General features: G+C 41.6%; 2 protein-coding genes across 2 annotated transcripts; one reads left to right on the top strand and one right to left on the bottom strand.

Moving 5' to 3' along the window:
- The first annotated feature begins 27,075 nt into the window (after positions 1-27,075).
- Positions 27,076-49,391, top strand: LOC131237061 (protein STRICTOSIDINE SYNTHASE-LIKE 5-like). Its single transcript, XM_058234705.1, has 4 exons — positions 27,076-27,516; positions 43,898-44,205; positions 48,298-48,430; positions 48,885-49,391. Exons 1-4 carry the CDS (start codon positions 27,100-27,102, stop codon positions 49,158-49,160), a joined length of 1,134 nt encoding a protein of 377 aa, XP_058090688.1. The 5' UTR covers positions 27,076-27,099; the 3' UTR covers positions 49,161-49,391.
- Positions 49,392-52,730: 3,339 nt separating this feature from the next.
- Positions 52,731-53,584, bottom strand: LOC131225143 (uncharacterized). The gene is made up of 2 exons (XM_058220601.1): positions 53,360-53,584; positions 52,731-53,195 (listed from the first exon to the last, which is right to left on the bottom strand). The coding sequence occupies exons 1-2, from the start codon at positions 53,582-53,584 to the stop codon at positions 52,731-52,733; spliced, it is 690 nt and encodes a 229-aa protein (XP_058076584.1).
- Positions 53,585-72,089: the final 18,505 nt, after the last annotated feature.

The raw sequence follows: 72,089 nt of genomic DNA, 5'->3' as shown, positions 1-72,089 counted from the left end.
ATATGTTTTAACTAATCTATTACATGTATATAATACGTGTAGTCTAAGTGTTTGACATAATGCCTGAATGAGAAAATGCTTGATGCAATGTATTTTATCGAGGGTGTTGAGATAGGATTCTCAATCCCCTCATACATAGTTATGATTTTCACTATGTACCCATCTTACTACTATGTTATATATGGATGAAATGCTTAGGTATGGTAACATGTGTAGTATGTGTTGTGTTGAAATGCTCAAGTATGATTTATATGTAGTATTAGTTATCACATGTTGTCCTTGATTATCACATGTAAATGCTTAGTGCATTTGAGAATGGTTAGGGCTACGATGTAGTCCAGGCAATCGGTAAAGGTTTACAATCGGTGGCCGAACTGTTTTAGCCACGATGGATGCGTTTGACGAATCTGAGTCGTACGTTGTTTGACGACAGTGGTTATGCCACATAAAATGCATAACTGTTTTAGCCACGATGGATGCATTCGATGAATCTGAGTCGTACGTTGTTTGACGATAGTGGTTAGGCCACATGGAATGCTTATGCATTTCATGTCAATTAAGCCAATGTACGCTCGTACTAGTCGAGCTTGTCAAGTAATTGGATTGGCCTAATGTATCTTCACCATGTATAGACGCTACTGTTTGAATCTAAGGTACCAACTTACCAGTGTAAAGCCCGTTTAACTTTAGTACCTCGATCCGCTAAGACTCATGAGTCGAGCATGGTGGTATGGGACACCGTGGTCGTGTTGTCGGCCTACGCTGGGGTGATGAGCCTTCCCAGAGTGACCAATGAGCAAACGAAACTCGTGAGCCAAATACGGTGGTATGGGACACTGTATTCGAGCTGTTGGCATACGAATAAGTGACGAGTCATTCGTAGTGACCTCGAGTATACACTAGGACTACGCTAAGGCGACGAGCCTTTCCGTAATTGCTTCGATTATGAACTAGGCCTGCGCTGATGGTGACAAGTCTCTCCATAGCAGCCTGGAACTATCTATCATATGTGACTACTAGGAATGACAACCCTAAATGGATCAATGTTTGGGACAATGATATAAAGGGAGCTACCTTAGCTTCCCAACCTGTTGTATGAATAGAACTAATTAAGAACTTAGCTCATCACGTACATGCACCATATTTACATATGCCTTTGGCGTTGGAGTTTAGCACAGAGGTAAGGTTGCATGCCGCGATCGTAAGATGTTGTTGCAAGAGGGAGTGCAGGTGAGGGCATGCATCATTATAACACATCATCCTTGCATTAACCAGAGTACCTAGGAATGCTTATTGTATTGCTTTATCATTACTACTTGACTGAATTGAAACCTTTGCTTTATAGCTCCACTGAGTTGATCACTCACTCCCATATTCTGGGACGATGTTTTAAATACCAACCAGACCATGTTGTAGATGCAGATGATGGAGATGCTTTAAAGGAAAAGCCGGACTTTTACGATGATGAGGAGGAGTTCTCCCATATGCAGCTATCAGGCGGGTCTATGTAGACCGTGTTCTGATCGACGGGGTTGCAGGGATGCTGTCTATATGCCATTACACTTATCATTTTACATTTTGGAGCACCCATGTATATTCATTTTGTCCATTTTGGGAGTATACATGTATATATTTAACCTGGTAACATGTTCATACTTTGGAGACTTATAATAATTTATATATTTTATATAATTATTGCAGTCTTCCGCTTGTATAATTTAACTGTATCTGAAGTATGATATGTTGTTTGGTATAATCTCACTCATGTTTAAGGCACAAATACAGACAACATTTAATCATCATTTTCTATGTTGCATAAGTAATGTGTTGGAACTCGGGAGTTGGGCTCCTGCTCGACCCTCGAATTTTAGGGTGTTACATAAGGTTTGTTTGACCCTAGATTAACCTTAGGATAGGTCATATAATTTGCATTTATATCATACATCATTTGATAATTTTATAGGTCATGGTTCGATTAGTCCTAGTCATGGTTCGACTAGTCCAGACACTGGCTCTACCAGTCTAAGAATTTTCTCGACCAATATAAGGTTATTATGGATTTTTTAGAATTTTTTATTAGACTCTCGACCAGTCCTGGAGACTGCTCGACCAGTCGAGTGAACAATGCTCGACCGATCGTGCAGGCTCGACTCAAAGTCCAGCAAGCATTTCTGGTCCCACTCGACCAGTCAAGCAAGCCATTCGACTAGTCGAGTAACGATCTTATCTTATCGCGCCAGAAATTTTGAAATGTTGTTGGTCCTTCGACCAGTCGAACCGACCACTAGGCCAGTCGAGCGAACAGTATTTTTGCCTATAAATTGAGGACGATTTTCAGAGTTTCATAACTCATTCCAAAAAATATTAAAGTCACAACTCTAAGAACTCAGTCCCCATTATTGTGAAGCTATTGTGAGGTCTTTATAAATTATTTTAATAGCTTTTGGGTTATTCAATTCTTTGATCTCTTAATTCCATTCTATTTGATATTAAATGGGATTTTTGAATTTAACCCTTTGTGAGATCCAAGAAGTTGAATCCAAAGTAACTTAAGATTGGATTTAAATTAAAATTCATTTAGACCTAGAACCCTATCATTTGAGAGGTTGAACATTGAATATTGAACATTGAACATTATATGTCTCCAAAGAAGTGGTTCTACCGGGCTACAACGAAGTACTTTCTTTAGATAAATATAATTTTAATTTTCTATATTTGGTTTGTAAGATTGCCAGAAAATCTTTCATTTTTGGTTTTAACTGAGATAGCTAGAAAATCTTAGTGAGTGAAGTTTTAATTGTGGTATTCTTTTAAAAACACAATTGTAAAGGTTTTGGGTGAACCTTAGGAAACCTAGTTCATAGTGAAAACCAATATCCTATGGGTGAGGATATTAAGAGTGGAGTAGTTGTGTGGCTGTTTTCTAGCAGTTAGTGTACACACAAGCGAGCCACTATAATTGTTGGAGTTGTGGTGAATGTTTATTATTGTGCATTTGTGGTGAATGATTGTAATTTATTTTCTACACATATGGTGAATGTTGTAATAGCAGTAGATATTTATTTCTGATTTATTCTTTATTCCTCTGTATTGGTTTGGGACTTTGATACACAGACCATTCTAGAAATCAGGTTGTCTTACCATAAGCTTTTGGTTTTTGGTGTAAGGTTGTCCTTAGAACAACATCTGTATCAACCTCTCAATACTTATGCATTTGAGGTTGCTACTTATTTCTACCATTTGGAATTGATAAGTGTTATATTTTTTATAGTTCTTTCTTAATTTCGCATTTAAATTTTAGTTTGGCATAGTCTTATTCACCCCCCCCCAAGGACTTTTAGCTCGGCCTTTTCAACGGTAGTCTAGTGAGTATGTGGATTCCGCTTGCTGTCCAAATAGGACCCTAAATATGGAAATTCTTTTTCAATAGTGTTTGCGGAAATTATCATTGGATAATTATTTTTCCATATTTTCCTGTTGGATTCCTTGTATCCAAACATGCCCTTAAATGTTTTGAAATGGTTAATGAATCATTTCACTTCTTTGGGTTACAATTGAAGGGAAGAAACCAGAAAAATAAACATTAAAGAAAATAAAAGAGGGAAAAAAAGATAATAAATGCATTTGGATGCACTCTTCATGAACATCGACACCATTAGTTTGGCAGAACGAGTCCATGTCCAAACACCCAAACATTATACAACTAGTCAGCAATGATGTAGGAACAGCATTAGGTGTGGATCATAACTAAAAATCATCATGCTTCCAACCAAAACTTCCCAAAAAAGGTTCTACTCGAACTACTATGCAGATTTCACATATTAAATTTTCTTATCCAATGATTCAATTACATTCTCAAAACAAACACAGTTAACAACAACAATACAATTCCCGTAAAAACTGTCCTAACCATGTCTCTCCCTGTTCAGTAGTCATGTTATCTTCCAAAGTGAAATAGGTTATTGAATACAATCTCAACCTTCAATTTTGCTTCATCACGGTTAACATGGCTTCACAATCCGTCGACATGCAATTCATAAAGGATAACCTGAATCAAATCATTTTGATGCAAGCCCGAAACAACCCAATACAGGGCAATGCAATCCAGTTTTTTCAATCCTTGCTATGTACATCTGGTCATGAATGGTATGCATGCACTATTAGCAATATTCCTAAAGTGGGCCACATATGACATCTGAGTTTTTTTTTTTAAAGGATTTGAATGGTTCACATCATTCAAATGAGTAGGCATACTAAGATGGCATTTTGAAACCTGCTTGCATAATCAAAATCAATACAGAAACAGTTTACAAACTACTCAATCTAGAGTAACAGTAAGTTTTAGATTGCCTATGAAACTAAAAAGTGCATGCCAAATCCCTAAAAAGGGATTCGGTAATGCATATTCCTAATTTGGTATTTTAAATTACAGAAAGCAACAGCAAGAAAGAAAAATCCTTACATCATACCTGAGAATCTGAGATTCATGAGCAGCGGAAGGCCGAACTACAGCAAGGGCCTAAGAGATAGATAGAGAGAGAGAGAGAGGACTAAGGTTTTGAGAGAGAGAGAGGGATAAAGAGAGTGAGAGGGAGAGCGAGCAGAGAGGGAAAGGGAGAGGGAGAGGGAGAGGGAGAGGCAGAGAGAGGGAGAGGGAGAACGAGAGGGAGAGTGCGCAAGAGGGAGAGGGCTGGAGCTTGAGAAGGAGTGGCAAAGAGAGAGGGTGAGAGAGAGGGAGAGGGAGAGCGCGCAAGAGAGAGAGGGTTAGGGCTTTATATATATATATATATAGACCCTTTGTTGGCGGCCGTTAAAACTGGCCGCCGGCAAGGGGTAGCCCCATCGGTCAGCTAAGGCCCATTTTCTTATAGTGATAGGAGGTGTCAATAGGCAATCCACCTCCGATTACATTGCTCCTCTTTCTTTCAGGTCGGTTAATGGTGGTCCATTTGGGACAAGCTGTGCGTAGCCCTGTAGCATGGAGCCCGTTGTGACCGAAAGCTCATGGGGCCCACTACAATGTCTGTGTGACATCCATCAGTTTTGCCACCTCAATTTAGAATGCGAGCCAAAATCAAGGTGGATACAAAACTCAAGTGGGCCACACTAACAGGAAAAGTGGAATAAACATCGACCACTGAAACCTTTCAATGGGGGTGATCAAACCTTACTGTTTTCTATAGTGTTACTTGAGCTTTGTATCTTATTCGTTGCTGGGTTCACACCCTAAAATGACCCAGAGACGCTGATGGATGGAGTGGATGTCGCACAGACATGACGGTAGGTTGGCTTACCTAGACTTTATTTCACGGGTTACATGCAACTAGAGCTGGGCATCGGACCGAGTCGGATCGGATTGGGTCCAACTCGATTCAGTCCGAAATCTATATGGGCTGACCCAAACTCGATCCGATCCGGGACTGAGTTTGGGACATCTCACTTGAACCGATCCGATGCACAATTGGCCTGACCCGAACCAAGTCCGACTCAGTCAGGGAAACCAAGTCGAATCGGGTTGGATACAGTTTAGATCGAGAGGTGTCGATAGGCAATCCGCCTCCGATTACGCTACTCCTCTTTCTTTCAGGTCGGTTAATGGTGGTCCATTTGGGACAAGTTGTGTGTAGCCTTGTAGCATGGAACTCGTTGTGACCCAAAGCTCATGGGGCCCACTGCAATGTCTGTGTGACGTCCATTAGTTTTGCCACCTCAATTTAGAATGCGAGGCAAAATCAAGGCGGATACAAAACTCAAGTGGGCCACACTAACAGAAAAAGTGGGATAAACATCACCCACTGAAACCTTTCAATGGGGGTGATCAAACCTTAATGTTTTCTATAGTGTTACTTGAGCTTTGTATCTTATTCGTTGCTGGGTTCACACCTTAAAACGACCCAGAGATGCTAATGGATGAAGTGGATGTCACACGGACATGACGGTAGGTTGGCTTACCTAGACTTTATTTCACGGGTTACATGCAACTAGAGCTGGGCATCGGACCGAGTCGGATCGGATTGAGTCCAACTCGATTAGGTCCGAAATCTACATGGGCTGACCCAAACTCAATCTGATCCGGGACTGAGTTCGGGACATCTGACTCGAACTGATCCGATGCACAGTTGTCCTGACCCGAACTAAGTCCGACTCAGTCAGGGAAACCGAGTCGGATCGGGTTGGATATAGTTCAGATCGGGAGGTGTCGATAGGCAATCCGCCTCCGATTACGCTGCTCCTCTTTCTTTCAGGTCGGTTAATGGTGATCCATTTGGGACAAGCTGTGCGTAGCCCTGCAGCATGGAGCCCGTTGTGACCCAGAGCTCATCGGGCCCACTACAATGTCTATGTGACGTCCATCAGTTTTGCCACCTAAATTTAGAATGCGAGCTAAAATCAAGGCGGATTCAAAACTCAAGTGGGCCACACTAACAGGAAAAGTGGGATAACCATCAACCACTGAAACCTTTCAATGGGGGTGATCAAACCTTACTATTTTCTATAGTGTTACTTGAGCTTTGTATCTTATTCGTTGCTTGGTTCACACCCTAAAATGACCCAGAGACGTTGATGGACGGAGTGGATGTCACACGGACATGACGGTAGGTTGGCTTACCTAGACTTTATTTCACGGGTTACATGCAACTATAGCTGGGCATCAGACCGAGTCGGATTGGATTGGGTCTAACTCGATTCGGTCTGAAATCTACATGGGCTGACCCAAACTCGATCCAATCCGGGACTGAGTTCGGGACATCTAACTCGAACCGATCCGATGCACAGTTGGCCTGACCCAAACCAAGTCTGACTCAGTCAGGGAAACCGAGTTGGATCGGGTTGGATACAGTTCAAATCAGGTTGGGTCTGTCGATCAAACTATGAGGTATGTGTAAGCATTATAAGAGACAAGATAAGAGATAAACCAGATTATAAACCAGCAGATATTGTGAATGACGTATATCGGGAGTAAGGAGTCAATCTGAAGTATCATTAGGCATGGCGTGGGAAGGAGATAGCCCAAGAGCAGCTTCAAGACTCCTACGTGGAGGCGTATAATCAGTTGCCTTAGTTGTACGAGAGGATAAGGGAGATGAATTCGGGCAGTCATGTAACTTTGATAACAATGGACTAATCGAGGTTTCACCACCTTTTTATCTCTTTTCATGCTTCACAGCATGGTTTTGAGAATGGTTGTCGCCCCCTCATTCTTCTTGATGGGAGATTCTCTAAGAGATAAATGCCAAGGGACATTATTAGTTGCAGCATCAGTCGATGGGGACGACGCTATCTTTCCCATCACCTTTGCTATAGTGGATTCGAAGTCTGACAATAGTTGGCATTGGTTTTTGGACGAATTGAAATTGACAATATCGACGAATCAGACCATAACGTTTGTATCCAATACACGTAATGGTTTGAAGGAGGCTGTGCCGCAGGTTTTCAAGGACAGCTATCATGCCTACTCTCTACATCACCTTACCGAGGACTTCAAGTGGGTGTTGGTGGGCCCATCGCAAATGGTGAAGGATGCACTGGTCGGTGAGTTTCAACAAGCTGCTTATTCGTGCAACATTAACGATTAATGATTTCAATGCTTGCATTGAGAGCATCCGAAATGCTTCGCACGATGTTGCTGCATGGATCTTGGAAAGCAAACATGAACATTGGTCGAATGCATTCTTTAGAGGCTCACGATACAACCATTTGAGCTTTAGATATGATTCATTTTTTTTTTCAAATGCTCTAAAACGATCACAATGGATAAACGGTATGGATATAATAAATACATCATTGTGGGGCTATGTAATTTTGATCTCGTTTGAGTCGTTCGTACAACTCGGAGCTCGAGGCGCGTCTCCGCTCGTCTTTGCACGACACGTATCTACAGCAGTTGTAAGCTACTATGTTGACATGCTATGCATGAAATGCTTACAGGCTACAGCTGTGTTGACGTGCATAACACGATATTGCATTACGTGTGGGCTCTTATCGTACTGAGTAAACTCTGTTGGGGCCCACTGTGAATGCATGTGGTTTATCCACGCCGTCCATTCGTTTCTCCAGATCATTTTAGTAGTTGAACTCAAAATTGATACATATCCAAAGCTTAAGCGGACCATACCATAGGAAAAAGTAGAAGTATTGATTTCCACCATTGAAAATTTTATAAGGCCTCAGTGATGTTTATTTGTCATCCAGCCTATTCATAGGAAAAATATATGTGCTAAATATCCATAAGAATCACTCCAAATCGGATCGAATTGGATCCATTCAATTCAGATTAGTCTGAATTGACCATGATCAGAACTCGATCCGAAAAATTGTCGGATCTGAATGACCCTACTCGATCCGCACCGATTCAGGCTATCGGTTCGGTTCGAATTGGATCGGATCCACTAGATTGGATCAGACATGCCCAACTCTACATGCAACTCATGTCAATCCCCCTGTACGCAACAGCTTAGAACACCGGTTAGCTACGACAGGTTTTGTAGTGATACTCGCTATTGAAATGATGTCAACAAGTTCTTTGGACCCCACCATGATGTATGTGTTGTATCTTGACTGTCCATCCATTTGTAGAGATTATTTTAAGTCATGGCAGATAAAAGCCTGTAGTGGGACCCACCACATGAAACAGTGGAGAGAGTGACGCCCACAATTGAAACCTTCCTAATGTACACCGTGATGTTTATTTGAGATCCAACCTGTTCATAAGTTAACAAAGACACTAAAGAAAGGAAAAAACAAATATTAGCTTGATCTAAATCTTCCGTGGCCTTTAGAAGTTTTTAACGGCGGGCGTCACTCTCTCTACTGTTTTCTGTGGTGGGGTACACTCGAGCTTTGGATTTTACTCATTCTTTGGCTCATGTCCTAAAATTATCTCTCTAAATGGATGGACGGTGTGGATACAAAACATATATCATGGTGGGACCCACATACGACGTCACTTTGGCAGCGAGTCTTTGCCGCACAACGTGTCAGTAGCTAATAGGCGTCCAATAGCCTACCAGAACCCACGTGTTATGAAAGAGTTGGAAGCGGAATGGCTGGTGTACCTCACATCAGTTCTGTGGGTCTGGTTGTTACACCAGCCAATCCGCTTATGAAAGAGTTAAGGTGCAGGATCGAAAATGGGTACATCCGACGCGGATTGCCAACGTGCAGTTTTGTGGGCGCACCGACTGAGATGTATCAGTTTATCCACGCCGTCTATCCTACCAGATCATTTTAATCCAGAAGTATAAAATGAGGTAGATCCAGAGCTCATTTAATGCAATCCAAGATTATTATTTGTTGTGGTCCACTTGAGCGTTGGATCTACTTCATTTTTTTCCACAAACCTTAGAATAAACAGATAAGAGATATGAACTACTTGGATAAACCGATACATCACAATGGGCCTACCCATAAACTGTCTGATCTATAGAGATGGGCGGGGGTAAGACGCAACCGGCGTCCAGGTCTATCTCCCCATCAATCATAGAGTCCGTACGACAGGGTCGTATTATAATTAATTGCAGATAATGAATAAGGCTGAGAAAGCAGAAAATCCGCGTAAGCTTATCTACTGAGTAAACTACGTGGGTCTCATCGTCATTTATGCATTTTATCCACTCCGACCATCTATTTTATTAGATAATTTTAGGACGTTAGCCCAAAAATGAAGCATATGCAAATTTGAGTAGACCATACCACTATAAATAGTGTGAATTGAACATCTACTGTTGAAAAGTTCTTGGGGGGGTGGGGGAGATAGAAGTTTTAGATTAAGCTGATATTCGTGTCTTTACTTCATCCATGTCTTTGTGATCTCATGAACAGGTTGGATGACAAATAAACATCACTGGAGGCCTTAGAAAGGCTTCAACTGTGGAAATCAATGATAATACTGTTTCATGTGGATGGTCCATTTGATCTTTTGATATGCTTATTTATTTATTTATTTTAACACATGCACATACACTCCCACACACTCATGCCATAGTGGGATTTCACCACCCATGGATACTCGAACCCTTGACCGGGTGTTGAAACTCTTTTGGTATGCTTTAATTTTGGGCTCGACCCCTAAAATGATATGGAAAAATGGATGCACGACATGGATAAAATACATACATTCGCGGTGGGCGTAACAGAGTTTTACTCAACTTAGTAACTCAGTAAGCAATCCACTGAGTGGATATACAAAACATTCATCAATGTGGGGCCCATACGGTAAGTAGCATCCATAAGTTAGGACACAGATTTCCTGCTAAAGCCTTTAGCGTGAAGTTCCTCCGCAAGGATGCTTGGTGGGCCTCACCGAGATGTTTGTGAGAAATTCACCCGTGCATCCATTTTTCGAACTCATTTTAGGCCGTACGATTAAAAATGAGGTATATCCAATACTCAAGTATGCCACGCAAGAGGAAACAGTGGGCATTCGTTGAAGCATTCTTATAGCCATAAAAGTTTTGTATCAGGGTATCTTTTTCGTATTTTCACTTCATCCCATTGGGAATGACCTTATGGATAGCATATAAAAATCAAGGTGGAGCCCAAAGAGGTTTCACCAGTAGGGATTTCTTTCCCCAATTTTTCCCATCGTGTGACCTACTTGAGTTTTGTATCCACCACATTTTTAGTCGCAAGTCCTAAAATGAGCTCACAAAACAGATGGACGGAATGGATTTCTCACCTACATAACAGTGGGCCCCACCCAAATCGTTGTTCAGGAACTTACCCCCGGATCTTTTCGAGAAATCCACCCCATCCATCCGTTTTTCGAACTCGTTTTAGGACATATGACTAAAAATGAGGTATATCCAATATTCAAGTGGGCCACACGAGTATTTAACTGCCAGCAGCAAGTGGCTACTGTTGGGTGGTCTGTGGGCCACCATCACGTAGATCTTGTATCTACTTTGTCCATCCCTTTTCAACCAAAAAATCAGGTAGATACAAATCCCAGGTGGACTACACTACATGAAAACAGTGAAAATAGTGGTGATTGAATACACAAAACTTTCCAAGGCTACAAACGTTTTGGATTAAGTTGTGTTTTACCTTCATCCAGAATTTTGTGACCTAATCAACAAGAATCAACAGGTAAGATAGCAAACAAACATTGCAGTGGATTCAGAAAGTTTTTAATGGTGTGAGTTCAATCAACGTTGTTTTCGTGTAGTGTGGTCCACATGAGATTTGGATGTGCTCATTGTTTTTCCCTATAAACTAAAATGATCTTGGAAAAATGAATGAAAGGTGTCGATAAAAAAACATACATTAAGGTAGGGCCCATAGAGCACCAAAACCAGTAGCCACCACTCTATGGCAGTGTCGGTACGCTTAGCATTGTATATGTTTCATCCATGCCGTCTATCTATTTTTCTAGATTATTTCAGGGTATGAGACAAAAAATGAGGTATATACCAATCTCAAGTGGACCAAATTACAGGAAACAATGTTGAATGAATGTCGACCATTAAAAACTTTTCAGGGGCTATACAAGTTTTGGATCAAGCTGATCTTTGTTTTTTACATTCATCTTGGTCCGGACCTAATCAACAGATTGGATGTCAAATAAACAGTACATTGAGCTTTAGGAGGATTTTAATGGTGGATATCCAATCTCTATTGTTTTCCTGTGGTGTGATCTACCTGAGATTTATATTCCTCTCATTTTTGGTATCAAGCCTTAAAATGATCTGTAAAAATGGATGAATGGAATGGATGAAACACATACATCATGGTTGAGCCCATAGAGCACCTACCCCCAGCCCACCAGCCACGGGCTGGTGGCAGGGGAGTAGCCAATCCGTTCTCCGGAATACATGGACAACGTGGATAAAACATATATCATTGTGAGCCCCACGAAGCACCCTCCAGCAGTGATGTCTCTGGTGACAAAATAATCGTGCAATCCACGTGCACTTTAAACAGGATTAAGGCTCGCTTGGAAGGTAGGATTAGGTGGTATTCAATTGCATTAGATGAAATTAATACCATTATTACTCAATAATTACCTTTCTAGAAATTTCATCATTGGGATCGAATTATTCCTTTGAAAAAAATATTATTTTATATGAAACCAATATTTGGTGGACGCTGAAATTGTAATCAATGAAACAGATTTCATAACTGATGCCAGTCACCAATATTCATACCCAACTATAACGTCACGCACATGCATCAACGCTCACTGATATAGTGACTTTTAGTTTTCACCCGAAATCCCACTGTATCTTTTACCCGAACCATCGATTCCAAATATCACATGAAATTTACATGGGACCAAATACAATTAGATACTACTTAGTCCCACTAAACCCACGTTTCAAATGAGGCATAACCACTATTCAAATGGACCACACCATAGGAAATTGAATTCAATGCCTACCATTGAAAAATTCCAAACACAGAAGTTTTGGATCAAGCTTATATTTGTGTTTTCCCTTCATCCATGTCTGCATGATCTTATGAACCGTTTAGATGACAAATAAACATCAATGTGGGGCCTAGAAAGGTTTCAACGGTGGAAATTACTATACCCATTGTTTTCAGTGGTATGATCCACTTGATCTTTGGATATGCTTCAATTTTGGGTTCAACCCCTTAATTAGATGGAAAAACATATGGATGGCGTGGATAGACAACATACATTCAAGGTGGGCTCAACTGAGAGCCTACTGAGTAACTTAACACGCAATCCAATTTCTTATCATGGATGGTTTATTTCTAAACTCACACATGGGCCACCATTTTCTTTTTGACGCAGGGGAGGATGTGAGGTCGAGCACCATCTTCCTCAAGAGGATAACTATTCCGAATCCACGGAACTTCTCTGGACTCCTCACAGAGACTTCTCGAATCCACGAGTTCACAACCCTTTAAATAAGGGTACCAAGCAATGGGAAAGAAATTAGAATCAAACTACAACTCAAACTCCTAGAATCCGCGACTTACTATAAATAGTAAACTTACTATTTATAGACGGTCGTGATGTCTACTAGTGCGCAAGGTTTTCGGCCAAAAATAGTAAGTGTCCTATTTGGCTTCACCAAACCGTTCTCCTAATTATTCTAAGCTCTTTTCACGTTGGGCGCAACTCCTAAAGCCCGACGGATGAAGAGTTATAATCAAACTAAAACTTACTATTTATAGTAAAAACGAAATTAAAACAGGGAAACGACCATCGATCAAGGGATTTTTTGCAATTCCGGGCTGCACAACCTGGCATAGCGGGGTTGGTTGGCTAAAGTAGCTCATTCTACCCCAAAATCATATATTTTACGTCAGATAACTCATCCCGGATTGCAAGATATGCCCGATCTAAGGTCCGATGGTCCAGATCATTTCTGTCGTCGACCGGGCCTTTTCTGATCCATCTTGGCCATGAAACTGTCCGCGACCCGCTCTACATCACTTTTAAAAAATGCTGTTTAACTGTGTCATTTAATAAGTAGTTAATGTTAATAAATCTTTCTATATAATCATGAAAAGAAGTTGTTTGTTTGGGTTGGCCCCATTGTAGTATTAATGTGAAATCCACACCCAATCATTAGGTGAGTCACTGCATGTTGCATGTTAGTTAGACTCAATGCAAAAAAGACCAGCCCCATCCTTGGTTCACGTGAACCACACATATTGAAGAAAGTGCATATAAAAAGCTTACCCTCTAAACTCTTTTCTCTTGGTGTGGCCACTTGAATTACTTATGGGCCTGATTTTTGGGTACAGGCCTAACATTTAGTGGGGCAGCTAATGGTTAGAGTAGATTTTACATTCTCATCACGGTGGACTTTGTAGAAATCAAGATATATTCACCGTCTCTCCCAGCTTTTTCAATTGATATGACCCACTTAAATCATTGATTAGCTTGATTTAAAAAATAAAAAATAAAAAATAAAAAATAAAATTTGCTCCCAGCCCAACATGACATTACACATCTAATAATCCAAGTGGATCTCTTGAACATATCATGGTGGGCCCTTTCAAAAAAATGAAAGGTGGACGTCCATCCAACCATTGTTGGTTCCCATAAAATTGTTAATTTCTCTGGAGAACAGTAAGAAGTGGATTAGGTGTTATCCTAGCAACAAAGGCGGTGAGTGTTTCTCTAGCGATATGGCCCACCATGATATATGTGTTGTATATCTAGGCCGTCATTCAGTTTTTATGTATCATTTTAGTGCACCTTCCTAAAAATGTGTCAGATTCAAATATCAGGTGGACCACACCACAACAAATAATGGATATTGAACCCCAATCATTGAAACATTCCTAGGGCCATAATGATGTTTATTTTCCATCCAACCTGTTCATAAGGTCACACAGACCTAGGTGAAGGGAAAATTATAAGCTTGATTCAAAATTTCTATGCCCCCAAGAAGTTTTCAGTGGTAACCTCTCAATCAATCCATACTAATTTCTAATGGACGTGGCCAAAGCCGTCCCCATGAACAACTTCCTTGGATGGGTAGCTAGGTAAGGCACACCGTGATGTTTGTGATAAATCTATCCTGTCCATCTGTTTTTCCAGATCATCTTAGAACATGCCCTAAAAATGAGACAGATACAAAACTTGTGTGGGCTGCACGACTGAAAGAAGTGGGTAGGGAAATTCCCACCGTTGAAACCTCAATGAGTCCATCGTGATGTATAATTGCCATCCATATCATTCATAAGGTCATTCCTACTAGGATAGAATGAAATATGATATATATATATATATATATATATATATATATATATATATATATATATATATATATATATATATATGATATATATATAAGCAGGAACTAAAACTTATGTGGCCACATGAATGTTTCAATGGTAGAAATTCAATCTTAACCTTTTCTTGTTGTGTGGCCCACTCGAGTTTTGGATCTATATCATTGTTGGGTATATGATCTTGACATGATCTAGCAAAACAAATGAGCGGGATAGATTTATCACAAATTCGAGGTGGGCCCCACCTAGCTTCTCGTTGCAGCCGGATGCACTAGGCTTCCTTTTCCAATAACTCAGGGAAAGAGCATTAACAAAGGAGAGAGAGAGAGAGAGAGAGAGAGTAGGACGAGAAAGCTCCTATTAAAAGAAAATGGAATATTTAGGGAATTTATACACTTGTGTTTACTGGGGCAATCTATCATATGTGTAACAAATATAATCCGTTAAACAGTTATTATGGTCCCATATAGATATATAAACATGTGAAATATATAAAATATTATTTTTCCATAATTAATAGGAAGAAATTCTTCTACAAGAAAATTGGGTTGTTAGAAATTTATTCTAACAAACCATAGGCATTATATGTGAATAAAAAGAAGTATTTTTTTATTTAATGCACATCTTCTTTTTTTTTTTTTTTTTAACACACGCACACACACCGTCACACACTCACACCGCAGTAGGTTTTCACCACCTATGGGTGCTCGAACCTCTGACCAGGTGTTGAAACTCCAAAGAGTCTACCACCAGAGCGCATATAGTTGGACCAATTATATATATATATATAAAGCCGAACGTCTCTCTCTCTCTCTCTCTCTCTCTCTCTCTCTCTCTCTCTCTATATATATATATATATATATATATATATATATATATACACACACATATACGGAAATGGTTCTATGCGCTCGACCTCATTGGAACTTCCTATGAGGTTGAGCTATGTGGGCCCCACTGTGATGTGTGTCGAACATCTACCCCATCAGTCAGATGCACCATTCCATTTCCATGGTGGGCCTCGGGCTTAAAAATCAAGTCAATCCATGACTTGTGTGGGCCACACCACATACAGAAGTTTAGAGGGATTACCCTCCCATTAAAACATTCATAACCATTTGTTGGGCCCACTAAGATATAGTTCACAAATCCAGCCCATTCATTATGTGTGTCCCACTTGGATGAGGGATCATAACAAGTTTCAGACACATCCAAATTTCAGGTGGGCTCCACCAAGAGCTCCATGGAAGATTAAAGATTGAAGACTCGAAGATCATAGGCATCCAAACATTGGAAAATCTAGGAAAAGATGAAGTGACATAACCTCTTCAAAACCCATACTCAACCTTAAAATTGACCTTCCAATTAGCCCAAACAAATAGGAAAAACCATTTCTATAAAAGTTAGTGTACGGTCATGGGAAGAAACCAGTTAAAAGAAAATTTCAAAAAATTAGTCTGGTTTGATCCCATGGACCACCTATTGCATCGAGTAGTAGAAGCATCATATTGAACCAGCAATATTGAAATATTCTATCTGATTTTCTTGATGGTATCGAGGAACCTTCGATGGCATCAAAGGGTCCCCTCAATGCTATTGAAGACCCATCGATGACATTCATGGTTAGGTGAAGTGAAATTAGATAGCAAGTTCATAAAGAAAACTGGGTTTTTCTCTTTGCCATCGAGGGACCCACGATGACATAGAAGGTCACTCGATGACTTCGAGTAGACAGTCTCATAATGTCCAGCAACAATTCAAGCAAAAATAAGGATTTCTCAATACCATCAAAGTGAGCTTTGATGCCATTGAAGGGAGGCTCAATGATATCGAACCTGACAGATTTTTTGTCCATTTTTTTACCATTGTAAAACTTTTCCACTTAAATGAAAGAAGTGTTTCTTAGAAAAATGGTGAGAAATAAAGAGAGTCTTGTATGTGTGTGAAACCCTATCTAAAAACCCTTCTTCCAAGCTCTCTCCCCTCATGGATTTCATCATTCAACCCTAGTGTTAAAGATATTCATTGAGCATTCAAAGATCACATTGAAAAATGAACTCCATCATTCATTAATGCTTTATCAACCATCTTTAATGGCAAATCTTTGTGCTAAAAAGCATTAGATGCTTGGCCTTGAAAATCTTGAACCTTACTATAAAGAGTCATCATTAATAAGTTAGGATTCATCTGCCCTTCACTCATGCCTTGGCATCTCGAAAGTCATGTCATCATCAAGGTTGTAGTTCAAGGAAGCTAAAGATGCTTTCGTGGTTCAGGAAAATCTTCATTAAAGGAGCTTCAATGAAGCTCATCCACTTTAGGTAAGAAAGTTATTTTGAGTCTATTAATTGTGTCTGAAAATCATTCCTTGTATAGGATTGGGTTTCAGAGTTTGAAACACCAAACTCACCAAGTCCTTTATGTACACCTTCGAAAGGAGAGTACGTTTATCGTTATTGTGTATGACTTCTTAATTGAATTTGAGATACAAACTTACTAAGACCTTATGTATGCTATTGATGAATACAAATCGTGTGGACCTTATATAAGTTGTAAAGGTTTATGGTGAACCTGATTTAAAACAATTTGGATAGTAAAATCTTCCACACTCTAGGAGAGTGAGTCAGCAAAGAGTAAAGTAGGCACGTAGCCGAATAACCATACATCGTGTGCAATGGACTGAATGGTTTATCTTTTCATCTGTTCTATTTTGTTGAATAATATAAATGATTTACTTTACTGCAGCAACATGTTTGACAGAATGCCTAAATGATGTTTTCACTATAGTAGACTTAATAGATGCACTAATTATAACACCCCAAGTTTTCACGACCCGAATACATACTCATGCCCAAGAATTCTGGGTATTAATAATGTAATAATTACATACTTCAAAATCACACTTTATTCTTTTTTATCACATTCACGAAGGTAAACCATTCACGAAAATAAAATCCACTATACTTTTTATTGCTTTAAAGTATAAAATCAATTAACTGTCTAACGCCTCTCAAGCGGGATCTTATTACATTATTCAAAGTTTTGCAAAGAAAAATAAATAAAGCTAAATGTAATGTTATCCTTCTTCTTTATTCAAAATAATTTTTCATAGAGCGATCATCATCCGTATCTTCAATCTAGAATTTACTTGCAACATCTGTATGGTTGGAGAAGGTTAATGCTCTACTCATAATGATGATTATCCTTTAAGATTAATAATAATTCAAGAGATCCATAAGAATAATGTAAGAGTTCCAATACATCTCGTACTCCACCACTATAAGTGGTATCAGTATGCGCAACCAATATATATGAACGCATGCCTAACAAAGTGTGTGCGGTCCATCACATATAACAATCATCACAAAGCTCGGTTCACCTCGCATCCCATTCTACGAAGATTCGTCAGCGTATCCAATGCTACCGTGGATTCATGTGAATATTTCAAGGCGACACAACACATGATTGGAAGATTTATGTGACACAATTTATTCATGGACCGATTATTTGCAACAATCCCAGAAGTAATGTAATACGCATGGTAGTTTACTTACATTGAATGTGCACCACTACCCAACCTATTGAATTACGTGTTGACTAAGAGAGTCACTATCTAGGGCGCATTATGTCCACAATAAAATATATGAATCACTAGATGTAAGACTCCAACACATCACTTGCATCAATCAGAAAATAAAGCAAACCGTGGAAGTTTTGAAATTTCAAGACACATGCCGAAGCCATAAAAGAAGGTAGCACAAGGCTGACCTAGTAAAGAAGAAGAGTAATAATAAGTTATATTAATAAAAGACCTACTCAGTCCCATCGGGCATGCCAAAAGAGTGTTTTTGCCAATTCAATTGAATTAGGCCACACATGTGAACGAGGGTCTGGATTCGTTGTTCATAGAAGAGTAAGATGCTTGGGCATGCCAGAGTCTGCTCGACTCAGAGATTATGATTGAATTTTTGGTGTCCCCTACACTGAGATGGACAGATTGGAGACTGGACTAGGAACCAGTTATCCTCTCAACCACCGGTTTGCCCTCTAGTTAGGTGATTTGTAAAAGGATAAGGATTAGCCTTTCTTAATAAGTTCTTTTTTCATTACGGCAATAAATGTGAGCCTATAGTCATAAGGGCTCTTTCTTTTACCAGTTATTAGGTTTGTATACCTTTGAAATGAACAATAATGTACAAACAAATAGAATAATGCTAAATAAATGTCGAATTTATTAATATTAAAACGTGTAGTATATTACAATCGACAGAATAACAATCGACTAGATAAATAAATGAAATAAAACTAAAACTAAAATAAATATATGACTATCTATCCGAATAAACAATCGAGGAGGGTGGTCAGCAAGACATGATTGGGTTTGTATGAACAACTGAATCAAAACTCAATTGATCATGATCCTACAACTTAAGGTTGAGGATATCTACTCCTAAGATACAGTAAAGGGAGCCGCTATGCAGTAGCTACCTAAACTAAACTATGGAAAAATAAATAAAAGATAGATAAATGTGTTTGGTATGAGGCCTCAAGTTTTTCTTCGTGTGCTCCTTTTATAGTTTGTCAAGGTAGTAAAAACCCCTCATTGGGCTTTCTTGTTGCTTCTTGATCCTTTACTTTCACATCGAGGGCTTTCTGAATAAGAAAATATCCTCGGTAGATCTATAATCTTCAAACCGGGAAGGTCTCCAAAAAGTCTGAAGTGATTGGATCTTAGATTTTCACTCCTATACGTTAATGCTCCCTATAGGATCTGAATTAGTCAAGGGAGTATCTAGTCCTAAGATAATCATGGCCACTCATTTGAGTAGCCTTGTGTTGATCACTCAATTTTTAACCATAAGAGTAGGATTTAACACCTAAAATTGATCTGTTATCAGAGAAGGGTCGGATCCATCACATCAAGATCTCATAAATGGGCACGTTGATTATGGTCATATGGCATATGATGATTCATTCCCTCAAAGGCATGTGTAAGAGTTGTGCCATCGTATTAATAACGAATATGTACATCGAAGGAAAATCAATTGAATATTTCTTCGGATGCAAGTACATCTTCTGTATGTACCAAATACATAGTGTTACCTCATGACAGTTTTCTATTGGACCACGACTGAGCGTCAAAAGTGGGTATAAACAGTCGTGACCCCAGTTAAAGGAAACTCATGTACAATCAATGGGTGGCTTGGATGCTTCATCGAAGCTTCACGTTTAGGAATGCAAATTCTGCCATCCCCACCATGATGTTTGTTAGAATCCAACCCATCCATCCATTTTACCAGCTCATTTTAAAACATTAGATCAAAAATAAGCCAGATCCAAAACTTAAATGGGCCACACGAGAGGAAAAGGTGGGAAAATAAATGCCTATAGTGGAAAGTTTCCTAGATCCACCTTGATGTTTATGTCATCCAAATCCTTCATAAGGTTTTTCTCAATGGAATGAATTGAAAACACACACACACACACACACACACACACACACACACACACAAAGAGAAGAGAGAGAACACAGCTTAATACAAAACTTTGGTGGCGTGTGAATGTTTCAACAGTGATCATTCAATCTTCACTATTTTCTCTTGTGTGGCCAACTTGAATTTTGGATCTGCCTCATTTTTTTATCCAATGTATTAAAGGGAGCTGAAAAAATGAATTAACAAGATGAATTTCTCACAAACATCACAGTGAGCCAAAGCTAGCTTTTGAGCGCAGGAACTTTCCTGTGGTACCCTGTTGTAGTCATCCGCATTCTTCGTTCTACTGAAATCAACTAGACTGCAACCTAGAACTAGCTATGAGGGTGAGAACCTAGCCATAGGGTCGCACTTCCATGTATTCATTGTATATCCAAGCAGTTATCTGTTTTTCCAGCTTATTTCAGGCGATGGTCTCAAAACTAAAGCAAATACAATTTCAGGTGGACCGCATGCCACAAAAGTTTTGTTTCATCCTTCATCAACAAGTTGGATGGTGAATAAATATTACAGTGGATGTTAGTAATTTTCCAGTAGTGAGCACAACCACTATTTCTTGTATCCGCTTATTTTTTAAAATATATCCTAAAATAACAGGAAAAACAAATGGACAACGTGGATATACTATGAATACATCGAGTTGGGCCTACAGTCAGGGTCTCACCCACATACCTAGTTCTGGTGACGCAACTAATTCGCACTCTGTTCTATTGCTTGCCAGAGAGTGTAACTTTACAACGGATTGGGTCCTTACTCTTGCTCGGGTGGTAGACTCTCAGGAGTTTCAACACCCCGGTAAGGGTTCGAGTACCCATAGGTGGTGCAATTCCACTTGGGCGTGAGTGTGGGGGGGTGTGTGTGCGTGGGTATTAAAAAATAAAATAAAAAAACTTTCCAACAGATGCCAGGCCAGTACTTTCCTTAACTTGCATGAAACGACGTTACGTAGATGAGATCAACCTTGCACATCAGGTGGACCACTCTGTGTGTGGAAAGGGGCTCAAAAATTAGGACTATTCAACACTATGTTGTATTTTGTTTCAAAATTTATCTTAAAATTGAAATTTTAAATATTTTAGTTTTCCTTATTTGAAATTTCTGATGTTTTTGAGTCGTGGGTTTTATCCCACATCAAATTTACCAAGAAAATCTTCTTGTACATAAGATAAGCCTTTTGCCTTAGAGCTTGAGCCCCATTCATGGTGTCACGCCCCAAACTTGGAAACTAGGCTCACAAAATTTTCGATCGCCGAATCCGGCACCGACAGCCTCCGTAGAACCCCATTCTTAGCTCTCAGTGCCCATTTGCCAAGTTCCGATCTTGGGATGCTACGAGGAGAATTTTCAACATCAGTTTGATTCATAATAAGTATAATCAAAGGCATAACCCACAAACAACAACCAAAAACTCCATCACATTTTCACTATGATAAAAAACTTTACATGTACAATGAGCATAAAAGGAAATACAATGATGATGAATAAAACTCCAAAATAATCTACCATGTGCTCAAGCCTCAGCGCTGCTGCGATTCAACGTTACCTGCACACGACGGTCGTGCATAAGCTTATAGAAAGCTTAGAGGGTGGTGAAAGTGTGTGCTCGAGGTAGTAATGCAGTTATGTAGTATTAGAATAATGCGGAACATGCTGATAAAAGCCAAGAATGCCATTAGCCGTACTAAGGCCATGCGGTGCAAAACATGAATGATGTCGGCCATACCAAGACCATGTAATGCGAAATATAACTCAAGCATACAAATCCTCATCTAAGTCCACATATCAATATAGCTCAAATCTGAAATAACACCGGGGTCTAGGACACTCCAAGCCAGATTGCCGCCCCATCGCACGCAATAAGGTGAGTGGAAAAGACCTCACTATCCGTCTACCAATATCGGGCTCGGCTCGTCAATAGCGGACCCATTCCTTGAGCTGGTCAGACTTAGCCTAGCTTTGCCCCTCCTCTTGGGCGGGTAAGGCCGCACCCCGTTCCAACCGACCACGACACAGTGGAAAGCGCAACTGTCTGGTAATTGGCACTCGGCGCTTATGCACCCACTCGGTCTAGACGTTGGAGCAACCTCTTGGTACCATAAGGGTTTAGGGACTTTCACCCAGGGATATCTATAGCACCTCATGTAGAACAATATTTTCGGTATCCAATCTTGTCAACCACGATACGTTAGTGGAGGCTACGGCCCTAATGTCGCTAGGGCATACAGTAACCATATCACAGAATGCGAATGCATGAATCATACTATCCAGTCATACAGCAATCCAGCGCGTATCATGTGCTCATATAGGGCAACACCCCCCTATCTGGGAGCCCCTAAACAATCTGCCCGAAGGCATATGCTATGATCAGTCACTTCTCATACCAAGCATACATATGATGCGTATGATCATGAGTTATGAAACTATACTACACATGTTATAAAATAATGCACTATCCTTACAATGCAGATGGCCTAGACGGCCTACACACAACAAGTACGAGCCAAACAATGGGCCCTAGGGAGAGTTGTAATGTGGACATTTAACCAACATTATACTTACAATGTGGACGTCAAACCAACATTGCTCCCAAGGCACGACCGTCGTAAACATCATTACATAATCCGAGTTGGGATCACACATTGCAATGGACCTTAGGTACATCTCATTGGGCCTTAAATACATCAAATGGGCCATATCATATGGGCCTTATATTCATCAAGTAGGCCACATCAATGGGCCTTATGTGCATTGCAATGGGCCATAACCCGTGGGCCTTAGAATGCATTAAATGGGCCTAATCTCATGGGCCTTATGTGTATCAAATGGGCCACACCAATGGGCCTTATATGTACATCAAATGGGTCTCAACCCATAGGCCCCAATACATCTTAATGGGCCTTAACCCATGGGCCCCTAATACATCAAATGGGCCTTAACCCATGGGTCACAAATACATCTAATGGGCCTTACAATGTGCCAAGGTGGGGTCCACTTGGACTATGGATCTAGCACATTCCCCAACCCCTGATATAAAATGAGCCTTTAAAATGGTTGGGTGGATGGGATGCAGCACATGCATCATGGTGGGTCCCACTGTCATTGGACAGTGTGCATAAAACACATGCATCACCGTGGGCTCCATCGTCCGCTAGATGGTGTGAATAAAATTGATACATCATGGTGGGTTCCACCGTCCATAGCCGTGGACGGTGTTGCAACACATGCAATAATGGTGGGTTCCACGTGTGTGGCCCACCATAATATTTTCCCACCATCCAACCTGTTGACAAGGTCACACGGACCTGAGTGAAGAAAAAATACAAATTTCATCTTGATCCAAAACTTCTATGGCCCACAAAATAGTTTCAATGGCAGAAATTAAATATTACTTCTTCCTGCAGTGTGGGCCACCTGAGCCGTGGATAGAGCTGAAATTTGGAGGGGGCCCACTGCTGGGAGTGGCCCACCTCGTGAATGGGTTGGATGACAAATAAACATCAAGGTGGGGCCCACGGCTAGAGCCGTGGGTCGCTGTCCGTCCGCCCGCCCCAAGAGTATGATCATGTCACCAGGCTTAATATATATATATATATATATATATATATATATATATATATATATATATATATATATATATTGATTTCGAGCTTTCTTGTGGTTTTCACAGGTGGGGTCCACATCTTGAGAATCCACTCCATCCAATGGCCTTCCATGGCTCAAGACAAGCAAAACAAGCCCAATATTAGGCATATTTCGGCATATAAAAATATCAGGGAAGGTTTCAATGGTAAAAACCACCATTTGATATGGTATGGCCTGCTAGAACCTCAAATTGACTCTGTTTTTTGGTTCAACGCCTGAAATGAGGTTGAGAAGGGAATGGACGGTGTGGATGGAATACATGCATCAAGGTGAGGCCTACACAAACAACCCACCCAAGAAGCTTGTGAACCAAGCTAATATTTGTGTTTATCAATCCACGTCCAGTGTCCAGGGACGCTGGACGGTCTGGCCGTGCAAGGTGGGCCTGCTCAGGTGGGCCACCAATGATGGATGGTGTGGGTACAACACACATGAAGTGGGTCCCACTTATAGACGGCTTAGATAGAATACATACTTCATGGTGGGGTCCAACCGAGTGAGCCATACAACCACATCATCATCACTAACGAAAACATAAAAAGGGAGGGAGAGAGAAAAAAAAAGAGTGGGACACGCATGATGGAGGGACCTTGGCACTATGGGCCCTCCTTTCAATGATCTACAACATAAATCAAGTGGGCCATTACATGTGGGCCCATTAAATCGAAATCCAACGGTGGAGATCCCTTCTCCACTAAAATAGATGGTGTAGATGACCCTAAGTATGTAAGAAAAATAAACATCATGATGGGGTCCATGGAGAATGGCCCCATCATGGAATGATCATAATGATCCAAGTGGGCTATCGGCTACGTCTTAGGGTCCAAAGTGAGATCCAAACCATTGATCGGTTGGCCTCACTTGACTCACTATAAACACATGAAAATCTAGCCTATGACACACCCACCGCTTGATCTTCTTGCTCCCTTAGCTTCCTTAGCTCCTTCGCTTTGATTCCAACGGAGGAGATGAGGTTTGGATGGTTGAGATGGGAGATGAAGGGGTAGGAAAGTGGGCTACACTTGAAGCTTTGGAGATATGGGGAGAGGCTTGGATGTGTGGATTCTCTCTTACTTGGGAATGAGTTTGAAAATGAGAGAGAGACTTGTAAAAGGAGAGAGAGGGATGGGTGATGGATGTGTTGATGTGGTGAGTGATGGGTGTAAGAGCCCTTTTTTGACTTTTGTGGCAAATGTTGTAAGAAAAGTATGGGCTTTGTAAGAACTTTTTGACTTTTGTGGTTGTTTAGGAATGGGTGAAAGGTGATGTGTACTTGACATGTACTTGATATGATGAGATTGATTGATGTGACAAGTCGTAGAAATTCTCTCGAATTTTACAACGCGCGGCATTTTTCTCGCACTGAACGCTGGCCCACATCTCTCGACCAAGGTATCTCCTCGGCGCATGAGTCGCGGCGGCGGCGCGGTCGCTATGGTAAAGGTCTTGGGTTGAGTCGACTCGGGTTGACGGCATGAGAATCAGAGTCGCGCGCAAATACCGGTTAAGGGTCAAAAGTTGCCGGAATTTGACCGGAAAGACCGCGGAAGTCTATGGAACGGTACGGTCTAGGATACGGGGCTTACACATGGGCATATGAATTTTATCCTGTGGGGGGCTATGCCAATAGATCTAATCTATGCCATTGATCACACACGCACGCCGAGCCAAGTTCGTGTGCGCGTATGCGATGGGACGGGCTTGGCGCGGGTGTGGGTGTACTTGCACTTACGCCTTTTCATTTTAAACCAGAGAGATGACTGTTCGGTTGGACGCACTTGTTGGGTTTAAACCCAACAGGCTAAACCCTTTCTTGCACTATTTTAGAGTCCAAAGACTTCCGATTCATCTTTGAACATAACGAAACTCTCTCTGTTCTGGTATGCGAATTTTTTGTTGTTGCTAAGTTCATCGCCGAGTTAACTCAGCACTTTCGCATTAAATTGCCCGCGTAGCATTAAATTGCCCGCGTACAATGAATGTATCGTTAGGACGAGGTCATAGTCGTTGTATCCTAGAGGTCAATTACTCTGAAAACCTGTTGCATTTGGAACACTGTCCAAGGGGAGCAAATTCGATTTCAAGGTGAGTAACTCACGTCGCGCCTCGACTCAATTCAATAAATCTTCGATCTTTAAATTTTTACTTTTTCTTTTCTTTTTATTCTTGATTTTTTAATAGTCAATTTGATTTAACTAAAATAAACCAACACGCTGATGCACTAAAATGGGAAGTCCAACCATTCAAATTATCCAAAGTGTGTTTGAGTCCGTGGTACTGTGAATATTCTATCCAATCCACTCATATGACTCACTGTAAGAACATGAAAGGCTCCCGGCATATCACCACTACATTCGAAGACTCATGTGAGCCGCACCGTGTGAATTTAGGGGGTGTTTGTTTTTTCAATAACATACGTAAATACTAGTAAATAGTCCATAATTATTTGTGAAGGGTGTTTGTTTAAGAGGGAAATCCCTCGGTACTGCCGCCTCGAAATGAGTTGTTAGAATAGATGGGCAGCATGGATATGATACGAACATCAAGGTGGCCCCACGATTTTTATACGTGGAAATTGTACGAATTCCTTGCTCTGAAATAGGAAGCTTTCAAACAAACTCGATGTCAATGTCAACTTTGAAATTGATGTTGTAATTACGTGGGTAAATAATCATTACCTATTTACCTGTAATTACATGTGTAAATAAAAAAACAAACACTCCCTTAGAGTTATTTTACACAATTTCCTGTGTTATGGCCCACTTAAGTCAGGCCACCGCAAACTCAGTTGGATATAAAGAGGGGATGAAGTCCAAACAGCTGGACCACAAGCTATATTCTACCTAGCCAATAACTTCAACTTTGAAAAGGTTAACGTGACATCCAACTCTTTCAATAACTATATACAAGTGTGGTCCATTGGTTAGAGGATGTGGCTGATTTTATCATCATGAGTTCAACATATTGGACGGCTTGGATGTAAAGTAGTAGTAGTAATAATAATAATAATAATAATAAAAGGTTGGAAATTATTCACTGTGTGGACAGTAATTTATACTCCAAACCTTCTGGACTTCAGACCTCCTGCATAAATAATTCTTTGCCATTTTTGGCATCTTGCCTTTTAATGCCTCCATCATCGTCTTGGAGTCTTCAACTCCGAAATCGACCCAAAACCATACAACGAAAAGGCCACCGTGTGATCAAAACCACTCCTTTCTCACCATCTTAAGCGAAGACCCAAAAAATGGCGGGTGCAACCACCTCTACCACACCATCTACCACCATATGGCCCACCCTTCTCTTCTTGGGGGTGGTTCCAGTCGCCATCGCGATCCTTCTCTACCGAGCTGACAGGTTCGACCCGGCTCCGCTGCCCGACCACGGCTCGTGGCCCTCCAGAGCCGTGCCGGCCCGCAATGATCGGATACTGAAGGTGGCGGAGAAGTTGGGTGATGGGCTATTGCATGGACCCGAGGACATGGCATATGACGCTGAGGCCCATGTTCTCTACACCGGCTGCTATGATGGGTGGATCAAGAAGGTCACGCTTGCTGACGTGGCATCATCGGTGACCGTTGATAACTGGGTCCATGTTGGTGGCCGACCGCTCGGCGTTGCTCTTGGACTTCATAAGGACCTCATCGTCGCCGACGCCAATAAGGTAGTTTCTTCTTCTTCTTCTTCTTCTTCTTCTTTTTTCCTTTTTTTTTTTTTCCAGATCTACCCCTAATTCCCCGGTAACATCATGTGGGGCCCACCTTGATGATCTGTTATATATCCACACCGTCCATCCGTTTTTTCAGACCATTTTAATTGGTGGTCTCAAAAATTAAGCATATGCAAATCTCAGGTCGACCACACGCTAGGAAACAGTGGTTATTAAACTCCCACCACTAAAAATATCCCAAGGCCCAACGTAAGCGGAACCGTAATGTTTAATTTCCATCCAACCCGTTGATAAGGTCGAACAGAACTTGATGAAGGAAAAATAGAAAGTTGAAATTGATCTAACGCTGTTGTGGCCTACAAAACGTTTTAGTGGTAATTCACCACCTTTTCTGGTTGTGGTCCACCAGAGAATTGGATCTGCCGAAATTTTGTTTCCTAAAATGAGCTGAAAAAACAGATGGGCGGCTTCCATATACAACCTATTTATCAAGGTGGGCCCCACACTGTAACGGGTGTTACCCGGGGACGCGGATTAGTTACTGAACCCGACAGTAGCCAGTTGGCTACTGACGTGACGTCACCACGTTTTTTGAGCCCCACTATGATGTATGTGTTGTATCCACGCCATCCATCCACTTAGAGAAAATTTTAAGTCATGAGCCAAAGAATGAGGTAGATGCAAAGCTCAAGTGGACCCACCATGGAAAATCGGCGTCCGTTTTGAATGGAAATACCTGACCAGCCGAAGCCTTGATTCTACCTCCTACCACGTTTTCTGCTTGTGGGGCGCTGCCCGTACAAGCATACACCACTATGCTGGAAGTCCGTGATTTCCCAGAATTTCATGGGTAGTACATTTATTTAAATATTTTTGGGTCTGAAGATCTAATCAGCACACATGTTTTAGGGCTGCTTGATTCAAGCAAAGTTATATCATTGATAAGCAGTTGTCCGTGGTTTGTAAACACATGATCATCCGCGATTATTATTATGACTTCGTGGGGTAGAGGCCCTGGTAGCCCACGCCCAACCTTATGAGCCTGACCGGCTTTTAGGTTTGGGCCTGGGCCCAACCTTATGGTCTATAAGCAGGCCTGGGTTTAAATTATTTTAGCCCGGCCTGGCTCAGCCTAACCCCACCTATTCTGAGTTTATATTTACATTTGTTATATCCCATGGATATGCCATTCCAATCCTTGATTAAGCAATCCATCAATCTTGAATGTGGACCATTGATTTCATTCTTCTAAAATATTTATTTCTTTATGTATGTGTGATCCATTTGATCAATGCAAAGTTCATTTAACATTGTTTCTATAATGTTGTCCACTTGAGATTGGGATATACCTCATTTTTGGTCTCATAACCTAAAGTGATTTTGTAAAATATATATGGACGACATGGATGAAAAACATACATCATAGTAAGCACCGACCACCAGCCATTCACTCGTGTCAGGGGAGTAGCCAATCCGTTTCCGCTTTACGAAGGTTTCAATGGTGGACATTGCTTTTCTCGCTGTTTTCTTGGTGTGATCCATCGGAGTTTTCGATATGCCTGATTTTAATAATCTTGGCCCCATGTGGTCGTTGAAAACAGATGGAAAGAGTGGATTTATCACGGAAATCTCTTTAGACCCATGCAGCCCATGCGCATAGATATTTTTCTGGCCAGGTCACCGGCAAACCGCTCCAGACTTCAGGGCACACAGATATTCGTACGCCCGGGTGCATGGATCCACGGAGATGTCCGTGACATCCACTCCATCTATCTCTTTTCAGAGACTGCAATAGTACATGATTTTAAAAATCAAGCAGATGTATTATCATGCCGTCATACCACACGAAACAGTGGGGGGTCGAACGCCTGAGGTTGATAGAAGTTTTGTATGGGAATGGTATTTGTTCCTACAATTTATCTGAGTGAGTGGTAATAACCCTATGAACGGATGGCATATAAACATTATGGTCAGCTCTCGGGAGTTTACAACAGCGGGTGCTTTTGTTCCCAGTATATTGTTGGTGTGGCCCACCTGATTTTTAGATCTTCCATGAGCTGTGGGTCCAGCATATTTTGGTCCTGTTGCTTAATTTTGATGATAAAACCTGATAGACAGTCCGGATTTTAGTGGACCTATGTACCCGGTTTTTTATTTTTAAAAAAATTTATGCACTGCGATTAAAAAAAAAAGTGTTGGGGAGGATTCCGGTCCCACTTTTTGTGGGACACTGCTGCCGTGGAAACGTTGGGCCCCCACCAATACAATTACTTGGGAAGAAAATAATGTTCAACTCATTAGGTGGGCTACAAGTTTGAAATTAACGACCAACCGACCGTCCGAGTCAGCATACAGGTGTGGCCCACCTATTGGGATTTCCTTGATTTCTGAGAAGCTTGTGATCTTCATGATGGAACCCACCGTTTTGACGGTACTGTTATACTACACAAGTCGAAATGTTGACAGGAGAGACCCTATGGCTCCGCAAGATGTGTCCTTAGCCTTTATGCTGTCATTTCTCTTCCATTGACCTTAATCTTAAAAGGTGGCAGAGATCAATTGGAGGACTTGTTCTTATCAGTTTAAATAATATGTACGTGCCCATCAGGTTATATGATATTAAATTAATTTCTTGCTCGGATGGCCCACCTCAGCAGTTTGCTGCTGGAGCCATCACACGCCGCGGACTACATGCCTGGCGGATTCGGAGTCGGTAGTGATCACTCCAGTACTGCGATGGGTACCAGTTGGTGCTGCAAAAACTCCATTGTTCCACCATGATCAATGTGTTTTATCTATCCTATCCAACCATTTTTTTTCAGCTCTTTTTAGGGTATGAGCTAAAAAATAAGGTAGAATCAAATGTCAGGTTGACCACACCAAAGTAAACATTGGTGCTTGAATGCCCACCATTAACATCTCGGGGCCACAAAAGTTATGGATCAATGACGGAGAGCGTCAAATGATGATGAGAGAGATCACCGTCTTTTCCAAGTAGTTAAAATTTTAAATCCGCATAAAATAATGAGAGAATTTAAATATTTTTATTGAATAATCTGTAATGTGTATTATTTATTAATTATACCACTAATAAAGAAAAAAGTAAAATCCTAGTTTGAATTACTTTCTAACTTTAATAGAAATCATAATTCAATTAGAATAGAGTTTACCCGACATATATAGTAAGATTTACCAAAATTAGAAAGTCATAAATAGACCTTACTAGAGAATTTCATACATGATTACAATTCATCTTTAAAAAAGATATAAATGTAATATTCTAAAAACAAGGAAATACGGCAAAAAATGAAATTATTAAAATAATAATTTTTTCTAAAATTTTATTTTTGAATGGTAAGCATGCATTTTCCCACAAAGTCGACAGATGTGACTCACTTTGTGGGTCAGTTGACCTTAAATAACTTGCTCCATACAGATCGATAGATTGTGCGTCCCGTAATGATACCTATATCAAAAGTTATAACTGATTTGCGGTTCACATTCAAATGTCAATTTCTCCCTATCTAAAATGAAATTTCTTTGAACCAAATATGCCTAGGCTCAGTTACATCATGCCGTACATATGACTGGGCTTAAATTCGACAAGCTATGTTTGCTTTTGCTTCCGCTTCCGCTTGACCTTCTTTTGGCTCAACCATGCTAAGATTGTATTTGTGCCACATCCTACATCTATTAAGGTTTGTATGAACTAATCTATAGCTTCGATGACTAATAAATATTACAGTAGCCACTCGGAAGCTTTTGATGGTAGGCATTCAATCACCACAGTTTCATTGGTGTGCTCCACCTGAGATTTGGAATTGCCCTAATGTTGGGATCATAACCTAAAATGAGTTGGTAAAATAGGTGGATGACATTAATGTTAGTGCATCAGTTTGTCAATGACGTGAGCTGAGGAGTCTTGAGTCGGTCAAGCCCCCTTTGAAAAATATTAGAAGACCAAAAACCTGAAGACTTGAAGTATCAAGGCATGCGGATAACAGGTAAATTGAGGTGCCTTGGTAATCCTAGTCCTAGACTTCTTAAGTTCCAAAGCAATTTACCTCTAGATGATACATTCAAAATAGAAAAACAATGTATCTATTATCCCAAGCCTTTGCCTTAAAATAAACATTATAAACTAGTATCATAAAGGTTCAAAGCCGCTGGAAACTATAAATTCAAACAATAACTTTCTACGAAATGTCGATCAAATCGACGAGTCATCGATCGATCAAATATTCAATTGGTTGATCGATAAAAAACAGTCAAAATTGTCTAGCGAGATTTATTAGTAAATCACTAATTACTTCGATCGATCAACTTGCCATTATAAATTCATTAGAGTTTTTCTTTATATAATTTGCAACCAGATCTGTGTAAATGATGGATATTTGTGAATTAGAAGCCCTAGTATATTCCACTCTTCCTCAACACTCTTAGGCTTTATCCCAAAGAGTTTCATGTCTCTCCTCTTATGATTAATCACTCTAATAAACATTTCAGGCTCCATTATAAAGATATGCATGAACTCTTCAATTTTTCTAGATATTAGAACCCAATAAGTAAATTCTTGTCTATAATATCTAGAATATCCATCTAGGTGAATCCTCTTACTGGAACCAACTATCCCTTAATTATAAAAGATTTCACCATCCTCTCATTGCTTTGGTAGCCTCATATGTACATAATATCATGCCCCAAATTCGAAAACCGGGCTCACAAAATTCCTGATCACCGAATCCGGTGCCGACAGCCTCCATAGTACCTCATTCTTGGCTCCCAGCATCCATACGCCAGATTCCGATCCTGGGATCCTACAAGGAGGATTTTTCAATGTACATTTAACTCATAATAAGCATAACCACAAGTTTACCTAAGTCAGAAAGGCAACATCATCATCACATATCCACTAATATAAACAGTTGAATACAATGTTGAAAGGAAAATACATATGTCAAAGCCAAAGCTTCATAAGTCCGCTGCACGCTCCAAGCTCAATGCTGTTGTAACTTGACCCCACCTGCACGCATCTATCATGCATAAGCTTATAAAAAGCTTAATGAGTGGTGAAAGTGTATGCATAAGGTAAGTGTCAAGTAAGCAATATCAGAGTAATCAGAGTAAGCGGAAATATGGATAAGCCTATAAATTATACAATATCAGAAATACTGGCAAGATCATAAATCATACAATATTAGAGTAATGCGAAAATATGCTGATAGGCCCATAAATACCATCAGCCTTATCCGGGCTATGCGATGCAAAAATATAATAAAAACAATATTATATACTAATGAAGCAATGTAGATCAGTTATGCAATGCGAGGACAGTAAGCCAAATATCACATACTGATGATGCAATGCAATATGCGGTGCGAATGAAATGACCAAGTTGGAGTGAAGTTGGGATGATAGTACGTAGTATCAAAAGGGGTCTATCACAAAGGACTTCTATCTAAACCAGTCCCATACCTAAATTTGGATAGTCAGATTCAATGTGGTAGACTCCTGATCTCTAGTTAATCGCGCGCCTAACCGAAATCCTGGCCATGTGAAGGTACACAATAATTAGTTGTGCAACATCAGCCCGAGTGGATAGTGAATAAAACGAATGCATGAGTATGCAACTCCTACTTAATAAGTCAACATATCAGTACGGTTCCTTTCTGGGATTATCACTGGGGTCTAGTACACTTCACGCCACCTGCCGCCCCATCAAGCACACAACTGGGTAAGTGGAAGAGACCTCACTATCCGCTTGGCCAGTAGTCTGCCAATACCTACCCGACTCGTCGATAGCGAGCCCATTCCTCGAGCTGGTCAAACTCAGCCTTGCCATGCCTACTCCCTCGGGCGGGTAAGGCCACACCCCCTCCCAACCAACCACGACATAGTGGGAGATGCGACCTCCTAGTATTCGACACTCGAGCGCTTATGTATATCCACTCGCTCTCGACGTTGGGGCATCCTTTGGTACCAAGAGGGTTTTAGGAATTTTCACTCAGGGCCATTTATGGCAGCCCGATGCTCGAACTAAACATTTTTGGTGTCCCATCTGGCCATTCATGATATGTCTGTGGAGGTTATGGCCCTGATGTCGCTAGGGCGTACAGTAATCACAACACATAATGCAAGATGCATGAGTCATACAATCCAGTCATGCATCAATCCTGCGCATATCGTGTGCTCATGTGAGATAACCTTCACCTATCAGGAAGTCTCATAACAACCTACCCAATGACATATGCAATGGTCAACCACATCTCATAACAAACATGCAGAGATGCGTATGGGCAAGTATCATGATGCATGCGGTCACATACTCATAATCGGTATCAATAACCGGCTTCGACAATTAACTTTGACAGTGGGACATTTAACCAACATTGCCCCCAAGGAATGACCCATATAGAGCCTAATATATAGTGGACTCATGACCTCACACAAGGGCCAAATATACAACACTATGGGCCTCACTCAAGAGCTTAATACACATCGCGGTGGGCCTCACTCATGGGCCACCACATATACATCAAGTGGGTCACATCTCACGGGTCTAATATACATCGCAATGGGCCGCTCCTACGAGCCTAATATACATCAAGTCAGGCCTCACCATATGGGCCGAAAATATATCACAATGGGTCACGTCCCATGGGCCTCGACAATTAGAATCGGCCTCAACAATTGGAATCGACACTCGGAATCGGCCTCGACAATTAGAATTAACCTCAACAATTGGAATCAACACTCGGAATCGACCTCAACAATCGAAATCGACAAATCGGTCACGATAATCAGAATCTATCGATAATCGGATTCGGCAAATCGGTCACGTTAATAAAAAATCGGCAATCGGTCACGAATATCGGCCTCTAATCGGCAATCGGCCACGACAATCAGAATCGGTCAATAATCGAAATCGGCAAATCGGTCACGTCAATTGGAATTAGCAATCGGTCATGATAAATGGCCTCGATCGCTAATCGGTAATCGATCAAGTCAATCGGAATCGACAATCGGCCATGACAATCAAAATCGACAAATCGATCACGACAATCGGAATCGATCGATAATCGGAATTGACAAATTGGTTACATCAATCAGAAATCGGCAATCAGCCATGACAATTAGAATCGGTCAATAATCGAAATCGGTAAATCGGTTACGTCAATCGAAATCAGTAATTGGTCATGATAAATGGCCTCGATCGTTAATCGGCAATCGATCAAGTCAATCGGAATCGGCAATTGGCCACAACAATCAAAATTGACAAATCAATCATGACAATCGGCACCGATAATCAGCATCGATAATCGGCGTCGGCCTTAATAATTGACACCGATAATCAGTAGATAAACAAAGCGGGGTCCATAGATGATCAGTTGATCAACCATAGTATAAAGATCAACACTCAGCCGTGGTTATATCAAATCCGATAGCACAGAGTCATCCGTCTATGTCGAATGGGGCCCACTTATTTGGGTTAACCCACGAAGAGAATGGGCCTAACAAGGCCTAAGGGAAGGTCACAATGAGGACGTCTAACCATCATTGCCCCTCAATGTAGACATCTAACCAACATTGCTCCCAAGCAGTGGCCCACGTAAGGGATTTATACGCAACACAGCGGCTACACATGCATCACATTGGGCCTCACATACATTGAATTGGGCTTCATACGAGGGCCTCAAGTGTATCACAATGGGCCACGCCCATGGGCCTTGAATACATCACATTGGGCCTTGCCCATGGGCCTTGAATATCAAGTGGTTCGCATTTACATGGGCCGCATTATATGGGCAGCACTAATGGGCCCAATACACCTCACAAGGGCCGCATGGCATGGGCCCAACCTTCATCAAGGGAGGGGTCGCACCATCTACCCCATTCATCTATTCTTAGGGATCATTTTAGAGTATTAACAAGAAATATTTAAATCACATGGTCTGCACTCCAAATAATAGTGGTGATAATGATTCCCACCATTAGAATTCTCAACGCCCACCATAACATTTATTTCCCATACAATCTGTTCATAAGGTCACACAGACCTAAATTAAGATGAAAAACAAATTTCAAAATAATCCAAAGCTGTTGTGACCCCGAGAAGGGTTTCAATGGTGGACGTTCACTCAACACTGTTTTATGTAGTGTGGTCCTCTTGATATAGATCTTTCTTATTTTGGTCTCAAGCCTTAACTGAGATGGCCCTTTGGATGGACGGTTTGGATGTAACATATACATCAATCATGGGCCCACCGTCCATATGGATAGTGTGATATAAAGCATTCATTACGGTGGGGTTCCATACCCCCTGCTGACGTCCTTGGCAGTGGGACCCACAGAACTTGTGTCATCAGATGACAGTGGATCCCACCATCAAAAACAGATGGACGACATGTGTAAAACACATACATCATGGCTGGGATCCACCGTCCATGGGCTGGACGGTGGATACAGCGCATCATCCAGGTGGTCCCACCATCAGGATGAATGGAAGGTTAGATATAATACATATCTGGTGGGATCCACACGTTACAGACGTCAATAGGCAGCTATATAGGTGTCGTACACACAGCTACTGCCGCTTTAAAGGAGAGCAGAGGTGGGTCCCATGTAGGGCCCACCCTTATATACGTAAGATATATAATATAATATATATACAGCTGCTGCCGGTGCAGCTTTATGCTTTAAAAGGGGTGCAGAGGTGGGTCTCACGTAGGGCCCACCCTCATATGTATATTAATATATATATATATATATATAATATTATATTATAAGATAACTAATATAATATGATATATTATATTAATATTATATTTAATATAAGGCAACGTCCAGGCCGTCCACAGCCTGGACATATACATACATCAAGGATGGCCCCACACATGAGAGTGGGTCCCACCATCCAAGGACGGTGGATGCTACACATACATGATGGTGTGGCCCACCCCAATGGATGGACAACGTGGATGGTCCCATGGACCCCATTGTTAGCACACTCTTCACTATTAGCCACTCCCAGTAGGGAATCAGTGCCCAGACCTCAACTTTGAAAGGAGGTATCTTTCACTCAGCCTACCACTGGAGCTATGGATCTGGTCTGACGACCAAGACCTCAACATTGAAACGAGGTATCTATCACCCAGTCTATCTCTTGAGTTATGGATCTGGGTGGGTCATCACATTAAGGAGGGCCTCACTTATACATATGGGGCGGGCCACGTTCTAGATGGACGGTTGGGATGATATACAAACATTATGGTGTGTCCCACATGGATGGGGTCCACCGGTAGATGGCATGAATAAAATACACACATCATAGGTGGGCCATTGATCATAGGAAGAGAAAGAGAGAGAAAGAGAGAAAGGAACATGTAGGGGAGGACCCCGCCACTATTGGGCCCTCCCTTGAACCATATATACATCAAGTGGGTCTTACAACAAGGGGACCCTTAAATCACAAAAATTAAGAATGTGGGTCCAAGATCACCCACCGTCCACTCCTTCTTGCTCCCTTGGCTTTCTTTGCTCCTTAGCTTCGATCCTAACGGAAGAGATGAAGTTTGGATGGTTGAGATGGGAGATGAGAGGGTGAGAAGTGGGCCACATTAAAGCTCCTCCATGAGAGCTTGGGAAGCATGGACATGTGGTGTTTTGGGTTGCTTGGAATGGAGCTTGAGAAATGAGAGAGAGAGGGTTGTAAGGAGAGAGAGAGGGATGAGTGATGGAGTGATGGATGTGGTGAGTGATGTGTGTGTAAGAGATTGTTGACTTTAGGGGTAGGTTGTGTAAGAAAGGTATGGGGTGTGTAAGAACTTTTTGACTTATGGAGTTGCTTGGGAATGAGTGCGAGGTGATAATGTACTTGACCCTTGATGGGATTGATTGATTGATTGAGGTGACATATCGTAGAGATTCTCTTGGGTTTTACAACGCGCATCGTTTTTCTCGAACTGAACGCGGACTCACATTTTCTGGCCAGAGTATTGGATCGGTATGCAAGACGTGGCGTTGGAACCGCGGCAACGGTGCGGTCGCAATGATATAAGTCTCGGATTAAGCCGACTCAAATCTATGGGATACGACTTAGGGTCATGCACAAATGTTAATTATAGGTCGCAGGTTGTCGGAATTCGACGGGAATGATCGTGGGAATTGACGGAACAGTATGGACTAGGATACGGACCTTACACATAATATGCAAGGTATCTAATTGTAAGAACTGAAGCATCCGCATCAAGATCGAGAGAGCACACGAGAAGCAGATTCAAGAAGAGAAGATGCGTCTCAAGAAGATGCATTAACAATGCTCATTCCAACAGGTACGTTGTTTTTTTAGAGTCCACATACTACTTTTTTGTGTAAGATTGGGTATAGAGTTTGTAACCCAAACTCACATAGGTCCCTGTGTAAGATCGTATTGCCACTAGATATGGGTGCGTATGTAGGCCATCGACATGGGTGTAAACGTGTAAGCCCTTGTATAGAATCGTCTTCAACGAGAGTGTACGTAGGTCCTTGGATTAAGAATGAGGTTATTGGCTAATTAATAAGAAACCAATTAAGTCTCCGCAGGAGCCATCGACATAAGTGAAAATGTGTTTCACCAACACGGGTGAATATGTATAGGTCTTTGTGTAGGATTGTCGCCAACACTAGTGTATATGTGTAGGTATGTGGTGAACCTGTAAAACTATTGTGAATATTAGATGTGAACATATTGAAATCCTTTGAGATAGTAACATTCGATACACTCGAGGAGAGTGCATTCGCTGGCAGTGGAGTACGCAATTAGGCGAATCATTATATATCGTTGTGTTTATGATTATGATTTGAGTATAATATTTTATTTGTATTTGTGACTTGAATGGTTTAATTCATATGAATGCATAATTAGATTGTATGCTATGTGCTTAATTGATTACACACGCACACACAAGATATTTATCTCTCACATAGACTATTAAACTCTATTAGTTGTATCTTAATTAGTTTATGTTTTTTGTTTATATTTCCCAATTACATAAATTGGTAAAAAATTTTAAAATGACTTATTACCTCCTCTTTAGGACGTATAACCATAATTCTAAGCTCTACCAAGCTTCTGCACATAGCGTGTGGTGTCACGTTAGACTATTTATGCAATTTCAATTGATAAATCACACATATCTTGGCAAGGTACATGGAGCTTTTTCCAGCACCAACACAACCTTAGTACTTGAGGGTTATTAGTGAATTCGAGTTCATGTTCAACACACCCTAAGAGATAAATAAATAAATAAAGATACAATAGAAGAAGAAGAAGAAGAAGATGGGTGTGAATTAGGTGCTACGCAGTAACAGTTAAGAGGGTGTTATCTTTATCGTAGGGCCCACCTTGATAATATGTTATATATCCACTTTGGTCATCCATATTTCCAGCCAATTTTAGGATGCTGTCCCAAACATTAAGCATATTCAAATCTCAAGTGTACTATTAAAAACTACAAGAAAGAGTGATGATTGAATGCTTACCATTAAAAATTTCTGAAGGCCCACGGTAAGAAAATCCATAAAGTTTATTTGCCATCCAACCAGTTGATAAAGTCAAACAAAACTAAATGGAGGGAATTCACCAATTTTTTCAGTGGTGTGGTCCAGCAGGGATTTGGATCTGCGTTAGTTTTGGAATAACATTCTTAAATGAGCTGAAAAATGGATGGACGGAGTGGATATGAAATACATTCATGAAGGTGGGCCCACACTGTAAGGGTAACAGCTCATCCGCTCCCGAAGAAGATACCTTCACCCTCCATTTAATTGACCATCTTACCCGTCATGTTTCTGTAATAGATCGCGACTCATTGGGCATCCTAGAAACAAAAGGCTAAAACAGTCGTTCACAAACAGCACACGTATATTGAAAAGATCACCTTTGAAAATCTCCCCTCCTGAAGGGCCCGCATGACGGCGGAAGTGGATTGCAGTCTTAGTACGCTACTGACTAAACTCTGTGGGCCCATCGTAATTCGTGTCTTTTGTCCACTCCGTCCATCCATTTTTCCAGATAATTTTAGAACTTGGGTCAAAAAATAAAGTATATCCAAAGCTCAAGTGGACCATACCATAGGAAATAGTGTGAATTGAATGTCTATAAGGCTATCCATTTGATAGAGCAGGCTATGTAAGGCTAAGTAATCGTATGTTAAATTATTTTTGCTTGATTTTTTCTTTTCTACTTGCCTAATTAACATGAAAGGCTATTCAGTAGGTGTCAATGGGCCGACCTCGGGTCTGAAAAATTAAAATTTTGAATAGGGCCTACCTAATGGCATGGTCTAAAACAGTTCAAAATCCGAGCCAAGACCTACTAGCTCTAGCCTGTTGACAACCCTACTATTTAGGCATGAATCTGTGTAACCCACATCACTTGGTAAACCTACTTCGACAAGAATAAATCTGTGGACCCGACTTAGATTCGGTGGATTCAGGAATCACTTAAGTAGGTGGATCCATGACTGTAGGATCTATCATGATGTATGTGTTTTATATCCATGATGTCCATCCATTTTGCCAGCTCATTTTAGGGCATGAGCTCAAAAATGAATTACATGCAAATATCAGGTGGACCACATCACAGGAAACAGTGGTGATTGAACGTCCACCATTAAAATCTTCCTAGGACCCGCAATAATGTTTATTTGCCTTCTACCCATTGGTAATATCACATAAACCTGGATGAAGGGAAAACACAAATATCATCTTGATCCAAAACTTTTGTAGCTGGGAAAGAAGCTTTTAATGTTGGGTGTTCAATCATCACTGTTTTCTATGGTTTGATCCACCTGACGGTTGGATTTGCAATGAGGTAGTAAAATAGATGAACCACGTGAATATACAATACATGCATCACTTAGCTCCCACAGTCATGATCCACCAAATCTAAATCCATCGCAAGGGAATTACCTAATGAGCCTGCCAACAAATTTTAAAATATGAGCACAAAAAATTAAGCAAATCGAAAGCTGTGGTAGACCACATCACAAGAAATAAGGTGATTGAACACTTATCATTAAAAAAAATTTGAGAGCTGCAAAAGTTTGGGATCAAGTTAAGGTTTGTGTTTTCCCTTCATCGATCGTGACCTCATGAACTCGGTTGGATGTGAAGTAAACATGATGATAGCCCTAGGAAGGTTTCAATGGTGGTGTTATTATTGATAGGCATCATTATTGTAACTATTTCCTGACATTAATGTTCTTTTCAGTACATATTATTTGCACAATTCACCCTACCGAATGAGTGGACCATCTCTAAAACATGTACCACTTGATGGTTGATCCAATATGGTAGATTCCACTCCCTCAAATTGGACTCCCATGCATTTCTAAAAGTAGGCGTATTACGGTAAATTTAAGGATGAGGATGGGTTCAATTGTAGACTCACAAGAGGTTCAACACTGAGGTCTTAGGTTCGAGTACCCATTGTGGTGTGTGTGGATGGTTTTTTTTTTTTTTTTTTTTTTTAAAGATGAGGATGGTCTTTGGTAGTTGACAATTAGCATATTCAATTCCATCCACCTTGTACTTTCTTCGTCTTTTTAATTCTTGAATTCATTAATCTTATTATGAAGGCAGCAGAGATCAACCCTCACCCTCCATAAAGACTCTTTCAACCCCATACATCCATCTATATCTATGTTGTCCTTGTCATCATCATCTATATTAAATATAACTTACTAACATTGGATATTTTGCCCTTACACTTACTTTAAGAACTTTTATCACTAGAGGATAAAATTGTCATTAAAAATGCAAGTGTTCAACCAAGATAGTGGCACTATTTACAAGCAAAAGCGAACTTGCTTCCTTTCACTACTCGTAATGTGTAGTTCACATAGATTTTTTTAATCTTCACGTGTAGCTCGCTTGAAGCGTTTAATTAAGGAAAAAATGCAACAAAGGTTTTAAATATGCCCATCATGATGACTGTACCACATCTACTTCAATATATTAATTACATCAACTCAACTTGGATGCCAATTTAAACATTAGGTTGTTCAAAGACTTGAGTAAGCTACGGTGAATAAAATAGGAAAGACGAGTTGTCCACCATATACTTCTTTCTCTTTACAACATGCAATTACGTGTTACTTTCACATTTCTTCTCTCTCTCTCTCTCTCTCTCTCTCTCTCTCTCTCTCTCTCTCTATACCTTCCCGGCATATGTTACAGATAGTGACATATTCCCAACTTCCATAAAGTGGAGCCGGTTGGGTACTTACCCCGCCAGGACCTAGCTAGAGATGGATGGACTTGTTAAGGGCTTTGTTAGGCCCAGGGGTGGCTTTAAGGGGTAGGCAGGTGAGGCAATCGCCTAAGGCCCCCTACTGATGAAGGCCCTATATTATAGCAAAATTAAAATTTCTTAATTATAAAGGCCCTATATTATAACAAAATTAAAACAAAGAAGGGAAAAAAAAAAAGAAGCCCTAAATTTGTTAAATAAAACTTATTGAAAGGAATATCTAAAAATTAGTTTACAAATTTGAAATTGAAAATAAAAAACAAATCCTACAAACTAGCACTATCAATAATAACAGTCTAACTCTATCGTCTCTTTTCAAAATAATAGCATCATTCCCAATAAATTTTTCTTCTAAAACTTAGGACTACAACTACCTACTTTATTGCCAATTAAGTTTTCAAAAAATTAAATTCTAACGTCATTTTTATGACTTGCCTAAGGCCCCCAAAAATGTTGAGCCGCCCCTGGTTAGGCCCATCCTGATACATGTGTTTTTATCCAAGCTTGGCATAACACGGAAAGCAGTGGTGACAATGGTCCCACCCGTTGAAACCTTCATAGGACACACATTGATATTTATTTTCCATCCAACCTATTCATAAAGGTTGCATGGATCTTACGAAAGGAAAACAAAAATATCAGCTTGATTCAAAACTTCTTTGTCCTAGTAGGCTTTCAGCAATTGTTGCTCAGTTACTACTATTTGCTATGATGTGGTTCACTTGCACATTAGACCGGCCTAATTTTTAGGCATATTGCCTAAAATGATTTTTCAAAATGGACAGACGAAATGGGTAAAACACATACATGGCCATGGCCCAAGTTAGTCCGTGACAGGACTGTCCGTCTCTATCGGAAACGGATTGGCTACTCCACTCCCCTGCCACTGGCCAATGGCTAGTGGTCGGCACTCTGTGGGCCCCATGATGTATGTGGTTCATCCATGTTGTCCATCAATTTTTTAGATCATTTTATGGTATGAACCCAAGAATGAGATATATACCAATTTCAAGTGGACCACATTACAGGAAACAATGTTGATTGAACCTCCACCATTAAAAACTTTCTGGGGCCATTAAAGTTTTGTATCAAGCTGATCTTTTTTTTTTCCCCTTCATCTAAGTTTGTATGACCTAATCAACAGATTGGATGTCAAATAAACAATACAGTGGGCCTTAGGAGGATTTTAATGGTGGATATCCAATCACTATTGTTTTCCTGTGGTGTGGTCCTCATGAGATTTATTTCCCTCTCATTTTTGAGATCAAGCCCTAAAATGATATGTAAAAATGGATGAACGGCATGGATAAAAGACATAGTTCATAGTGGGGCCTGCAGAGCACCGACAACTAGCCACAGGTCTAGCGGCGGGGAGTAGCCAATCCGTTTCCCTCTCCAGCCGACGGGGATTGCATCCTACCCCGGCCTTGTCCGGGTAGAGCTCTGTGGGGCCCACCATGATGTAAGTGTTTTATCTACGCCGTTCATTGCTTTTATTAGATCATTTTAAGTTATGATCCTAAAATTGAAGCAGGTCTTACATATGCATGACCACACTAAAGGAAGCTATAGTGATAATGACACCCACGGTTGATACCTTTCTAAGGGCCACCATGATATTTTTTTCTTTTTTTCTTTTTCATCCAAACTATTCATAAGGTCATGTAGACGTGGATAACTATTCATAAGGTCATGTAGACGTGGATGAAGTGAAAAAATAAAAAATAAAAAATCTGCTTGATCCGAAACTTCTTCAGCTCCCAAGAAGTTTTTAATGGTGGAAGTTCAATCCCCACTTTGTGGTCCACTTAAGCCCTGTATCATTGTTTGACTCATATATTAAAAATGATACAAGAAAAATGATGAACGGCGTGGATAAAACACTTACATCACGTGGTCCCACGGAGCCCTGCCCGGCGGGGGTAGGACGCAATCCGCGTCCGTCTATAACTCGGTCGTGGTGGAGGTAGTACTCAATCCCCGCCGTCGGTGAAGGGACCAGGCTCCTCTGGTTCGAACGAGCGGCATAGAAATAAATGAAGGGCAAAACAGTCATTTACAAACACTGTGTGGTGGCAGGGACTGCTGAGGGTCACGACAGAGGGTACGGTGGAGCTGCTGACCAACGAGGCCGAGGGCCTCAAATTCCATTTAACCGACGGTGTAGATGTCGCCAGCGATGGAATGATTTACTTCACCGATGCATCGCACAAATACAGCTTGGATGTCCACATGATGGACATTATGGAGGGCCGTCCATATGGACGGCTGATGAGCTTCGATCCATCGACCAAAAAGACGCAAGTCCTTGTTCGTGGCCTCTATTTTGCCAATGGCGTCGCACTCTCCCCACAACATGACTTCCTAGTCTTCTGCGAGACCGTCCTGTAAGTTCTCACTGACTCTAAACCGTTGGATCTTCATCAGATGATGATATTATGTGGGGCCATGATTAAGTCATCTAAACCGTTTATCTGATGGGTTCTTCCATAGTTGGAATGAATGACCCTTCTGATCAGTGGCCTACAAATAGATGGTTTATGATTAGAAAAAGCGATAGTCCAGGCAAAAATCCAATGTCCACCATCCATTTCCGACGGTTCTGATCATCTAACTAGGAGCCCCACTTGCAAGATGAACGGCACTAATTAAGTTTATAAAGTCATGGGTCTAAAAGCTCGTGGAGAGTCATACGTGACGCGTAAGCAGTTCTCCCAAGAGGGATTTTTTGTCAGCTAGATGATACTGCAACAAACAGAAAAATTTTATACATCAAGCAGAGGATGTAAACTCCTGATTTTAGCATCAGGTGGGCCACACTGTTTTGCATCTTTCTCATGTAAGGAAGTGGATTGCATGCCGAGTAAGCCAGTATGCTACGGGGTATTGAGTAAGCTCTGCAAGCCCATCGTGATGAATGTTTCTTATCTATTCCGTACATCCATTTTATCATCTCATTTTAGGGCGTGACCTCAAAATTGAACATGTCCAAAGTTCAAGTGGTCCCTATTATAAAAAACAGTGGAAATTAAATGCCTACCATTGAAAACTCTTTAAGGGTTACAGAAGTTTTAGATCAAGCTGGCGTTTGTGTTTTCACTTCATCCATGCTTGAGCTTTGAATAAGCTTCTATTTTAGGCTCATCTCCTACAATGTTATGAAAAAACAGATGGATGGTGTGGATAAGATCTCCTACAATGTTATGAAGAAAGGGATGGATGATGTGGATAAGACAAATACATCCACGGTGGTCCCATAGAGTTTAGTCAGAAGGCAATCTGCTTACCTCATGAAAAAGCAGGGCCTTGTACACGACTTGAACGACCTTGGCCTAGCTCGGCTTAGCCCGGTCAATAGGCTACCCTAGCTTGAACTAGGCTCGGCTCAGTCCTCAAGTTTAATTGGGCAGCCCAGCTTGACTCGGTCAGTTGTTCTGGCCAACCGGAGCCAAATTCGAGCTGAACTTGAGCTCAATTTTTTGAGCCAAGTTTAAGCTTACGAGCTGAGTTTAAGTTTTTGAATTTTTAATATATAATATATATAATTTATTTAAATATATAAATATATACAAAACATTTATATTAAGTGAACCCAATTTGAATCGAATTTATTCAAACTGTGTCAAGTTTGGAGCCGAATTGAGTCAAGCGAGTTAACTGAGCTAACTCAGTTCGTGTCAGCTCCGCCTACTGTGACTTAAAATACAGAACAACACGCACACATGGCATGGATGCTTACGTGTTCAGATGGGAGGCCCATACGCACACATAGGCTTAGCATATCTCTGCATCATGTACCCGGTGCTGGAGTACTTGTATGATAATCTGGCAGTGTATGATACTGGTACTTAGAATTTGTACACGTGGCATAATAATTCAATCTAAACTGATCAACGTATCGATCCCACTGCTACTTAACTTACAGTCCTAAGTTGAGGTGGTTTGAACAATCTTAACCTCTAATTAGTGGACACTTGTATTTTAACCGTCCAATAATTGTCTACCAATTCATTAGTTAGGCAATAAAATAAGCACGGATATTGTTTAAAAGAAAGGAGTGTTTTCACCACAGGGCTGCACGTGAAGTTTTAGTTGTGTAAATGTTTTTAGAGTCGCGATCCTCTGTTATCTGGCCAACAGGGATTTCTGTTACCCTAATCATAAAGGGGTAAACCTGCTGGAAGGGTTGTGGGTTGTACAAACAACACATGGCCCCCACAATCCTCCACTCCACTCTTTAGAAGAAAAAGTGGATGAGAATATTTTGATTATTTTAACCTCAAAAATCATGTTGTGATCATTTCAAAACGCCAATGCAGTTTCTGGCCCATAAAGCATGCGTGTGTGGCATCAAAACCGTGCATCCACCATGAAAGTTGGATGAACCAAATATCAATTCAATTATAAGGCAGGACACACCATGAAAAACAATTTATACCACCCAAAAGCAGTCAAATTTAGGAACAGCCCATGTGATGATTTTACCGACCAGATTTTGGATACCACCAAACAATTTACTACTTTTTGAAGAAAAGATAATCAAAGTATTTTGGTAATTTCTCTCTAAATATTTGGTAAAAATAAATTTTGGGGCAAAAGGGCAACCGAGTTTAGTGGGCACAACTCGACTCGGCTCGGCTATTTGTTGACCCCAGGTTCGGTCAGCAGCTTGGGCCAATTCAAGCCAAGATCGAGTTAAGTTCGCCTGTACAGTATTTTCATAAACACTTGAACTGCACCTTCAAAATCTCACTATATTTAAGACAACAACAATGGTTTTATAGGTATTTTATCAAACACCTCCTAAGCAACATAAAAAAGCAAGAAAAAAAAGGATATTTATTTCACAAACATACCTTCCTTGCCACCAACCACACTTCGTCAAGTCATTTTATTAAACACTTGGTGAGCAACATCAATGGTAAAGTAACCGAGTCACCAAACTGGTTCAGTTTGAGTTCGATTCGAGCTGAATTTGATCTAAGTTGAGTCAAGCTCGTGCAAGCTTGAACTTGGTTGAAATTTTTCGAGCTAAAAATCAGCTCGACTCGGCTTGAACTCAATTTCAAACCAAGTTGAATCAAGCGGAGTTTGAGTCGACTCGAGTGAGCTAACCGAGCTAACTCGATTCGTGTACAGCTTTACCACAATGATAGGACTGGCAAAAGACCCATTAGAAAATCTAGGAAAAAAAAATGCCTTGTCTTTTTTTTTTTTTTTTAAATTTTTATAAAAGAAGTGAAGTCATGCATTGGAAATCGGATTGCATGCTTAGTATCCTTTTATCGTACCGAGTTGGTGGCCCACAGTGAATGTATATGGTTTATCCATCTCCATTCATTTTTTCAGCTCATTTTAAGAGTTAGAGCGTTGGTGGCCCACAGTGAATGTATATGGTTTATCCATCTCCATTCATTTTTTCAGCTCATTTTAAGAGTTAGAGCTAAAAATTAAAGCATATCTAAAGCTCAACTGTACCATAACATAGGAAAGAATAGGAGTAATGATTTCCACCCTTGAGACCTTCCTAAGGCGGACAGTGATGTTAGTAAAATCACATACATCAATGAATGTAAAACACAAATATCAGCTTGATCCAAAACTTCTATGGCCCTCAAGAATTTTTCAACAGTAAATATTTAATTCACAATGTTTTTTGTGGTGTGGTACCCTTGAGCTTTGGATATGCACTATTTTTGTATTCAGGCCTGGAAAAATGGATGAACGGAGTGAATAAAATACATAAATCATGGTTGGCCCCGTACTGAGTTACTCAGAACCCTATCTGCTTCCCATGCAGTGAGGAGTTAGTGTCGCTCTTTCATCTCAACGTTCAGTTCTAGTTAAAATTTCTATTTTCATTTTTATTTTATTTAAGATGTTAGCAAGCTAGGCTAATCTCTTAGCTAAGGTTAAGAGATGAACCTTTTGATGAATTCTGATATTTAATTTCATTTTTAATTCAAATTAATGATTTTTTAAGTTGAATTGTGATTATGTATGATTGAATTTCTAACCCAAAAAGAAAAAGAAAAAAAAAAAGTTCAAGTATTCTTAGTAAAATTGTATCCAGTACATGCAGTAGGTGGGCCACGATTTTAAAAGCAGTTATAGGGGGGGGGGACTTCAGCCAGGTATTTTTCTGCCATATATTTGTTTCTTAGACTATGGTACACCCTGAGGAGTGATTCTTGGGTAGCACATCTAAATAGTAACATCGTGGTCATCATCTTCATCTGAGCAGTATATAAATTGATCAGTATTGAGAAATGACATTTCTACCCCTCAAAATAAATATGACTAAATTGCCTCTCCCAAGTTAGAAGTAACAGTCCTCGTAAGTAGGGCTGTCAGGCATACAGTTAGCTTAGGCCCAGATTTTGAAAGATTCAGGTTAGGCCTATTTAAAAATTTGATTTCTCGAGGCCAGGCAAGTGTTCCCTACCATAAACTTACTAGAATTTGCTTTTTGATTGTAGGAGGAGGTGTAGAAAATATCACATCCAAGGTGAGAAAAAAGGATCTGTGGACGACTTCGTCGATAACTTGCCTGGATATCCGGATAACATCAGGTGTGATGGCGACGGTCATTTTTGGATAGGAATTGCAACGGTTCGTTCTTTCTTACCCTAATCCATGGCTGCATTTTTATTTTTTTATTTTTCACAAGCACCAAATAATGAAGGCCCAGTACTAGAGGTGGCGATGCTGGCCCCACCATCCAGATTGGATTTGTTTTAGAACTGATTTTAGGCCTGAGCTTATATCTAGGCCCACAAGTTTTTCATTGGGCTGATTGCTGACCAGCCGAAAATCAACGGCGTGGATAGTACCCAGATTTAACCACGTTTCAATCGAGGCATGTGCAGAGCCTAGCTCCAGGCTATTTCCAGGCCTTACAAATAAATGGGTCGTGCTGAGATTGATGATGAGATGTCCCATTTCTACCCCCATTAGTTCCAACCTGCAGATATTGGCCTAAGGTCTTACTAGCACCAGGTTCATGGACTGTACACATGGTCATGTGCCTTTCATTTTTTATTTATCTTGGCCTTTGATCTTGTAGGGAAGGACATTGTTTTATGATTCGATGATGATGAACCCATTCATAAGGAAGACAGTCGTGATCATTGAGAAGTTCGTAAAGATGCCTCACATGCAGCAGGACGGCGGGGTATTGGAAGTCAGCTTGGAGGGTGAACCACTTGCCTTATATTCGGACCCCGCGCTCTTTGGGGTCACCGGCGGGCTGAAAGTAAGAAACCATCTTTACTATGGCTTGCTTGCCGGAAGCTACATAGGCCGCATCGATCTCACCCGACATGCAGCACGTGCCAAATGAATCTCCATGTGTAGGTGCATTATTTTCTTAATAAAAGAAAAGATGGCGTGCTTGGGCTTTGTATGGTATTAAAGAGAACAATCGAAGGACCATACGTTGAACATTTCATGTATGATCTGCCTTGCTTGGTAGCAAACGCCCCCTAACATGATAAAGGCTCTAGTTATTATCGTACAGCTGCATGTAGTCTTACTGCCTGGAGTACTCTTAGAGAGGTTTATTTTGGAGATATAGTTTAATCTGCGGTTGAATTATTATTATTAGAGTTAGATTCCTGGGTTATTTAGTTGCCAAACCTGGGCCCAATTTTGTGGGTGGTACAGTCTAGGCCGTCAGACACACGCTAATTAGCTTTGGCTTGGAAATCTACTTTATCTAAAATTGTAGAAAAGCAATATAATTAATAAAAAAATCTCTTTTTAGCCTAGCTGGAATTGTACTAGGATAAACACAATTAGATTCTTGGGTTATTTAGTTGCCAAACCTGGGCCCATTTTTGTGGGTGGTACGGTCTAGGCCGTCGGACACGCTAATTAGCTTAGGCTTGGAAATCTACTTTATCTAAAATTGTAGAAAAAAATAAAATAAAAAATGCCTAGTAGCTAAAGTGTTTGATTTTCAAGTGGAAGTCACATGTTCAAGTTTTGATTGATTGATGTAGTAGCATTTATGGGCCTGTTTTAGTGGCCATTCCGGTTTCAAATCAATTCAATTAATGATGATTTCTAGGGTAATAAGAAAATAGTGGTATTCAGAAATTGACTTTGGTTTAATTGGTATGAAAAATCTCATATTTACTGGATAACCAAAATCTCGTATTTACGTTAGAGTAGTGGATAGAGTAATGATTGCTTTATAGAATTGATAGTTTTCTTTAGAAATCTAACAGGATAAAATGTCTAATTAAGGAAAGGTGTTTTCTTTTTCCACATGTACACTAAAGGGAGGAGCCTGTAGAGTTGTGCTAGGATTATTACAAATTTCTTGTAAATGTAAATATCGATTGAATGAGCAAATGTGGAGCTAGCAAACATAAAGAATCCATATGCAAGGGACCCTTGTTTCTCAATCCAAACCATTAATCTAAGGGGGCTGGCTATGGATGGAGAATAGCTCTAGAATAAGAGAGGACGTCAGAACCCATGTCATTCTCTCCTTTACTCTCTCTCTCTCTCTCTCTCTCTCTCTCTCTCTCTCTCTCGTCTTCTTCTTCTTTTTATTTCTCTTATCAACATGAGATCTCATTCAGGCCTTACCTCTTTATTGTTAGTTTTGCACATGATCTTAGAGTGTTGATCCGAATCAGAGCTCTGGCATTTCTTGAAGACGTCGATCCTTGCTATATTGAAGTGAAATCGAAAATTGGTAGTGTTGATTAGGTAAACTCGCTTCCTTCCTTCTTTAATACTTGGAAAACCAGTTGGGTTCCTACGGATCAGCTGCATGAGATTGTCAAGGCCAAATCTTAGTGACGAGTTGTTTGTCGACTAGTTGGGTAACAATCTGGTAGTGAAAAGCCAGATCATATTTGTGTAACGTCAGTTGGATCTTGCAATGTGCTGAAAATCTAGCCGTTACATAAAATTTAGGTGTGAAAACGATCTAAGTATTGGAGACCAGTTGAGCCTGTGTAGAGACTAATTGTTACCGCTTTTCTTTCATTTGCAACAAGACTATTTCGTTAAAACTTGAATTTTCTACTCCTACATTGTGTCGGTGGTTAAATTGAAAGAATTTTTGTCAAAAGTGGCGTAGTTGGTGTAACGACCCATATTTACGATCCTAAATTCCAGCTTACAAATAAGATCAACAACTCTTTTCCTACCATCATAAACAAACATAAACCCATTAGCAAGACTCCAACAGTAAAGAAAGTCCCATCACACGTTGACACACCTCATAACTGTCAATAAACACATTGGAACAAAAACCACAGTCAGATCAACGATAATCAACAATTAGCAGTGATAAATCCCCTAGTGTGACCCACCTAACCTTTAGGACCTACTGACCTTTAGTCAAGGGCGCTTAGTGGGCCTTCCAAGATAAATGGATGGCGTGGATTGCACTTATCATCACCTGGACCCCACTTTCGAACCCGTGCTTGTGCACGGATTGTGTACACCCACGATGCATGGGACCGTGTACTCTTTTTTTTTTTTCAAAAAATTCTTGATTCATATAAAACTTCTAAATAGAAACTTACAAAACCGGGCCCTCCCAGAAGAAAAAGGACTTGGCGAGGACCAAACGAAACAACAAAACCGGGCCACACTAATCCCACTATTCACAAAACCCGGAACAAACCAAAACCAAAAAAAGAAGGAAAAACCTCCCTCCAACAGAAAAGAAGGCTGGAAAGTTACTTCCTCTCCCTGATAGAACCAAGCCCTACGCTGTCTAAGACAAGAAGCCCATGCACCTGTTGAGGAAGCTCAGCCCAAGAAGTACTACAAATCCGAGATTGAGAGGAGCTCCCCTCGCGGGCAAGTGCATCAACCGGAGCGTTCCCTTCCCTGAAAATGTGCTCAAAAACTATCTGCCCTTTTTGACGAAGGTGGTTTGTTCTAGCCATCCAGCCTCTCCATTTCCAACCCAGCTTAAGTTCTCGTTAAACACCTTGACCACCAACTCTGAATCCGATTCTACCACCACTTTACAAAAACCTTTTTCTATACACATAGCTACCCTGTCGTGGGCTGCTCTGATTTCAGCCCTAATGTTAGACATCACCCCATATCCTATCGAGAAAGCAAAAATGAGATCACCTTTGTCATTCCTACAAACTCCGCCACCTCCAGCTAGACCCGGGTTCCCTCTGGATGATCCATCAACATTAACTTTAACCCAGCCTACAGGGGGTCTATGCCATTTAACTATATTCTGGGTTCCATTCTTGACACCGCTTGTACCTACAGGGGGCTGATAGGAAACATTAGAAACCGTACTTGTCCTTCTCCCTTCCACTTTGTGTTCCTATCAGGATAACCACCTAGCAACGCGAGCGATCATTAATCCTGCCACTGGAGCTATACTTTTGAACACCGCCTTGTTTCTTGCTTTCCACAGTTCCCACCAGATGAAAGCTGGCGCTAGCATTTTGTTGATATGGTGAGAGTTGCTGACCGAGTATGCCATTCTCCATTGCGAAAATCTGGCTTCCGCTGTGGGAGCTTGCATAATTCTGATGCTGAACGCCCTCCCAAAAAAATTCCACACTGCTGCTGCTACCTCGCCATCCAGAAAAAGGTGGGCCAAGGATTCTGTAGCTGGCTCCTAATCTGACTCTTCTTTGCAGCACACACACTTTGACACTAAATGAATGCCCCTTGATTGAATTGCATTCTCTACCGGGAGAGAGTTGTTAAAGAGTTTCCAAACAAACAACGAAATTTTTGGAGGTAAGTGGTCGTGCCAGATCCACCTCGCCCATTCTTTCGTAGAAGAAATCGGCCTGCTCACTTCCCATGCCGATTTTGCTATGAACTTTCCTGATGTAGTGAATGGCCACAGAGGGGAATCCGGGCCTTCTGATAGACAGAAACCCCCTTGAAAGATTACATTTACAACTTATTGAGGAAGCATCGAGAGTACCACTGTTGGAGGGAGAGGTCCTGCTGGACCTAAAATTTGCTTCACCTTTAAATCTTTGATCTCTTCTAGAATGTCCCCCGACACATAATTTTGCAGAGGACCAAGACTGGTCCAATTTTCTTGCCAACATCTACATTCCCCCTCTCCAATGCTCCATTGGACCTTTTCATTTAGAAAAGGCATCAAGTTCCTCATTTTCTTCCAGGTTGGAGAGCCGACTCTATCGTTGATTGTTGAGGTCGAGTCCTGCATCGTACCATACTTAGCCGCCATGAACACTGCCCAAAAACTGGAGTCCTTTTGAAATTTCAAAGTCCAAGCCATCTTTATCTGAAATGCATGCATTACTTCTGATAGTTTCCGGATTCCTAGTCCCCCTTCCGTCTTCGGTCTGGTAATTGCTTCCCAGCTTCTCCAATGGAGTTTCCTTTTCCCATCAGCCTACCCCCAAAAAAAGCTAGAGAACCTGCTCTCTAACTCCTTAAGCACGCTCCTGTGAATAGTAGTAGCTGCCATGGAATGAATGGGGATGCTTCCCAGCACATGCTTGATTAGGATCGCTCTTCTGGCTTGAGATAGAAATATGTTTTTCCACCCCCTAATACCCCCTCAACCTTGTCTATGACGGGCTGAAAATCTCTTACTTTCAGCCTTCCCACTGCCAGCGGCACCCCCAAATAGCAGAAAAATCCCCCGGCCCTGTTTATGCCTAGCAAGTTAGAGATGGACCTGATCCTGGACGACATTATCTTATTTGAGCATAAGAAAGAGCTCTTCCGACGGTTTATCCTCTGACCAGAAGCCTTCTGGTAATCTTCCAGAACCGCCATGGTTTTGTGGAGTGATGTGATACTCCCATTAAGAAAAAGCAAAGTATCGTCCGTATATAGGAGGTGAGTAACTCTTGGACAGCTTCTCCTGAGTTTGTATGGTAAACAGTGGCCTTGATCAACAAGCCGATTGAGGTTTCTACTAAGCACGTCTGCACAAATTATAAGGAGGCTTGGAGAGAGAGGGTCTCCTTGCCTCAATCCTGTAGAAGGCTTCAAGAAACCTACAACTTCCCCGTTAACCAACACAGAAATCCAGATATTAGCCCAACAATTTTCAGTAATTCCTATCCACTTAGAGGAGAAACCGAACCAAATTAAGACATGTTTGAGGAACGTCCATTCCACTCTATCGTACGCTTTCTCCATATCCAACTTCAGAACCACATTACATCCTCTAGTCTGCTTATTGATATCTCTGAACAATTCCTGCGATAGAGCAATATTTTCTGATATCGGTCGGCCTTTTATAAAGGCTCCTTGCTCTGTGGATATCAAATGAGGGAGAACCTGACTGAGTCTATTGGCAATGATCTTTGAGAAGACTTTATATATACAGTTGCAGAGGCTAATGGGACGATAATCTGACCATCTCTTAGAAGCAACCCCCTTGGGGATCATACAAATCAGCGTGGAGGACATTGCTCTTGGAATCTTGCCCCCTTGGAAAAAAAGTGATTACCTTGTGCACATCTTGCCCGATTATATCCCAACATGTGGAATAAAAAATCCCTGAAAATCCATCTGGACTAGGCACACTATCAGCCGGGATGGAGTGGACAGCCTCTTGAACTTCACGTAAGGATGGGGGAGCCAAAAGTATGTCATTCATCTCCTGCGACACTAAAGAGAGAACAGAATTCAACAGATCAGTTCTTGTTTCTCCTGGGCTACTTGTAAACAAATTCTCGAAATGGCGCATCGAATCTTGCTTTATATCCTCCATCTTTGTTACCACCTGACCTGAGTCTTGCTCTATCCCACTTATCGTCGCTCTTCTTTGTCTTTCCGTAGCACTTACATGGAAGAATTTTGTATTTTTATCTCCCTCTTCTAGCCAGTTTATCCTGGACTTTTGTTTCCAGAATATCTCTTGCTTGATTTCTAATTGATAAAGACGGTCGAAAGCTTCTTGAAATCTGATCTGATTGTTATCCTGATTTTGACCCTGCAAATCTTGCTGCATTTTTAACTTAAATTTTGCTATCTCAGCTTCTGCTAACTTTATTTGTTCAAATATGTTTCCAAATCTTTCCCTATTCCAAATCTTTAACTCCGTTTTGAGACTTTTCATCTTTGCCAAAAAATTATATACCGGGTGATATGACTCCACTTTGTCCCAAGCTGCCTTAACTACTCGCAGGAAAGAGCCATCCTTCGTCCACATTCTCTGAAACCTGAACGACTTTGGGCTACTAGAGGATTGAGGAGGGAAAGACAAGAGCAGCGGATTGTGGTCAGAACTCATGCGGGGAAGGTGGCCGACTTTAAATTGAGGAAAAGTGGAAGCCCAGGGAGTGTTGATGAGCACTCTATCCAGCCTTGCCCAAGTTCTAGTGGCACCTGATTGATTGTTGCACCATGTGTAATGGGACCCAGAGAAACCTGCGTCTGACAGACCCGCGTTCTCTATCTCATCCGAGAACTCCCTTGCACTCCGAACATCAAAATTCGCTTTGCTCCGTCTCTTTGTAGCTTCTGTGATAGCGTTGAAATCCCCACAAACTCCCCACGGGCTAAGCAGTGAAGTTGAAAGATTAGCTACTTCCTCCCACAGAGATCTTCTGAGCATCCTGGAGCAGCTTGCATATACACTAGTTAAGTGGGCTGACAGCTGAGGATTTTGCACATTGTATACTCAAGTTGTTGAAAATCTGAAGGATTGAGTTTCTATTGTATTTTGTTGTACATATATAAGGACTTTAAATAGACTTTGAATAGAACAGAACTGTAACTGTTATCTTACTTAGTTGCCTATACAAAGTATGCATTCAAAATTGAAAAGTTGTTAGCTATACTCCTAAACAAGTGGAGTTTGTTGAGGTGCTTTGAACTCCTGAAATAGAGGAGTCTTCTGTGGATGAATTGGTCTCATTGACCTATTCTTCTACATGCCCCCTTTGTCAAAAGGGTAAGGAACGAACACTGAGAGTGTCACGCAGAAGAAGAAATCTACTAGAGGGCAGTGGCTTCGTAAGTGCATCTGCATACTGATCCTTGGTAGAAACAAATTGGACATGAAGTTGACCATGAAGAACTTGATCACAAACATAGTGAAAGTCAATTTCAATATGTTTCGTGCGAGCATGAAATAGAGGATTACTTGTCGAATAGGTAGCTCCCATGTTGTCACACCAGAGAATCAGAGAATGGACAATTGGAACACGAAGATCAGTTAGCAAAGACTTTATCCACTGAATTTCTACAGCAGCATTTGTAAGAGCTTTATATTCAGCTTCTGTGCTACTACAAGCAACAATTTGCTGTTGTTTACAGCCCCATGAAATGAGATTGTTGCCCAAATAAACACAATAAGCACCAACTGACCTTTTGTCGTCATGATCGGATGCCCAATCTGCATCACTAAAATTTTAAAGCTTAAGATCAGTAGTGGGTTGGATTAGTAAAGCATGAGAAATGTTGTTCTTCAAATAACACAATATGCGTTTGACGGCTACCTAATAAGGCTCTATAAGATTTTGCATATACTTGTTAACTTTATGGACTACAAAAGCAAGTTCAGGCCGAGTAAAAGAAAGATATTGCAGCCCTCCAACTACACTTCGATACAAATGAGGGTCATGAAAAGGGATGCCATCAGATTTGGTTAAGGGCTGTGAAGTCGACATTGGAGTAACATAAGGCTTTGCTTTGTCCATTTTACTACGTAGAAGGAGATCAAGAATGTAGCGACGCTTAGATAAATACAGATCATGATCACTTCAGATGGCCTCAATGCCCAGAAAGAAACTAAGGTCACCCATGTCTATTACTGCAAATTTGTCCTATAGCAAGCTTATCACTCGGTTAATGGCATGTATATCTGCACTAGTTATAATTTTGTCATCGACATAAATTAAAAAATAAATAAGAGTGGAGCCATGGTGATAAACATAGAGTGAATGATCCGCTTGACTTCCTATAAAACCAGTGGCTTGTAGTTGATCAGTCAAGCGAGAAAACCATGCTCGTGGTGCTTGACAAAGACCGTAGAGTGACTTTTACAGCTTACAAACATGTTGCGAAAATTGAGGATGAATGAACCCTGGAGGCTGAGTCATATAGACATCTTCTTGCAAGAGGCCATGTAAGAAAGCATTTTGGACATCAATTTGTCGAAGATGCTAACCACGAGAGACTGCTAGAGATAGAACCAACCTTACGGTGGTAGGTTTCACCATAAGACTGAATGTCTCGCCAAAATCAACACCCTCCTGTTGATGGAAACCTTTAGCGACTATGCGTACTTTAAATCGTTCAATACCACCATCAGCTCTTCGTTTAACTTTGTACACCCATTTGCATCCAACAAGATTGGCATTAGGAGGTTTAGGAACCAAAGTCCAGGTTCCATTAGCTAATAAGGCATCGAACTCTTTATTCATAACCTCCCGCCAATTGTGATGTTTAACTGCAGTTGAATAGCAGGTTGGTTCTTTTTCTTGGGGTTGGATTGTGGCCATAAGTGCTTTCAGAATGGGATATCAAATATAGGCTTGGGGATGGGTGTGAGGTGATGTGTGCTTCTTGTAATCATGGAGTGTATAATCTGAAGTGGCAGGCGAGGTGGAGAAGGTAAGGGAGGAGGTGCTGGACTGTCTTCATGCTGAGGTAGAGTAGTATCCCTGGCAGGAGAACCCGAAGCAATATGAAGATCAGTTTGAGGACTAGATGTCGAGGCCAAATGCAGAGGGCTTGGTGTAGCAAACTGAACATTTGTATCTACAGAAATAGAGGAGCTAGAGGGTGATAGATTGAGATTTGGTCGGAGGACAGCAAGAGCAGGTTTTGGAGTAGGCTCGATAGACTCAGGGATAGTATATGGATAAAGAGATTCATCCAAGACAACATGACGTGATACGAAGATTTTTCCTGTAGATACATCTAAACACTTGTAACCTCGATGACCAACACTATACCCAGTAAATATGCAGTTTTTGGATCGAAAGTCCATCTTGTGTCGATTATATGGACGTAAATAGGGCCAACAAGCGCAACCAAAGGCACGTAAAAAATTATAATCTGGTTTGTGATGATGGACCATTTCATATGGTGAGCGATGCTGTAAAATTAGAGTTGGCAATCTATTGATAATAAAAACTGCAATTAAGAAGGCATCTTCCCAAAATAATTTTTGGTAAATTAGAGTGAGCAAGTAATGCCAAACCAAGTTCAACAATTTGCCTGTGACGCCTTTCAATGGCACCAGCTTGCTGATGTGTATATGGACAGGTTATTCGATGACTAATTCCCTGATTTTGTAAATGTTTAGTTATGCTGCGATATTCACCACCCCAATCGGATTGGAGAGCCTTAATTTTTGTGTCAAATTGGCATTCTACAGCAGCTTGAAAACATATAAAGGTTTGATATGCATCAGATTTGAGTTTCAAGGGAAAAAGCCATAAGAATTTAGTAGCATCATCCAGAAAACTTATGTGATAACGTGCATTAGAGGTTGATAAAATAGAGCTGGCCCCCAAACATCAGAATATATGAACTCCAATGGTTTAAAAACAAAAACATGCACATTGTGAAAGGGCATAGCATGGCTCTTGGCCAGCTGACATTCATAACAAATAGAAGTATTTTTATTTTGGACAGGTAATAAAATAGCCTTATTGATAACTGGAAGGGAAGCATGACCGAGACGACGATGCCAAATATTCGCAGACACACGAACACTAGATAGAGCTTGTGGCTGAAGACAAGCAAGAGAAGCCGAGAAGTTGTAAAGACCATTACTGAGTGGTCCTCGATGCAGGATGTTCCCCAAGTAATCCTTCACAAGGAAGAAAGAAGCATGAAATTCAAAGAAAACATTATTGTCTAGACAAAAACACTGAACAGAGAGAAGATTTTTCTGAATATCTGGGACAAGCAAAATTTGATTAAGTACAAAAGACTAGGAAGGAGATGAGAGAGTGGAAGTTCCACTTTGGACTATTTTCAGACCTGCACCGTTAGCCACCTAGATATGATCTTGACTGCCATGGTCTTCATTTTGAAGATGAATATTGTTCACATCATTGGTGAGATGATGGGTAGCTCCTGTGTCAGGATGCCACTCATTATTAGTATGTTGATAGTGCGCAGCAACCATGGCTTGTGGCCGATTTTTGGGAGTTTGTTGGTCCTGATAAGAAAGATTAAAACGATGATAGCATTTTCTGGCAGTATGTCCTGGTTTGAAGCATATCTGACTTATAACTAAGTTTGATGGACCCTGATCATGGGAGGTGAAACGACCACCATGTCCTCTGCCACGGTAGCCACCGCGACCACGGTTGGATTGTTGAAAATTTGCAGCCGTGCAAAAAGTGGATTGATTTTACTACTGAGGTTGCTTGGTGGCCATGTTTACTGAAGCAGCAGCTTGAAGGGACTGATTATTATGATTAATTCGTGACTCACAGATTAGAAGGAGTGAGTAAAGTTCCTCTAAAGTGACAGGATCAGATCGAGAAGTAATTGTTGAAGCCAAGGAATCATATTCCTGGCCAAGTCCCGCAAGCACATAGGTGATTATGTCATCAGGTTTTAGTGGTTGTCCAGCTAGAGTAAGTTCATCAGCCATTCGCTTGATGGAGAGAAAATATGCATTAGCGGACAGAGCGCCTTTACGAGCATTTGCCAGCTGAGTGCGAATCTGAATTGCTTTAGCACGGGAAATTGAAGAAAAGGTTCGCTCTAGTGCAAGCTAGACATCCCGAGAGTATGTATAAGACATGACTTGAGTGAGGATATCTTCAGTGAGCGAAGCATTAATGGTGGCGAGGATTAAAGAATCCTGACGAAGCCATTGAATATAGTGAGGATTGGGAATCTTAATAATAACACCTGTGTTGGGATGAGGAGCATCAATTTCTTGAGGTGGGGTTGGGATTGTGCCATCAAGGTAGCCAAAAACAGCTTGACCTCTGAAGTAGGGTAGGGCCTGAGCTTTCCATACAGGATAGTTGGAGGAGTTGAGTTTGACGCTAATAGTAAATGGAAGATTGGAGAGGGATGGGACAGCAGTAGTAGGATCAGTAGAATTATTTGAGGTTTCAGAGGATGAGGAGGCCATTGAGGATTGGAAGGGAGTAGACGTTGGTCTTTTAGAGGAGCACTGATTTCTTATAGAATTATACTCAAGTTGATGAAAATCTGAAGAATTGAATTTCTATTGTATTTTGTTGTACGCATATAAGGATATTAAATAGACTTTAAATAGAACCGAACTGTAATTGTTATCCTACTTAGTTGCCTATACAACGTATGCATTTAAAATTGAAAAGTTGTTAGTTATACTCCTAAACAAGTGGAGTTTGTTAAGGTGCTTTGAACTCCTGAAATAGAGGAGTTTTCTGCGGATGAATTGGTCTCATTGACCTGTTCTTCTACAAGGAAGAACACTCTCCCATTGTGATTCTCAGTCTCACAACACTCTTTTCTTCATTTGGGTGAGTGAAATGAAAGAAGATCGGCACCGTTGATTACCACCCAAATGAATAGTGTTGTGAGGCCCATCTCGCAAGATCTGGACCGTCTGTTAGGTTCAGTAGAGTCCACCAACCATAACCATGGTGGAAGCCACGGACGATAGGCACCCACGTGAGCACGATCAGAGATTGATACGGGGTTGCACAAAAGAACGTTAAACGAAGAGAGGAAATCCACGTCACGATGGTTCGTTGGTAAATCCATTCATTCAAGAATGTTGGACACCTTCCACACATTGCGGTAGAGTCCTCGCCACGCCAGCTGTTTTCAAAAATATCTTCGCCCATAGATGGGAGCGGAAGGAATTATCCCATTTTTGAAAACAATGCATCCTAACTGTGCGTCATTGTTGAGGGTCAAATATTGCATATTATCCTCCAGTTCTATCTTGGTTTTACAAACATAATATGACTCAGTGAGTTATTCTACATGTGTTTGTGTTGCAAGATGAATTTAAGAGCTTGGATTGATTATGACCATTATTCCCTGCTCACTATTGGGAGGGACCCACAAACCTTCTGAATGACATTTGGACCCTCTGAACATCCCAGATCGTTGGATCAACTAACCAACATAAAAAAAACATGGCCGATGGATCATCTTCACCGATCGGACCAAAGGAACCAAATTGCAAAAGATTAACCCTTTCACTCATCCAAGATGTCCATCGTGCGGCCCACCTCACCAGAAATTCATTAGGGATGACCGTATAGACCTATGCAAACAACCAACTAAACAAAAGAACACTATCAATGGGATTCTCGATCCTTGATAGTGTTCTATAAATAGCCGAATTTTTAGGGCGAATTTCAAGGAAGCACAAGAAAGGAAAGAGATAGAGAGAGGGAAAGAGAGAGAGAGAGCCAGCCGCTAGAACGAGTTCTAGCTACTGTTGCGACCTAACTCAGTCCCAACAAGAATTGAGTCAGAATCGGATCCGACTCGTTCCATTCTAGAGAAGAAGAAGGTCTAGAGGAGTAGATGTTGCCGGTGTAACCTAGATCGATCTGAACCAGCTGAGTTGACCCCGCACCAACCCGCTGTCTTAGCCCCATGTCAACTCGCTGATTCCAACTGCATCATGTTCTATGAAGCCAGCCGTCCCAGACTCTCGTCTCATCACTCCGATGGAATCAGGCCTGCTTTGCTCCAAACTCGCTAGAACACGTCCCGATCAACTAGACCGAGTCTGAAAACGAGTTCCTTGACTGGGACAAACTCAGATCAAGATATAACTTATCTTAACTCCTTCAACAGCTGAGAACAACCCTATCTAAGCGAGTTCCCCGACCAGGACGAACTTGGATCTGGCAATCCCCACTCATCCTCCTTCATTAATATAAAAACGGCCCCCTACTCAGGTATGAAACCAAAGCCCCTACTACCTTTTGTAACATTACTCTCAACCCAAAGGTGAGTTGACTCGTTCGGTCATTCAACTGAGTCAAAACTAACCTATCTATAAACCAATACCAGGGATAATCTAAGGAGAACTTGGGAGGCCTCATTAGAACCAGGAAACCAGAGATTTTTGTGCTACAATAAGAAATTTCCTAAACTCTAACTCATTCAGCTTATTGTTTGGAAATCCGATCTGAGTCGACTTAGTAATGACTCACTGAGGCTTGTGACAAGTCAATCAGGTACTACCTATAATTGTTTACCTTAAGGAATACTCTCCCTTCAACCAAATCCAAAACAAGTAAGAAATTGATAAGGTTCATGTACTTAATGGCTCATATCTGAGTAGTAACTAGAAATCTAACTTACACTTACTTGGATTTTTAGGACACGCCCCAAATTCGGAGATCGGACTCACAGAATCCCGATCGCCGAATTCGATGCCGATAACTTCCGTAGTACCCCATTCTCGGTTCCTAGTACCCATACCAGATTCAGATCATGGGATCCTACAAGGAGGATTTTTCAACATAAATTTATCTCGTAAGAAACTTAACCACAAGTTTACCCAAATCACAAAGGCAACATCATCATAACATAACCACTAATATAAACATTTGAATACAATGCGAAAGGGAAATACATATGTCAAAATTAAAGCACCAGTGAAGACCGCCGCACGCTCCATGCTCAATGCTACTACAACCTAACGCCACCGCACGCATCTATCGTGCATAGCTTATATAAAGCTTAGTGGGTGATGAAAGTGTGTGTACAAGGTAAGTGCTAAGTAAGCAATATCAAAGAAATCGAGTAAGTGAAAATACTAACAAGCTCATAAATCATATAATATCGAAATACTGCAAGTTCATAAATCATATGATATTAGAGTAATGCGAAAACATACCGATAGGCCCATAAATACCATCACCCTTATTCAGGCTATGTGATGTAGAAATATAATAAAAAATATCATATACTGATGAAGCAATGTAGATCACTATGCAATGCGGACATAGAAAGCCAAATATCATATGCCGATGATACAATGCAAAATGCAAATCTGATGAGTCCACGAATACCATCATCGTATCTAGGCCGTATAAATGTAGAAACATAGTAAACCAAAATGTTAAGTACCACGGATGCAATACAATATGCGGTGTGAATGAAATGACTAAGCCGGAGTGAAGTCGGGATGATAATACGTAGTATCGCAGCTATAGGGTCCACAAGGGACTTCTATCCAAACTAGTTCCATAGCCGGACTCAATGTAGTAGATTCCCGATCTTAGGTTAGTCACGCGCCCAACCAAAATCCTTTCCATGCGAAGGTACATAATAATTAGTTGTACACCACTAGCCCAAATGGATAGTGAATGAATGAATGGATGAGTATGTAACTCCTACTCAATAAGTCCACATATTAGTACGGTTCCTTTCTGGAGAAATCACCGAGGTCTATTACACTTCAAACCATTGCCGCCACATCGCGCGTAATAAGGTGAGCGGAAGAGACCTCACTATTCGCCCGCCAATATCGGGCCCGGCTCGTCGATAGCGGACCTATTCCTCGAGCCGGTCAAACTCAGCCTACTTCGCCTCCTCTCGTGCAAGTAAGGTCGTACCCCATTCCAACCGACCACGACACGATGAGACGCGGCCTAACGATATACGGCCCTCATGCGCTCATGCATCCACTTGGTCTATACGTTGAAGCAACCTCGTAACCAAGAGAGTTTAGGGACTTTCACCCAGGGATATCTATAGCAACCCATGTAGAAACATTTCGGTGTCCCATCCGGCCATCCACGATATGCCGTGGAGGCTACGACCTTGATGTCTTTAGGGCGTACAATAATCATAACACACAATGTAAGATGTATGAGTCACACACCCAATCATGCATCAATCCTTCACATACCGTGTGCTCATGTGGGGCAACTCGCCTATCAGGGAGTCCCATGAACAACCTGCCATATGCAATAGCTAACCATATCTCATAATCAAATATGCAGATGATGCGTATGGGCATGTATCATGATGTTATGATGTCACATACTCGAATCGGCCTCGAGAATCGAAATCGGCCTATAACAATCGAATCGGCCTCAACAATCTAATCGATTTCAATAATCGAATCAACCTCGATACTCTAATCGGCCTCGATAATCGAATCAGCCTCAACTGGAATCGGCCTCGACAATTAGAATCGGTCTCAATACTGAATCGACCTCGACATATGGAATCGGCCTCGTTGATCGGACACGGCCTTGACAATTGGAATCGGCCTCGATTATCGAAGCCTCTTCAATCGAAATCGGCCTCGACTAAATGCACTGGCCTCATCAATCGGCTCGACCTCGACAATCGCCTCGACCAATGAATCGGCCATGTCAATTAGCCTCGACTAACGGAATTGGCCTCGTCAATCAGACTCGACTCGACAATCGGAATCGACCTCGACAATCGGCTCGATAATCAGAATCTCGACAATCAGACTAGGCCTCGACAATCGGAATTGATAATCTAATCGACCTCGACAATCGGCCTCGACATACGGAATCGGACTCGTCAATCAGACTCATCGACAATCGAATCGACCTCGATAATCACCCTCGACACAACCTCGTCAATCGGACTTAGCCTTGACAATCGTAATCGATAATCGGCCACGACAAACAATCGACCTTGACAATCGACCTCGACTAACGGAATCAGCTTGGCCTCGATACTCGCCTCGACAATCGGAATCGACCTTGATAATCGGCCTCGATCGACGAAATTGGCCTCGACAATCACCTCGACATACCTAATTGGTCTCGCCAATCGGACTCGCCAATCGGCCTGGTCAATCGAACTCGACAATCGGCCTCGACTAATGGAATCAGCCTCATCAATAACTGGTACCGACAATCGACAATCGGCCTCGACATACAATCGACCTCGTTAATCGAACTCCTCGACAATCAATAATCAGAATCGATGATCGAAGTCGACAATCGAAATCAGCCTCGACAATCAGCCTCGATACTTAGAATCGATAATTGGTGAGAATGGGCCTAACAAGGCGTAAGGGAAGGTCACAATGTGGACATCCAACCATCATTGCTCATCAATGTGGACATTCAACCAACATTGCTCCCAAGGAGTGGCCCACATAAGGTTAAACATATAGTGGACCCATGACCTCACACAAAGGCCTAATATACATCGCAATGGGCCTCATACAAGGGCTACATACACATCACTATGGGCCGCATCACATGGACCTTGAATACATCATAATGGGCCTCACTCATGGGCCTTAAATGCATCACATTGGGCCTCGCCCATGGGCCTTGAATATATCACAATGGGCCTCACTCATGAGCCCCGAATACATCACATTGGGCCTCTCCCATGGGCCTCAAATACATCACATTGGGCCTCGCCCATGGGCCTCAAATACAAGGCAGATGGGCCTCGAATACATCACAATGGGCCTCGCCCATGGGCCGCACCAATGAGCCTCATATACATCAAGTGGGCTGCATTAATGAGTCGCGCCAATGGGCCTCATATACATTAAGTGGGCCGCATCAATGGGTCACACCAATGGGCCTCAAATACATCAAGTGGGCCTCACCAATGGGCTTAGAAAAGTGGATGAACCGTGTGCATGCAACACACACATCATGGTAGGCCGCACAAATGAACGACATAGATATACAATACATGCATCAATGGTAGGCCCCACGTGGCACCATCCAAAGGTGGACGGTGTGAATATAGAATACGTACACCAAGGTGGGCCCCATCACATGGGCCTAATATACATAACAGGTGAGGCCCGCATACACAGCAAATTGGCCCCACCAGATGGGCAGCGTGGGTACAACATACATTGGTGGGCCACATCCAAAAGAAAGAGAAATAGATGGACGGCTTGGAATAAAACACATATATCATGGTAGGCCCCACATGGCACCATGGATGCATGGAGGGGACACAACACTACATCCAAGTGGGCTTCACGCGCCCTGTCCAGATGGATAGCGTGGATACATACATGACACATACATTAGAGAGGGTCCCACATGGACGGTGTGTATAAGACACATACACTGCAGTGGAGTCCAAATAATGTTATATGGACATTGTGGATATAAAATAAATGCATCAAGGTGGGTCTTATCCCACACGTGTAGCACATGTGGGGTGGGCCCCACACGGCTGATGAATGGGCAATGTGTATGGGATACATGCACCATGGATGGGATCCCATTGTCCTGCACATATGGACGGTGAGGATGGGACCATACATCATGGCTGGCTCCACATGGCTAGGATGGGACATATACATGGATGTGGGGTTCCACACCACCGTCCAAGCAAGTGGATGGAGTGGATATATAACATATATATCAAGGTAGGTCCCACCCACACGTGCAGGGGTGGGCCATGTCCTCCAGATAGATGGATGGTTTGAATATAACAATACATCATGGTGGAGTCCACCGTCCTCACCAATGGACGGCTGGATGAAACCATACATCATGGTGTGTCCCACCATTGGATGAATGGTTGGGATATGACCCATACCTCATGATGGAACCATGGAACTTGCTGCGTCAATGCAGCAGCAGTTGTAGCTGCATGAAGGTACTCCAGCCAATCCACACCTAAGGTAGGTTCACATATGTGGGACCCCCCAGTCCAGCAAGGTGGACTGATGGTTGGGTTATATCTACATGCCTCATGCTGGGACCCACAGAACTTGCTGACGTTAGTGGCAGCAGCAGCTACTGCATGGGGTCCCACAACAGATGGACAGTGTGGTCTGAAACACATACATAAAGGTGGGTCCACACGTGTGGGACCCACCAGCTTGTAAGATCAACCTGATATTTGTGTTATGCCTACGTTTAGCTGTGTCTGCTGCTGGATGGGGTACATACAACACATATATGGTGGGGTCCACGGATCTTGTTGGCGTTCTATAGATGGACGGTGTGGGATGTACGACCAAATCACCACCATAAAAATGAAAGAGAGAAAGAGAGATAGAGAGAGAGAGAGAGAAAGAGAGAGAGATAGAGAGAGATGTGAGAAGGGGAGGGACCCCGCCACCATGGGCCCTCCCTATATAATGCATACATCAAGATAGGTCCCACTACATGTGGGCCCTCAAATCATCAAATCCAAACTAAAAATCACCCACCTTTGATATCCTCTTCCTTCTTCCGCCAACGGGTTCTAGAGCTCCAAGGAAACAAGACTCAATGGTTAAGATGATCTTTGGATCGTGAGATTGGGTGGTAGGGAGGTGGGCCACACCTAGCTTTCTCCTCTCCCTTGGACGTTGGATTTTCATGGGGTTTGCTTGAAAATGGAGAACTGAGAGAGATAGAGGATGGGATGTAAAGAGAGAGAGACAGAGGGATGGGTGAGTGAGTGATGGGTGATGGGTGTACTTGACATGTATGGGTTGTAAGAGAGAGTTTGACTTTGGGGTTGCTTGGGGATGGGCGTGAGGTGATGTGTACTTGACATGAGATGTGATTGATGTGATTGATTTGAAAGCTCTCTCTTGGGTTTTGCAACTGCGTAGCATTTTTCCTCGAACTGAACGCGGGCTCACATCTCTTGGCCCGAGTATCGCCTCGGTACGCGAGATGCAGCATTGGAATCGTGGCGACGGCGCGGTCCCTAGGGTACAAATCTCAGGTCGAGCCGACTCTGAAATACGGGATACAACTCAGGATCGGGTGCAACTGCCATCTACCCGTTGCACGTCGCCGGAATTTGAATGGGAGGACCGCGGAAGCCTATGGAATAGTACGAGATAAGATACGGGTATCAAACTATCCGTACAAATGTACAATATATACTTCACAAAATCTCACAAATAATTGGGGGATTAAGGGTAGCTCTTGTAAACTACTGATACTGAGTTGTGTAAAGTCGTGTTAAATACAAAGCATACGACAAAACTGTAACTTCATTTGGATAAACTCGCCTTGATTGCCCACTTGTTTGAAGTGATAACTAACTAGTCCAAATTTCTAACGGGCAACTACTTGTTGAAGTAATAAACCAATCTATCTAAATTTTTGATGGACATGATCCAATATATTGGTAAGCTATAGAGTATACGTTTGATTAGATCCTGAGTTGGCCTCCTACTTTGGCAAGTGGACTCCACACGTGAGGACTCCTGCATCCTGGTTACTTCATTGTTGTCTTCGAATCCGGTGCCGACACCTCCTTAGTACCCCATTCTCGGATCCCAACACTCATATGCAGGTTCCGACCCTAGGATCTTACAAAGAGGATTTTTCAACATACATTTATCTCGTAAGAAACATAACCACAAGTTTACCTAACTCACAAAGGCAATATCATCATCACATATCCATAATATAAACATTTGAATACAATCTGAAAGGGATCCAGCTTGTCAAAATCAAAATTTTAAAAGACCGCACGCTCCATGCTCAACGCCGCCGCAACCTAACGCCACCGCACGCATCTATCGTGCATAAGCTTATAAAGCTTAGTGGGTGGTGAGAGTGTGTGCACAAGATAAGTGCTAAGTAAGCAATATCGGAGAAATTAGAGTAAGTGATCAATCACTCATAACAAGCATATATATGATGTGTATGGGCATGTATCATGATGTAATAAAGTACATAGGCATGATTATCTACTAGGGCAAACAATAATAATCCATAATCAACCATCACTGGTATACCACATACAAAGAGTAGGAGCTAAACGACATGCCCCTTTTTCAATTATAGGAGTCCATATGGTATGTCCTATGTTAGACTAACATTAGCCTCCAAAAGCATTAATATATGATATATCCCAAGATGGGGTCTACTAGAAGGACGGATAGGCCATATAAATGTAGAAACATAGCAACCTAAAATGCAATATGTCGCGGACGTAAAGCAATATGTGGTGTAAATAGAATGACCAAGCTGGAGTGTGAAGTTGGGATGATAGCACGTAGTATCGCAGGCTATGGGGTCCATCACAAGGGACTTCTATCCAAACCACCAATACCTAAATTTGAATAGCCGGACTCAATGTAGTAGACTCCTAATCTCAAGCTAGTCGCGTGCCCAAACGAAATCTTTGTCATGCGAAGGTACATAATAATTAGTTGTACACCACCACCCAAGTGCATAGTGAATGAATGAATGGATGAGTATGCAACTCCTACTCAATAAGTCCACATATCGATACGGTTCCTTTCTGAAAAATCACCGAGTTCTATTACACTTCAAACCAGTTTGCCGCCCTATCACGTGTAATAAGGTAAGTGGAAGAGAACTCACTATCCGCTCCAATATCGGGCCCGGCTTGTCAATAGGGGACCCATTCCTTGAGTGGTCAAACTCATCCTAGCATCGCCCCCTCCTCTCGGGTAGGTAAGGCCGCACCCCCTTCCAACCGACTACGACACGGTGAGAGGAGTCTAATGGTATATGACTCTCATGCGCTTATGCATCCACTCGGTCTAGATGTTAGAACAACCTTTAGAACCAAGAGGGTTTTGGGACTTTCAACCATGGATATCTATATCACCCCATGTAGAGCAGATTTTTGGTGTCCCATCCGGCCATCGATGATATGCTTGTGGAGGCTACGGCCCCGATGTCGCTAGGGCGTACAGTAAACACAACACACAATGTAAGATGCATGAGTCACACTTCCAATTATGCATCAATCATGCGCACACCGTGCGCTCATGTGGGGCAACTCCACCTATTAGAGAGTCCCATGAACACCTGTCATATGCAATGGCTAACTATATCTCATAATCAAACATGCGATGATGCGTATGGGCATGTATCATGATGCTATGTTGTCACATACTCGAATCGGCCTCGATACTCTAATCGACCTCGACAATCGGAATTGGCCACAACTATCAAAATCGGCCTCAACAATCGGAATCGGTCTCGATAATCAAAATCGGCCCTCGATAATAGGAATCGACCTCAATAATCGAATCGACCTCGATACTCTAATCGCCTCGAGAATCGTAATTGGCCTCAATACTCTAATCAACCACGACAATCGGCCTTGACATATGGAATCGGCCTCATTGATCGAAAACGACCTCGACAATCAGAATTAGCCTCGACTAATGGAACCGGCCTCGTCAATCGGACTCAGCCTCGACAATCGAAATCGACAATCGGAATTGGTCTCGACTAACGAAATCAGCCTCATCAATCAGACTCGGCCTCGACAATCGGAATGGAATCGAATCACCAACCAATGGAATCAGATCGCCAATCACCTCAACCAATGAAATTGGCCTCACAATCGGACTTGGCTTCGACAATCGAATTGGCCTCGACAATCGCATCGACTAACTAAATCGACTCACAATCTGATCCGCCGACAATCGTAATCCACAATCGAATTAGCCTAGATAATCACCTCAACATAAAGAATCGGCCTCATTAATCGAACTGGCCTCGACCAATGGAATCGGCCTTGTCAATCTGTACTTGGCCTCTACAATCGAAATCGACAATCGAAATCACCGACAATCGACCTCAACTAAGTAATCGACCTCGCCAATCAAACTTGGCCTCGACAATTGGAATCGATACTCGGCTTCGACAATCGTATCACATACTCAGTGTGTATACCAACATAATCGGAATCGATGATCGGCCTATATAATTGGCCTCGAAAAATTGGAATCAGCCTCGACAATCACCCGAACAAGGCCTAAGGGAAGGTTACAATGTGGACATTAAACCATCATTACCCATAAATGTAGACATTTAACCAACATTGCTCCAAGGGAGTGGCCCACATAGGGTTAAACATATAGTGGGCCCATGGCCTCACACAAAGGCCTAATACACATCGCAATGGGCCTCATACAAGGGCTATATACACATTACTATGGGCTGCATCTCATGGACCACGAATACATCACATTGGGCCTCACTCATGGCCCTCGAATACATCACATTGGGCCTCACCCATGGGCCTTGAATACATCACATTGGGCCTCACATATGGACCACACATATATCACACTGGGCCTCACTCATGGCCCTCGTATACATCAAGTGGGCTGCATCAATGGGCTGCACTAATGGGCCTCATATACATCAAGTGGGCCATTATCAATGGGCTGCACTAATGGGCCTCATATACATCAAGTGGGCCACATCAATGGGCTGCACCAATGGGCCTCATATATATCAAGTGGGCCGCATCATATAGGCCGCACCAATGGGCCAATATACATCAAGTGGGCCGCATCAATGGGCCGCACTAATGGGCCAAGAAAAGTGGATGAGCCGTGTGCATGCAACACACACATCATAGTAGGCCGCACAAATGAACATCATAAATATACAATACATGCATCAATGGTAGGCCTCACATGGCACCGTCCAAAGGTGGACGGTGTGAATATAGAATATGTATCAAGGTAGGCCCCATGATTTGGATGGTTTGGAGAAAACACATACATTGCATAGGTTCCACCGTCCATACCTGGATGGTGGACTACATGGATGAATGCATGCATCATGATAGGGCCCACCGTCCAGATCATGGTGGGCCACGTCCAAAAGAAAGAGAAATGGATGAATGGCTTAGAATAAAACACATATATCATGGTAGGTCCCACATGGTACCATGGATGCATGGAGTGGATACAACACTTCATCCAGGTGGGCTTCATAGTCCTGTCTAGATGGACAACGTGGATACATACATGACACATACATTAATGAGGGTTCCACATGGACGGTGTGTCTAAGACCCCTACACTGCAGTGGAATCCACATAATTAATGTTATATGGATGCTGTGGATATAATCTAGATGGACAATGTGGATACATGATACATAAATCAGAGAGGGTCCCACATGGACGGTGGGTATAAGACACATGCACCATGGATGGGATCCCACCGTCCTACACATATGGATGGTGAAGTTGGGACCATGCATCATGGCTTGGCTCCACATGGCTGGGATGGAACACATACATCAATGTGGGGTTCGACACCACCATCCAGGCAAGTGGATGGAGTGGATATATAACATATATATCAAGGTAGGTCCCACCCACACGTGCAGGGGTGGGCCATGTCCTCCAGATAGATGGATGGTTTGAATATAACAATACATCATGGTGGAGTCCACCGTCCTCACCAATGGACGGCTGGATGAAACCATACATCATGGTGTGTCCCACCATTGGACCAACGGTTGGGATATCACCCATACCTCATGATGGAACCATGGAACTTGTTGCGTCAGTGCAGCAGCAGCTGTAGCTGCGTAAAGGTACTCCAGCCAATCCACACCCAAGGTGGGTCCACACGTGTGGGACCCACCAGTCCAGCAAGGTGGACTGACGATTG

The sequence above is a fragment of the Magnolia sinica genome, chromosome 2, assembly GCF_029962835.1.
Source record: "Magnolia sinica isolate HGM2019 chromosome 2, MsV1, whole genome shotgun sequence".
NCBI classification, from domain to species: domain Eukaryota; kingdom Viridiplantae; phylum Streptophyta; class Magnoliopsida; order Magnoliales; family Magnoliaceae; genus Magnolia; species Magnolia sinica.
The sequence above is the reverse complement of the archived record's forward strand: the minus strand, read 5'-3'. Positions and strand labels throughout refer to the sequence as shown.

Coding starts and splice junctions, on each gene's coding strand:
- LOC131237061 (XM_058234705.1), top strand. CDS start 27,100: ATGGCGGGTGCAACCACCTCTACCACACCATCTACCACCATATGGCCC. Junction 44,206..48,297: donor GTCTTCTGCGAGACCGTCCT/GTAAGTTCTCAC, acceptor TTTTGATTGTAG/GAGGAGGTGTAGAAAATATC. Junction 48,431..48,884: donor TTTGGATAGGAATTGCAACG/GTTCGTTCTTTC, acceptor TTGATCTTGTAG/GGAAGGACATTGTTTTATGA.
- LOC131225143 (XM_058220601.1), bottom strand. CDS start 53,584: ATGGCGGTTCTGGAAGATTACCAGAAGGCTTCTGGTCAGAGGATAAAC. Junction 53,196..53,359: donor TCATAGACAAGGTTGAGGGG/GTATTAGGGGGT, acceptor TTTTGGGGGTAG/GCTGATGGGAAAAGGAAACT.